Source organism: Oncorhynchus masou, chromosome 14 (assembly GCF_036934945.1).
Source record: "Oncorhynchus masou masou isolate Uvic2021 chromosome 14, UVic_Omas_1.1, whole genome shotgun sequence".
Taxonomy (NCBI): domain Eukaryota; kingdom Metazoa; phylum Chordata; class Actinopteri; order Salmoniformes; family Salmonidae; genus Oncorhynchus; species Oncorhynchus masou.
This window is the reverse complement of record NC_088225.1, coordinates 30,311,854-30,383,220: the sequence shown is the minus strand read 5'-3', so window position 1 is coordinate 30,383,220 and position 71,367 is coordinate 30,311,854. Positions and strand designations below refer to the sequence as shown.

At 43.8% G+C, this 71,367-nt stretch overlaps 3 protein-coding genes and 1 pseudogene across 9 annotated transcripts; 3 read left to right on the top strand and 1 right to left on the bottom strand.

The window, feature by feature from the left end:
• The first annotated feature begins 3,852 nt into the window (after positions 1-3,852).
• LOC135553770 (polyadenylate-binding protein 1-like) lies at positions 3,853-8,955 on the top strand (annotated as a pseudogene).
• Positions 8,956-23,563: 14,608 nt separating this feature from the next.
• Positions 23,564-47,206, top strand: LOC135554723 (small G protein signaling modulator 3-like). 6 transcript variants are annotated; one of them, XM_064987154.1, is made up of 21 exons: positions 23,564-23,716; positions 33,801-33,893; positions 34,275-34,360; positions 34,650-34,713; positions 36,378-36,577; positions 37,694-37,801; positions 38,099-38,242; positions 39,590-39,785; positions 40,122-40,267; positions 40,533-40,766; positions 40,830-41,012; positions 41,636-41,791; positions 42,128-42,182; positions 42,865-42,914; positions 43,045-43,197; positions 43,276-43,346; positions 43,454-43,502; positions 44,373-44,458; positions 44,547-44,669; positions 44,981-45,041; positions 45,452-47,206. In XM_064987154.1, exons 2-21 carry the CDS (start codon positions 33,887-33,889, stop codon positions 45,533-45,535), a joined length of 2,256 nt encoding a protein of 751 aa, XP_064843226.1. In that variant the 5' UTR covers positions 23,564-23,716; positions 33,801-33,886; the 3' UTR covers positions 45,536-47,206. The 6 variants fall into 6 exon arrangements, with proteins under 6 accessions (XP_064843226.1, XP_064843224.1, XP_064843225.1 ...); XM_064987152.1 differs by having other exon boundaries at positions 40,503-40,766; XM_064987153.1 differs by having other exon boundaries at positions 37,694-37,816.
• Positions 47,207-47,538: 332 nt separating this feature from the next.
• Positions 47,539-56,472, bottom strand: LOC135554722 (GTP-binding protein 1-like). Of its 2 annotated transcripts, XM_064987146.1 has the most exons (14): positions 55,997-56,472; positions 53,489-53,600; positions 53,118-53,298; positions 52,638-52,821; positions 52,292-52,456; positions 51,606-51,729; positions 51,252-51,366; positions 51,002-51,146; positions 50,731-50,913; positions 50,263-50,398; positions 49,948-50,126; positions 49,509-49,673; positions 48,996-49,046; positions 47,539-48,701 (listed from the first exon to the last, which is right to left on the bottom strand). In XM_064987146.1, the coding sequence occupies exons 1-14, from the start codon at positions 56,192-56,194 to the stop codon at positions 48,588-48,590; spliced, it is 2,052 nt and encodes a 683-aa protein (XP_064843218.1). In that variant the 5' UTR covers positions 56,195-56,472; the 3' UTR covers positions 47,539-48,587. The 2 variants fall into 2 exon arrangements, with proteins under 2 accessions (XP_064843218.1, XP_064843219.1); XM_064987147.1 differs by lacking the exon at positions 48,996-49,046 and having other exon boundaries at positions 55,997-56,471.
• Positions 56,473-66,254: 9,782 nt separating this feature from the next.
• LOC135554720 (beta-galactoside-binding lectin-like) lies at positions 66,255-70,947 on the top strand. Its single transcript, XM_064987145.1, has 4 exons — positions 66,255-66,362; positions 69,737-69,816; positions 70,079-70,250; positions 70,427-70,947. Exons 1-4 carry the CDS (start codon positions 66,357-66,359, stop codon positions 70,571-70,573), a joined length of 405 nt encoding a protein of 134 aa, XP_064843217.1. The 5' UTR covers positions 66,255-66,356; the 3' UTR covers positions 70,574-70,947.
• Positions 70,948-71,367: the final 420 nt, after the last annotated feature.

Sequence of the window (71,367 nt, the reverse complement as noted above, 5' to 3'; positions counted from 1 at the left end):
CAGACTGAATGGAAGGTAGAGAGAATAGAAGGTAGAGAGAATAGAAGGTAGAGAGAATAGAAGGGAGAGAGAATAGAAGGCAGAGAGTATAGAAGGTAGAGAGAATAGAAGTCAGATTGAATAGAAGGTAGAGAGAATAGAATGTAGAGAGAATAGAAGGTAGAGAGAATAGAAGGCAGACTGAATGGAAGGTAGAGAGAATAGAAGGTAGAGAGAATAGAAGGTAGAGAGAATAGAAGGGAAAGAGTATAGAAGGTAGAGAGAATAGAAGTCAGATTGAATAGAAGGTAGAGAGAATAGAATGTAGAGAGAATAGAAGGTAGAGAGAATAGAAGGCAGACTGAATGGAAGGTAGAGAGAATAGAAGGGAGAGAGAATAGTAGACAGAGAGTATAGAAGGTAGAGAGAATAGAAGTCAGATTGAATAGAAGGTAGAGAGAATAGAATGTAGAGAGAATAGAAGGTAGAGAGAATAGAAGGCAGACTGAATGGAAGGTAGAGAGAATAGAAGGTAGAGAGAATAGAAGGTAGAGAGAATAGAAGGGAGAGAGTATAGAAGGTAGAGAGAATAGAAGGTAGAGAGGATAGAAGGCAGAGAGAATAGAAGGCAGACTGAGTTGAAGGCAGACTGAATAGAAAGTAGAGAGAATAGACGGGAGAGAGAATAGAAGGCAGAGAGTATAGAAGGCAGAGACAATAGAAGGCAGACTGAGTAGAAGGTAGAAAGAATAGAAGGCAGAGAGAATAGAATGTAGAGAATAGAAGGGAGAGAGAATAGAAGGGAGAGAGAATAGAAGGGAGAGAGAATAGAAGGCAGAGCGAATAGAAGGCAGAGCGAATAGAAGGCAGAGAGAATAGAAGGCAGAGAGAATAGAAGGCAGAGAGAATAGAAGGCAGAGAGAATAGAAGGTAGAGAGAAAAGAAAGTAGAGAGAATAGAAGGGAGAGAGAATAGAAGGCAGAGAGAATAGAAGGCAGAGAGAATAGCAGGTAGAGAGAAGGCAGAGAAAATCAAAGTATGAAACAGTAAACCGGGTGTCCCATTCAGAACTAACAAACAGTTCATCATCATGGACAGATTTGAAATGAGATAAACTGATCAAACAAACACAAATACAATCAGACCACAGGAGGTTGGTGAGACTTTAATTGGGGAGGACGGGCTTGTGGTAATGGCTGGAGCGGAATGAGTGGAATGGTATGAAACAGATGGTTTTCAGGTGTCTGATGCCATCCGTCCCAGACATTATTATAATTCGTCCTCCCCTCAGAAGCCTCCACTGAATCAGATGCCCTGTGTGTAACAGTGCAACTATTGGACTGTGACAGTGTTTAAATAACTGAACACTCCATCCTCTCTGAATCCATACATCACCCTAGGGTATGTTATGACAATATACAATCTAATCAATAATTCTTAATGAATTGTGTGAAGGGATGGATGGAGAGAAGCAGCATTCCCAGCAGCATTCCCCAAGTCACTCTGCCAGGACCTAGGATCAAGAGAGACACTCAAGTGTCAAGACTGTTTCAAGGACAGCTTTTTTCCATCTATGTAGCATTGCAAAAATCAGAATATTTCTGTCCAAAAATGATGCAGAAAAATTCATCCATGCTTTTGTTACTTCTAGGTTAGAATACTGCAATGCTCTACTTTCCGGCTACCTGGATAAAGCACTAAATAAACTTCAGTTAGTGCTAAATACGGCTGCTAGAATCCTGACAAGAACAAAAAAATGTGATCATATTACTCCAGTGCTAGCCTCCCTACACTGGCTCCCTGTCAAGCCAAGGGCTGATTTCAAGGTTTTACTGCTAACCTACAAAGCATTACATGGGCTTGCTCCTACCTATCTCTCTGATTTGGTCCTGCCGTACATACCTACACGTACGCTACGGTCACAAGACGCAGGCCTCCTAATTGTCCCTAGAATTTCTAAGCAAACAGCTGGAGGCAGGGCTTTCTCCAATAGAGCTCCATGTTTATGGAATGGTCTGCCTACCCATGTTAGAGACTCAAACTCGGTCTCAACCTTTAAGTCTTTACTGAAGACTCATCTCTTCAGTGGGTCATATGATTGAGTGTAGTCTGGTCCAGGAGTGTGTAGGTGAACGGAAAGGCTCTGGAGCAACGAACCGCCCTTGCTGCCCTGTCTGGCCGGTTCCCCTCTTTCCACTGGGATTCTCTGCCTCTAACCCTATTATAGGGTCTGAGTCACTGGCTTACTAGTGCTCTTTCATGCCGTCCCTAGGGGTGTGCGTCACTTGAGTGGGTTGAGTCACTGATCTGATCCTCCTGTTTGGGTTGGCGCCCCCCCTTGGGTTGTGCCGTGGCGGAGATCTTTGTGGGCTATACTCGGGATGGTAAGTTGGTGGTTGAAGGTATCCCTCTAGTGGTGTGGGGGCTGTGCTTCGGCAAAGTGGGTGGGCTTATATCCTGCTTGGCCCTGTCTGGTGGTATCATCGGATGGGGCCACAGTGTCTCCTGACCCCTCCTGTCTCAGCCTCCAGTATTTATGCTGCAGTACTTTATGTGTCGGGGGGCTGGGTCAGTTTGTTATATCTGGAGTACTTCTCCTGTCCAATTCGGTGTCCTGTGTGAATTTAAGTATGTTCTCTCTAATTCTCTCTTTCTCTCTTTCTTTCTCTCCTTCAGAGGCCCTGAGCCCTAGGACCATGCCTCAGGACTACCTGGCATGATGACTCCTTGCTGTCCCCAGTCCACCTGGCCGTGCTGCTGCTCCAGTTTCAACTGTTCTGCCTGCAGCTATGGAATCTTGACCTGTTCACCGGACGTGCTACCTGTCCCAGACCTATTATTTGACCATGCTGGTCATTTATGAACATTTGAACATCTTGGCCATGTTCTGTTATAATCTCCACCCGGCACAGCCAGAAGAGGACTGGCCAACCCTCATACTCTGGTTCCTCTCTAGGTTTCGTCCTAGGTTTTGGCCTTTCTAGGGAGTTTTTCCTAGCCAACGTGCTTCAACACCTGCATTGAATGCTGTTTGGGGTTTTAGGCTGGGTTTCTGTACAGCACTTTGAGATATCAGCTGATGTACGAAGGGCTATATAAATACATTTGATTTGATTTTGATTTGAGAGAAGTTCCCTCAAGGGAAAATTCTAGTTATTCTATTTGATTCTGTAAAATTATATTAAATTTTAATATATTCTATTAATTTCTCTTCTATCCTATTCTATTGCATAAATGGATGTGATTGAAAGGGTTACAGTAGCTAGAATGTGTAATGGCGTAGCTGACTTAACTATGGAAGTTTTAGAATGTTGAAGAAATAATATTGGAGAGGATGGGAGGTTCTTGGGAGAACAAAAACTGGTGCAGTTTTAAAAGTATAGAAGTTGTATCAGAAAGCTATATGTTAGTATTTTTGTACCCTGACATTGCTGATGGAAGCACACTAATAAAGTGGAAGGAGAAACAAATGTAAAATGTTGTTTGGATAGATGACATTCTTGACACACACTCTTTATGACATCACAAAGTGCCGTGTCATACTTGTTGACATCTCATGTGCTGGAACACTCATTTGTCTTGCATGAAAGGTATCTATCAAACTGTTCTACTGAGAAGATATTAGACTGTCAAATTGTTTAACCCTTGTATGGTCGTCATGGACATGAGGGTGCCTTTGGTCTCCTTATATGTAGGTCATTTACGAATGAACATACTTTATTCCATAAATTCAGTCCAAAAGGGACAATCCACTCAATTAAGGTCTATGAAGATAGGAAGACCCAACGATCCTTGGGATATACTGTAGATATATCAACTTTTACCAAAAGGATGTTGAGTCTGCCTTGGACAGTATGAAATGGAATGTGACTCATGTGGAATCAACAAGATCCTTCTCTGAAGAAGAGCATCGTTGTGAATATTATCGTCAAGAATCTGGATAAGCTAAGCATTAGGGGACACATTTTATATTCTGTCCTCTAAGGTTGTTTGTGGTACTAAGGGCATATCCCGAGGGTATGGTTATGTAGATTGCACAACCCAGGACGCTGTTGAACAAGCCAAGAGATTGAATGGTAAGATGTTGGCTGATGAAATAGTGAGCATTGAACCATTTAAATCATGTACACAGTGAGAGGCTGAATTTGGATCCAGGGCCAAGGAGTTCACCTATGTGTACAGGTACATCAAGAACTTTGGCATCAACATGGACGATGACAAACTGTGAGACGTGGTTGACATGATGAGTGTTTGGCAGATGTGTCTTGTGTAGCCTACTGTTGTATATTCTCTTGTTGTTTCGTGTCTGTTTAGTTGACCTTTTTATTGAGTTGAGGACGATTCTGTCCTTTTCAGCTCCAGGGAGTGTCATGGTTGATCACAGCATGAAATCTAGAGGATTCGGCTTCCTCAGTTTCAAAAGGAAGGAGGATGCACAGAAGGTGAGAGATGTCATCCATTATTGTCACTGTCTAGATGTGTTACGGAGCTGTGTCTGGGAGACCAGTGTGTCATTGGAGTGCATCTGATTTTGTCAGGCTGTGGATCAGATAAATGAGAAGGAGGTGAACAGGAGGTGGATCTATGTGGGCCACGGCCAGAAGAAATGCGCAACAAGCTCTCACAATCTCATGTCAGAATTAGACGTTTATCCATGTTTCTCAAACGTCAGATTTAGAAGTTGCTCCAAACTTAAAATTTAGACGTGTTTAAGGTTAGGTTTAGGCATTAACTGTGAATGGTTAAGGTAAGTGTTAAGGTTTGAGATGTTTGTTTGAGGCTTAAAACAAAAATCAAAAAAGTGGCCAGTTTCTACATCATCTCCCGACATCCTCAGATATGGATGGACATCTAATCCTTGTATCACCGGTGACCTGGCTGGAAATGCAAGTGCCAGACGTTGCTAAAATGCAGGATTCAGCTGAGGAAGAATGCCGCATTAACGGAGTCAATCTGTACATGAATAATATGGATGATAGCTGGAACGGTCATCATCTCCAGAAAGAGCTTTGCCACTTGAACAATCACAAGCACCAAGGTGATGATGGAGCACGGTTGAAGCAAAGGATTTGGATTTGTTACGCCACCAAGGCTTTGACGGAGATGAACAGTTGCAGAGTGACCAACAAGCCGCTATCTGTGGCTCCAGGCCCAGCACAAGACCCTACATCAGGCGTATCTGAAGAACCACTGCCTGCAGAGGATGGCTAGCGTCATGGCCGTCCCAAACCCAACCATCATCAACCCCAACCAGCCTGCACCCACCATTATGTATCCATGCACCATGAGTGCCTCATCCTCCCATCAGATGAGGGAGTATATCTGATGATGCAGCATATATGTAAATGATGGAGTCAATGTTGATACTACTCCCATAGCATTTACCTTGAATGTCTTTAGTTGGAAGAATACTGGCTATTGTCATCATCACATCTCTGATCATAAATATATTCTCCCCAGCTTCCCAGGCAGCCATAGTGAGCATGCCTCAGAAAACCTCTCAGCAGGAAATGAATTCCCTGCTTCAGGTCCACATGCAAAAGCCTGCTGTCCATGTCCAGGAGCCTCTGACTGCTTCCATGCTGTCAACCTTATCCCATGAGAACCCAAAATAAAGTCTGTGTAAGTCTGGCATCCATCTCTCTTTTCAATTCACTTCCTGATTCAAGAACTTGTGACCATCCATTCCATGGTCCTTTCTGATGGTTTATTTTATTCTCCCTCCCTCCAAGTTAGACACTTTACCTCCTGATCCACCCCCCCAATCTGTCTCCAGAAATCACAGGCATGCTCGTGGAGCTGGAAAACTCTGAGCTGCTCCATATGCTGGAGTCCCCACAGACCCTGCACGCCAACCTAGACTGAGGCACAGACACGGTCTCAATGGGGATAGTCAGCTCAGCCTCGATCTATGTTGAGCAAAACAAAACATTGTGGTGTTTGCTTTAGCAATCTTACTGGAATAAACACCTCCTCAATTCCTGTCATTATTGAAAGAGATTGTGATATCTCACATCTCAAAATAGGGTTACTTAATGTTAGATCCTCACGTCCAAGGCAGTCATAGTCAATGAACTAATCACTGATCATAATGTTAATGTGATTAGCTTGAGAGAAACATGGCTCAAAGCCTGATGAATGAACTGTGTTAAATGAGGATTCTCCTGGTTACACTAGTGACCATATCCCCTGGGCTTCCCGCAAAGGCAGTGGTGAGGCTGACATTTATGGCAGCAAATTTCAATTTACAAAAAATTAAATACATTTTTATTTGGAGCTTCTAGTCATGAAATCTATGCAGTCTATTCAATCCCTTTGAAGAGCTAACATTCCTAATGGACTTCCCAGAATTTCTATCCGACCTTGTAGTCATGGCAGATAATATTAACATTTTTGGTGACATTAAATATTCACATGGAAAAGTCCACAGCCCCACTACAAAAGGCTTTCGGAGCCATAATCGACTCGGTTGGTTTTGTCCAACATTTCTCCAGATCTACTCATTGCCACAGTCATACCCTGGATCTAGTTTTGTGGAATAATTATTGTGGATAAAATGTTCTTCATCATAATCCCTGATAATCGGACCACGATTTTATTACATTTTCAATAACAACAAATAATCAGCTCAGACCCCAAACAAGGATCATCAAAACCGTGCTATAAATTATAAAATTCTCGGACAACCCAAAGATTCCTAGATGCCCTTCCAGACTCCCTCCACCTATCCAAGGACATCGGAGTACAAAAATCGGTTCACCACCAATCTGAAGATTTTAATTGAAAATTCCGTAATACCTTAGATGCAGTCACACCCCTAAAAATCTGGACCCTGATCTCTCTTTTGATGAACATATCAAGAATATCTTCGTAGCATTTCAAAAATCAGAAACTTTTTGTACCAAAATTATACAGAAAAGCTAATCCATGCTTTTGTCACTTCTAGATTAGACTACTGCAATGCTCTCCTCTCTGGCTACCCAGATAAAGCACTAGATAAACTTCAGTTAGTGCTAAACACGGCTGCTAGAATCCTGACTAGAACAATTTATAATTTTACTTCAGTGCTAGCCTCTCTACATTGGCTTCCTGTTCAGAATGGATTTCAAGGTTTTACTGCTAACCTACAAAGCATTACATGGGCTTGCTCCGATTTGGTCCTGCCGTACATACCTACACGTACGGTCACAAGACGCAGGCCTCCTTATTGTCCCTAGGATCTCTAAACAAACAGCTGGAGGCAGGGCTTTCTCCTGTAGAGCTCCATTTTATGGAATGGTCTGCTTATCCATGTGAGAGATGTAGACTCAGTCTCGCCCTTTAAGTCTTTACTGAAGACTCATCTCTTCAGTAGGTGCTATGATTGAGTGTAGTCTGGCCCAGGGGTGCGAAGGTGAACGAAAAGGCACCGGCGTGACGAACTGCCCTTGCTGTCTCTGCCTGGCAGGCTCCCCTATTTCCACTGGGAGTCTCTGCCTCTGACCCTATTACGGGGGCTGAGTCACTGGCTTACGAGTGCTCTTCCATGCCATCCCTAGGAGTGGTGCGTCACTTGAGTGGGTTGAGTCATTGACGTGATCTTCCTGTCTGTTGATATCCCTCTAGTGGTGTGGGGGCTGTGCTTTGGCAAAGTGGGTGGGGTTATATCCTGCTTGGCCCTGTCTGGGAGTATCGTCAGATGAGGCCACAGTGTCCCCTGACTCACCCCTGTCTCAGTCTCCAGTATATGTCCTGCAATAGTCTATATGCCGGGGGGCTAGGATCATTCTGTTATATCTGTTGTAATTCTCCTGTCATATCTGGTGTCCTGTGTGAATTGAAGTATTATCTGTCATGTCTTGTTATGTCTGTTCCTGTCCTTTCTCTTCATTCTCTCTCTCTGCTGGTCTTTTTAGGTTACCTTCTCTGTCTCTCATTCCTCAGCTGTTCTACATCTGCCCTAACTAGCTCATTCTCTCTTTCCCCACCTGTTCTCTCTTCCCCCTCTGATTAGGTCTCTATTTCTTTCTCTGTTCCTGCTACTTTCAGTGTCTGATTCTTGTTTGTGTTTTTTGATGCCAGAAGCAAGCTGTCGTCTCGTTTGCTTCCACCTTGTCCTGTCCTGTCGGAGTCTGCATGCATGGCAGGTGCAACCTGCATTATACTACGTTCTTTTGTTCCATTGACTACGTTGGAAGAGGATTTATGCCATTCCTGTTTTTTATTAAAGAACTCTGTTTTCTGTTAAAACCGCGTTTGGGTCTTCACTCAAGTTCATAACAGAAGAATCAGACCACGAATGGACCCAGCGGCTCCGGACCCTTTTCACTCCGCCGTCGAGATCCAGGGAGCGATGCTAGGCAGACACGAGGAGGAATTGTCTGCTGCTCAACATGCCGTTGAGACCCTGGCCGTCCAAGTCTCTGACCTCACAAGACGGGTTCACCAACTCCACCTCGATCCACCGCCCACTTCCAGGGTTTCCGAGTCTCCGGAGCCCAGGATCAACAACCCGCCGTGTTACTCTGGGGAGCCCACTGAGTGCCGCTCATTCCTCACTCAGTGTGATGTGGTGTTCTCTCTCCAGCCCAACACTTACTCCAGGAGCGCAGCCCGCATCGCCTACGTCATTTCTCTCCTTACCGGACGGGCGCGTGAGTGGGGCACGGCAGTCTGGGAGGCGAGGGCTGAGTGTATTAACCAGTATCAGGACTTTAAGGAGGAGATGATACGGGTTTTTGACCGTTCTGTTTTTGGCGAGGAGGCTTCCAGGGCCCTGTCTTCCCTATGTCAGGGGAATAGATCCATAACGGATTATTCTATTGAGTTTCGCACTCTCGCTGCCTCTAGTGACTGGAACAGCCGGCTTTGCTCGCTCGTTTTCTGGAGGGTCTCCACGTCGAGGTTAAGGATGAGATCCTCTCCCGGGAGGTTCCTTCCAGTCTGGACTCCTTAATAGCTCTCGCTATTCGCATAGAGCGACGGTTTGATCTTCGTCGCCGAGCTCGTGGAAAGGAGCTCACGTTCTCCGTTGCTCCCCTCTCCACATCACTGCCACCTGCCGCATCACTGCCACCCTCCTCCGCCGGCTCGGATGCTGAGCCTATGCAGCTGGGGGTATTCGCATCTCGGCCAAGGAGAGGGAACGGAGAATCACCAATCGCCTCTGTCTCTACTGCGGCTCCGCTGGTCATTTTGTCACCTCATGTCCAGTAAAAGGCCAGAGCTCATCAGTAAGAGGAGGGCTACTGGTGAGCGCAACTACTCAGGCCTCTCCTTCTGGATCACGCACTACCTTTCCGGTCCATCTCCGCTGGCCCGGTTCATCTGCTTCCTGCAGTGCCTTGATAGACTCTGGGGCGGAGGGCTGTTTTATGGACGAGACCTGGGCTCGGGAACATGACATTCCTCTCAGACAGTTAGGGGAGCCCAGGGCCTTGTTCGCTTTAGATGGTAGTTCTCTCCCCAAGATTCAGCGTGAGACGCTGCCTTTAACCCTCACTGTCTCTGGTAATCATAGCGAAACCATTTCTTTTTTAATTTTTCGTTCACCTTTTACACCTGTTGTTTTGGGTCATCCCTGGCTAGTGCGCCATAACCCTTCTATTAATTGGTCTAGTAATACTATCCTATCCTGGAATGTTTCTTGTCATGTAACCTGTTTAATGTCTGCTATCCCTCCTGTTTCCTCTGTCTCTTCTTCACAGGAGGAGCCTGGCGATTTGACAGGGGTGCCGGAGGAGTATCACGATCTGCGCACGGTGTTCAGTCGTTCCAAGGCCACTTCTCTCCCTCCACACCGGTCGTATGACTGTAGTATTGATCTCCTTCCGGGAACTACTCCCCCCCCCGGGGTAGATTATACTCTCTGTCGGCTCCCGAACGTAAGGCTCTCGAGGATTATTTGTCGGTTTCGCTCGACGCCGGTACCATAGTCTCCTCCTCCTCCCCCGCCGGCGCGGGGTTCTTTTTTGTTCAGAAGAAGGACGGGTCCCTGCGCCCATGCGTGGATTATCGAGGGCTGAATGACATAACAGTTAAGAATCGTTATCCGCTTCCTCTTATGTCTTCAGCCTTCGAGATCCTGCAGGGAGCCAGGTTTTTCACCAAATTGGACCTTCGTAACGCCTACCATCTCGTGCGCATCAGGGAGGGGGACGAGTGGAAGATGGCGTTTAACACTCCGTTAGGGCACTTTGAATACCGGGTTCTTCCTTTCGGCCTCGTTAACGCTCCAGCTGTCTTTCAGGCACTAGTTAACGACGTCCTGAGAGACATGCTGAACATTTTTGTTTTCGTTTACATGGATGATACCCTGATTTTTTCACCGTCTCTCTCGATTCATGTTCAGCACGTGCGACGCGTCCTCCAGCGCTTTTTGGAGAACTGTCTTTATGTGAAGGCTGAGAAGTGCACTTTTCATGCCGCCTCTGTCCCTTTTCTCGGTTCCGTTATTTCCGCTGAGGGCATTAAGATGGATCCCGCTAAGGTCCAGGCTGTCATTGATTGGCCCGTTCCTAAGTCACGCGTCGAGCTGCAGCGCTTTCTGGGCTTCGCTAATTTCTACCGTCGTTTCATCCGTAATTTCGGTCAGGTGGCAGCTCCTCTCACAGCCCTTACTTCTGTTAAGACGTGCTTTAAGTGGTCCGTTTCCGCCCAGGAGCTTTTGATCTTCTTAAGAATCGTTTTACATCCGCACCTATTCTTGTTACACCTGACATCTCTAGACAGTTTGTTGTTGAGGTTGACGCGTCAGAGGTGGGCGTGGGAGCCATTCTTTCTCAGCGCTCTCTCTCTGACGGCAAGGTCCATCCTTGCGCGTTTTTCTCTCATCGCTTATCGCCGTCAGAACGTAACTATGATGTTGGTAATCGCGAACTGCTCGCCATCCGCTTAGCCCTAGGCGAATGGCGACAGTGGTTGGAGGGGGCGACCGTTCCTTTTGTCGTTTGGACTGACCATAGGAACCTTGAGTACATCCGTTCAGCCAAACGACTTAATGCGCGTCAGGCTCGTTGGGCTCTGTTTTTCGCTCGTTTCGAGTTTGTTATTTCTTATCGTCCGGGCTCAAAAAACACCAAACCTGATGCTTTATCTCGTCTCTTCAGTTCTTCTGAGGTCTCCACCGACCCCGATGGGATTCTCCCTGAGGGGCGTGTTGTCGGGTTGACTGTCTGGGGAATTGAGAGGCAGGTAAAGCAAGCACTCGCTCACACTCCGTCGCCGCGAGCTTGTCCTAGGAACCTTCTGTTCGTTCCCGTTCCTACTCGTCCGGCCGTTCTTCAGTGGGCCCACTCTGCCAAGTTAGCCGGCCACCCCGGCCTTCGGGGTACGCTCGCTTCCATTCGCCAGCGTTTCTGGTGGCCCACTCGGGAACGTGACGCGCGTCGATTTGTCGCCGCTTGTTCGGTCTGCGCGCAGACTAAATCTGGGAACTCTCCTCCTGCCGGCCGTCTCAGACCGCTTCCCATTCCCTCTCGACCGTGGTCTCACATCGCTTTAGATTTTATCACCGGACTGCCTTCATCAGCGGGGAAGACAGTTATTCTTACGGTTGTCGATAGATTCTCTAAGGCGGCTCATTTCATTCCTCTCGATAAGCTCCCTTCTGCTAAGGAGACGGCTCAGATCATTATCGAGAATGTTTTCCGAATTCATGGCCTTCCGTCTGACGTCGTTTCCAACAGAGGCCCGCAGTTCACGTCTCAATTTTGGAGGGAGTTTTGCCGTTTGATTGGGGCTTCCGTCAGTCTCTCGTCCGGCTTTCATCCCCAGTCTAACGGTCAAGCCGAACGGGCCAATCAGACTGTTGGTCGCATTTTACGCAGTCTTTCTTTTCGTAACCCTGCGTCTTGGTCAGAACAGCTCCCTGGGCAGAGTACGCCCACAACTCGCTTCCCTCGTCTGCTACCGGTCTATCCCCTTTTCAGTGTAGCCTCGGGTACCAGCCTCCGCTGTTCTCTTCTCAGCTCGCCGAGTCCTGCGTCCCCTCCGCTCAGGCTTTTGTCCAGCGTTGCGAGCGCACCTGGAAGGGGGTCAGGTCGGCACTTTGCCGTAATAGGGCGCAGACTGTGAGGGCCGCTAATAGCGTAGGACCAAGAGTCCTAGATATTGTTGCGGTCAGAGAGTATGGCTCTCCACTCAGAACCTTCCCCTTAAGACAGCTTCTCGCAAGTTGGCCCCGCGGTTCATTGGTCCGTTCCGTATTTCCCAGGTCATTAATCCTGTCGCAGTGCGACTTCTTCTCCCGCGCTATCTTCGTCGCGTTCACCCGGTCTTCCATGTCTCCTGTGTTAAGCCCGTTCTTCGCGCCCCCGCTCGTCCCTCCCCCCCATCCTTGTCGAGGGCGCACCCATCTACAGGGTTCGTAAGATTTTGGACATGCGCCCTCGGGGCCGTGGTCATCAGTACCTAGTGGATTGGGAGGGTACGGTCCTGAGGAGAGGAGTTGGGTTCCCTCTCGGGACGTGCTGGACCGTTCGCTGATCGATGATTTCCTCCGTTGCCGCCAGGTTTCCTCCTCGAGTGCGCCAGGAGGCGCTCGGTGAGTGGGGGGGTACTGTCATGTCTTGTTATGTCTGTTCCTGTCCTTTCTCTTCATTCTCTCTCTCTGCTGGTCTTTTTAGGTTACCTTCTCTGTCTCTCATTCCTCAGCTGTTCTACATCTGCCCTAACTAGCTCATTCTCTCTTTCCCCACCTGTTCTCTCTTCCCCCTCTGATTAGGTCTCTATTTCTTTCTCTGTTCCTGCTACTTTCAGTGTCTGATTCTTGTTTGTGTTTTTTGATGCCAGAAGCAAGCTGTCGTCTCGTTTGCTTCCACCTTGTCCTGTCCTGTCGGAGTCTGCATGCATGGCAGGTGCAACCTGCATTATACTACGTTCTTTTGTTCCATTGACTACGTTGGAAGAGGATTTATGCCATTCCTGTTTTTTATTAAAGAACTCTGTTTTCTGTTAAAACCGCGTTTGGGTCTTCACTCAAGTTCATAACATTATCCTTCTAATTCAATTCAATCCCAGGGCTTTGTTAACATGGGAAACATTGCCAAAGCAAGTGAAGTTGATAATAAAGAAAAGAGAAATAAACAATAAAAATGAACAGTAAACATTACACTCATAGAAGAATAAAGACATTTCAAATGTCATATTATGTCTATATACAGTGTTGTAACGATGTACAAATAGTTAAAGTACAAAAGGGAAAATAAATAAGCATAAATAAGGGTTGTATCTATAATGGTGTATGTTCTTCACTGGATGCCCTTTTCTTGTGGCAACAGGTCACAAATCTTGCTGCTGTGTTGACACACTGGTATTTCACCCAGTAGATATGGGAGTTTATCAAAATTGGGTTTGATTTCAAATGTTTTGTGGATCTGTGTAGTCTGAGGGAAGTATGTGTCTATATTATGGTCATACATTTGGCAGGAGGTTAGGAAGTGCTGCTCAGTTTACACCTCATTTTGTGGGCAGTGTGCAACATAGTCTGTCTTCTCTTGAGAGCCAGGTCTGCCTACGGCAGCCTTTCTCAACAGCAAGGCTATGCTCACTGAGTCTCTAAATAGTCAAAGATTTCCTTAAGTTTGGGTCAGTCACAGTGGCCAGGTATTCTGCCAGTGCGTACTCTCTGTTTAGGGCCAAATAGCATTCTAGTTTGCTCAGTTTTTTTGTTAATTCTTTCCAATTTGTCAAGTAATTATCTTTTTGTTTTCTCATGATTTGGTTGGGTCTATTTGTGTTGCTGTCCTGGGGCTCTGTGGGGTATGTTTGTGTTTGTGAACAGAGCCCTAGGACCAGCTTGCTTAGGGGACTCTTCTCCAGGTTCATCTCTCTGAAGGTGATGCCTTTGTTATGGATTGTTTGGGAATCGCTTCCTTTTAGGTTGTTGTAGAATTTAACGGCTCTTTTCTGTATTTTAATAATTAGCGGGTATCGGCCTAATTATGATCTGCATGCATTATTTGGTGTTTTATATTATACACGGGTGAAATTTGTTGCAGAATTCTGCATGCAGTCTCAATTTTGGCGACTGGACCTTTTTGGAACACCATTTTTTTTGTCTTACTGCGATTTACTCCAGGGGCCCAGGTCTGGCAGAATCTGTGCAGAAGATCTAGGTGCTGCTGAAGGCCCTCCATGGTTGGTGGCAGAAGCACCAGATCATCAGCAAATGGTAGACATTTGATTTCAGATTGTAGCAGGGTGAGGCCGGGTGCTCCCTCCCTCCCCTCCCGGAGGAACTGAGCCCTAGGACCATGCCTCATGACTCCTGGCTGTCCCCAGTCCACTTGGTCATGCTGCTGCTCCAGTTTCAACTGTTCTGCCTGTGGCTAGGGAACCTTGACCTGTTCACCTGACGTGTTACTTTGTCCTAGACTTGCTCTTTTCATCTCTCTCTCTCTCTACCGCACCCTCTGTCTTGACCTCTGAATGCTCGGCTATGAAAAGCCAACTGACATTTACTCCTGAGGTAATGGCCTGTTGCACCCTCTACAAACCCCTGGAATTATTATTTGACCCTGCTGGTCAACTATGAACGTTTGAAGAACAATCTGGACTTAAACGGCAATGTACTCTTATAATCTTCACCTGGCACAGCCAGAAGAGGACTGGCCACCCCTCAGATCCTGGTTCATATTTAGGATTCTTCCTAGGTTCCTGCCTTTATAGTGAGTTTATCCTAGCCACCGTGCTTCCACATCTGCATTGCTTGCTGTTTGGAGTTTTAGGCTGGGTTTCTGTATAGCACTTTGTGACATCTGCTGATGTAAAAATGCTTTTATAAATACATTTGATTGATTGAAGGTGGAAGATGCATCCGCTGTCTACGAAGCGTGGCCCAAGCCAAAACACCTGCCCCAGTGGCTTGAACATTCTATATAGCATTTCATTTTGCAAACATGACAGCAAACATGACAAGCATTGGACAATAAACCATGTATTTTAAGTGAATACATGATTGACTTTGTCTTGTCTAGATGAGGTTAAATTGAAGTTTAGCTTAAAACGTTGAAGAGTAGTAGGAGCCAGAATAAGTGTGTGTGTGTGTGTGTGTTTGCTTTCCTGTGTGCATGGTGCCATTGCCCTTCTCTGCCAGCCCTGTGGTCCTGTATCCACTCCTCCAGTTCCTGGGACAGATGTAACTACCTCCAGCCTCCTGCACTATTCTCTATTACAGCAGATCTAATTAGCCGTCCGTATCAAAGGAGATGTCAGAGTGACGTTGCCGGCTGTTCTGTCAGACCAGCTTACAGAACCGGGCCTGAACTGTTGCCCTGTCGCCGTGGTACATAGCTAGCTATAGCTCTATAGTGGGTGAACATCCAGCTTCATAGTGGCATGCGTTGTGTCCCAAATGGGCCCTGGTAGTGCACTAAACAGGGAATAGGGTGCCATTTGGGCCATCATGCACAATGCTGTATCTGGGAGGGCTAAAGGAGTGGTTTAGTCCACAGTTTCATTGTGTGTCCCAGACAGGCCTAATCTCTGTTAACCCAGAAGTCAACTCTTGAGTCATTTGTTCAGCTGCATAATTACCCCCCCCCCCCCCCCCCAGGGGACAAAAACCCTCAAAACAGTGACCAAAACCCTCAAAACTGAACTAATTGAACAGATTGAACGGTAAATGCTATAATCTACAGGCAGATGATGGATTAAGTTATTCTGGTCATATTTTGTGGTTGTTCTGCAGACTGGATAACACACTTGTATGACATACACACACATGAAAAGATAGAAGCACACACACAAATTAATGCGAGTGCACAGACACATGCATACACGAACGGACACACACACACACACACACACACACACACGAGACACAGAGAAAAGGGGTGAGGGGGACAGAGAATTACATCACACACATCCATGATTTATGTTCTCCACAGACACATAATGTAAGGAATGGAGGTACTGAGCTGTAAAGCTCCCTGAAGACTATGATAATTACTTGGTAATGGGATGGTTCAGAGGTTGGTAACACAGCCTGACCCAGCCACTAACCCAGGACCCAACTTAAGCAAAGTCTGGAGAAAAAATATTACAACAAAACAAAACATACTTTGATTTATTGTGGCGTTAAGTTTCCTTTTGCTTTAACCAGTCAGCCCTTTTTATGAAAATATGAATTCAAAAATATATTCATGCTGGGCAAGAAGAATTACGTTTTGATTTAATTGAGTATCCCATTTTTAGCTTAGAAACCCTACTGTTTCTGCACAAAGTCACACTGCTGCATTGAATTATTCCAGACTGTTTGACAAGATACACACATGCAGAAACAAATACACAGGCTATAGAACCGCAGTAACCAAGATTGATTGAAGAAACACTCTGTGGTGTTGACAGAACAAAGGGTCTGGGGGCTGAAGCAATAAGGCCGAAGCACTGAACTGCTTCTCACCTCAATATCCACATTACTATAATAACAGCAATACAGTACAGTCCCAGCACATGGCATGATAAACATGAATTATAGAGACATATGATGGATCGGTTGCTACAGCTGTCAACATAGTGACCTGATGTGGCAACAGGACTGGAGAGTGTCTCTGTCTATCTGTTGGTCTCTCTCTCTTTACCTCTCTCGCTCTGTCTCACTCTCTCTTTTTTTGGTTCCTCTCTCCCTCTACATCATTCTCCACCTGCCTGTCTCTGTCCTGCCTATCTGTCTCTGTCCTGAACATTACTCTCTTTCTCTCTGTAAATCTCTGCAGTTGTATATCACTCCACACCATCTCCCTTTCCTTCTCTCAATCATTTTCTCTCTCCCTTTTTATTTTGTGCCTGTCTGTCACTCCTTGCACTCCCTCTCCTGCATGTGCACCCCCTACCCTCTCTTACGCTCCTTCCCTTCTGTCCTGCTCCCCTCCATCCCTGTCTCTCCCCTCACTCTCCTTTATCCCACTCCCTCTCCTGCATGTGCACCCCCTACCCTCTCTTACGCTCCTTTCCTTCTGTCCTGCTCCCCTCCATCCCGGTCTCTCCCCTCACTCTCCTTTATCCCACTCCCTCTCCTGCATGTGCACCCCCTACCCTCTCTTACGCTCCTTCCCTTCTGTCCTGCTCCCCTCCATCCCGGTCTCTCCCCTCACTCTCCTTTATCCCACTCTCTCTCTCTCTCCCGTTTTCTCTCATTCCCTCCTCTCTCCCTCTCTCCCTCTCTCTCTCTCTCCCTCCATCTATCTCTATGACAGATAGCTCAGTGTCTCTACACACCAGTAGAACTGAGAGAGAGAAAGAGAGAAAAAAGAGAGAAAGTGAGGGGTTTGACTTACATGAGCCTGTTAAAGTAAAATAGATACCCCCCCCTTCCCCCAGAGATCAACCCGCATCAAAAGCCATCACCATTTAAAACACAGTAACACTGCTTTATTTGGACATGTTTTACCTCTTTTACAATAATGGTGAAATAAACATGTTGTTATACTAGCCACTTGCCCAGCCTTGTGTACCTTCCTTGTCCAAACACCAAGTCAACCACTGGGCAGGATCATAGAACCATAGCATCTTACCATCCCCTTACATTCAGCCTTCATACCAAAGGAGAGGGTCTTCAGAGTGAGGCAACAGAAGAATTAAAGGCCCCTGGAGACTGGAGCCAGCATTGCCTGCATGTGAATGATGTAACGTGGCCTGCAGGCAAGACTTCATCATGAATGTTACACAACTCCAAACTATTTGTCCCTCCTGGGATCTGGTCTCTGGGCTTGGTGGGGGGTCCAGTGGATATGTGAAATCATTAGCCTATGATGTTCTGTCTATGGACATCTTCAATGGTTCTGTGCTGGTTTCTGTGGAGTGAAGATCAAAGATAAAGATACACAGTGAACAGTGTTGAAGTCGGAGGTTTACATACACTGACCCAAATACATTCAAACTCAGTTTTTCACAACTCCTGACATTTAATCCAAGTAACAAATACCCAGTTAGGATCACCACTTTATTTTAAGAATGTGAAATGTCAGAATAATAGTAGAGAGAATTATTTATTTCAGCTTTTATTTCTTTCATCACATTCCCAGTGGGTCAGAATTTTACATACACTCAATTAGTATTTGGTAGCATTGCCTTTAAATTGTTTAACTTGGTTCAAATATTTTGGGTAGCCTTCCACAAGCTTCCCACAACAAGTTGGGTGATTTCTGACCAGGTTTGTAGGCCTGACCTGAGTCAGGTTTGTAGGCCTCCTTGCTCACACACACGTTTTCAGTTCTGCCCACAAATGTTCTATAGGATTGAGGTCAGGGCGTTGTGATGGCCACTCCAATACCTATACTTTTTTGACTTTAAGCCATTTTGCCACAACATGATGCTGCCACCCCCGTGCTTCACAGTTGGGATGGTATTCTTCGGCTTGCAAGCCTCCCCCTTTTTCCTCCAAACATAATGATGGTCATTATGGCCAAACAGTTCTATTTGGTTTCATTAGACCAGAGGACATTTCTCCAAAAAGTACGATCTGGTGGTTGAAAAACGAGTTCTAATGACTCCAACCTAAGTGTGTGTAAACTTCTGACTTCAACCGTATACACAAACATACAACAACCCTACACACAACCTAATAATCTCTCTTTCTCAACTACAGCACACAGACTCACAGATTCGTCACACATTTCCTCATTTATCCAAAGGCGCTCTCTTCTGTCCAATAAAATAACTGCATGACTGCAGCCAATTGAATCTGAGAGAACTGAACACTAAGATGTTCTTCTCCCCTCTGTTATTTCATGTGAAAATAACCTGCTGATTCATCCTAATGAATGGGATCTATTATGACCATGGTCAATATGACCGTAATCAATATGACCATGGTCTGTGTCAGTGTGCGTGTTCCCACAGCCCTCTCACGTCCACACGTTGACATGGTACCCTGCACATCGACTCTGTACAGTTAGACATGTTCTTTGTTACTCCTTATTGTTATTTGTTATTCCTCGTGTCTACTTCTCAATTTAAAAAAAAGATATACAGTATATCTTTAACTCTGCATTGTTGGAACAGGTAAGCTTTTCACTCCACACCTCTTGTTTACGAAGCATGTGACAAATACATTTTGATTTGTTCTATTAGAATGGAAAATATCCCAAAACAAACCCTGTGAACCCTGTCAGCTTGACTCTTCCCTTCCTCTCCTCTCTTCTCTCCCCCTCTCTCTAGCACCGCCGTCTTCCCCTCTCTGACGTCATAGCAACTGCAGTCGAATAGAACATCGAGCAGAGCAGAACATCATACATCTCTCCATCTGTCTGGGGGCTAGTTATGGACAAAGGGGGATCGGAGAACGGAATGAGGAGGGGGAGGAGGAGGAGAGGTGTGTACTAAACTCAGGCTCTACAGACCACGTCATAGAGACGCTAGAATAATATCCCTATAATCTGTCTTTAAACAGACTGGCTGCTACCAGGCTCTGTATAAGTTCCCCTGAGAAGAAGTAAAGTTATTCTATCAGTTACATTTCTATGTCTGACTCACCCCACCACTGCTGCAGAGGACCAAACATGAACCTGCAACAGGACCAGCTAATAGACAGACCAACTTCATAGAAACATGTCTGAGAAAGAGAGAGAGAGGGGATATATGGTGAAGGGGAAGAAGAGTGAGAGAAAGAAATGTTGGACATAGAGAGGAAGAGAATGAATGAAAAGGGAGAAGGGAGGGGAGGAATGGAGAAAGATGGGAAAAGAGAGTGACGCCAGAGGGAGGGAGAGAGAGAGAGAGAGAGAGGAGGGGGGTGCAGGTGGAGAGAAATGCTAAGTGATTAGCATTCCAAAGGGATTGGCTGCTGACTCAGGAGACTGTGCAACGCTGCTCTTTCACAGCCACACACACACGCAGGCACACACACATTCATATCCTTATCCATGCGCATGCACATATACATTAACAATTACAATGTGTAAACAAACACGGACCTGCACATTTACAATTCACACACTCTCTTGATTATACTTTGTTTCATTTACTTACAGGACTCCCTTCCACCCTCACACACAGATAACCCCTGCTAGATTCATACACACCTACACACACAAGTGCACAGACGCATGCAGGCACACACACACACACGCACTAACTCACACAATCTCAATCACTCACGCATGCACAAATGCACTCACACACACACACACACACACACACACACACACACACACACACACACACACACACACACACACACACACACACACACACACACACACACACACACACACACACACACACACACACACACACACACTCACACACACCAATAACCAATGCTATACTCAGCTGGAGGTACTGAGATGAAATACGACCTCCCACTGTGCAGATTTTCCAGCCATATCATTAAAACATATATAAAGGTTGTGCCTGGAACTTCCATGACAGAATAAACTGCTGATAGGATCATTTGTCTTCAAAACCCCTCTTGACGCCTTCCATTTCCTTACAGACATGTAAAACACCCCCAAAAAAATCCTGAAAATGCAGATAGAAATGTAATGAATAGAGATTACATGATTCCTTACTCTACATATGCGCTTTGAGAATAGTTTCTCTAATGAAAAGTTCTACACAAGTTAAATAAATGATTATTATTATTATTATTTTGGAGGGGCAAGTCAACTTTCCATAAAGACCAGCAAGGGACCACTAGGGAACATTGTGAATGTCCTGATGACATCCCCAACCTGGTCTTAGAGCATTTCCTATTATTTAGTATGTAAATCCGAGATGCTCTATTGAGTAAGATATGTTACGTTTAGTGTGATATGTATTCATTTGTGGATGTCCATCTCCCATTTTGCATGATATGTTGATGAATTACAATTCATATTATATGTTATGAATTTGCAAACTGTACAAAATATTACGGCTTTGCAAAAGGTACAATATGCTATGAATTTGCGTGCTCTGTATGATACACAGTGGCGACCCGTCACTCAGCCCCACCTTTTTAGTCTGTCATCACATTGCCAGTGGGTCAGAAGTTTACATACACTCAATTAGTATTTAGTAGCATTGCCTTTCAATTGCTTAACTTGAGTCAAACGTTTCGGGTAGCCTTCCACAAGGAACGTGGTACCTTCAGGCGTATGGAAAAAGGATGAACCAAAATTTTTTGCTGATTTCTTTTGATTTTCCCATGATGTCAAGCAAAGAGGCAGTGAGTTTGAAGGTAAGCCTTGAAGTACATACACAGGTACACCTCCAATTGACTCAAATGATGTCAAATAGCCTATCAGAAGTTTCTAAAGCCCTGACATAATTTTCTGGAATTTTCCAAGCTTTTTAAAGGCAAAGTCAACTTAGTGTATGTAAACTTCTGACCCACTGGAATTGTGATACAGTGAATTATAAGTAAAATAATATGTCTGTAAACAATTGTTGGAAAAATTACTTGTGTCATGCACAAAGTAGATGTCCTAAACGACTTGCCAAAATTATAGTTTGTTAACAAGAAATTTGTGGAGTGGTTGAAAAACAAGTTTTAATAACACCAAACTAAGTGTAATGAAAACTCCCGACTTCAACTGTACATGCTAAAATCGCCACTGATAATACAGTATGTTATGAATGGCTAAAGTTAGCTAGGCTATGGGTTAGGATTAGGGGATAAGGTAAGTGTTCAGTTAGGAGTTAGGTGAAAGAGTTCAGGTTAAGATTAGGGGACGGATTAGTTAACATGCTAAGTAGTTGCAAAATAGCAAAAAAGTAGGAAGTAGTTGAAAATGTACTAATTAGCTAAAATGCTAAAGTTGTCTATGATTAGATTTGAACTCACAACCAATGGGTTTGAGACATTTGAGACTTTGATTAATAATAAAACATAAAATAAAAATATAGGACAAAACACACAAGACAAGAAAGACACCACAACTCTACATAAAGAGAAACCTAAGACAACAACATAGCATGACAGCAACACATGAAAACACAGCATGGTAGCAACACAACATGGCAGCAGCACAACATGGTAGCAGCACAAAACATGGTACAAACATTATTGGGTACAGACAAGAGCACAAAGTGCAAGGTAGAGACAACAATACATCACGCAAAGCAGCCACAACTGTCAGTAAGAGGGATTCAGTCTTTGAATAAAGAGATTGAGATAAAACGGTCCAGTTTGAGTGTTTTTTCCAGCTCGTTCCAGTCGCTAGCTGCAGCGAACTGAAAAGAGGAGCAACCCAGGGATGTGTGTGCTTTGGGGACCTTTAACAGAATGTGACTGGCACAACGGCTGTTGTATGTGGAGGATGAGAGCTTCAGTAGGTATCTCAGATGGAGGGAGTGAGGCCTAAGAGGGTTTTATAAATAAGCATCAACCAGTGGGTCTTGCGACGAGTATACAGAGATGAAAGGTTTCTATAGAAGCAGTTTACACTTCTCCTAAATCTCAAGCAAATCAAATGTAATTTGATTGGTCGAATACACATATTTAGCTGATTCAATTGCGGGTGTAGTGAAATGCTTGTGTTCCTAGCACCAACAGTGCCGTAATATCTACAAATACACAACAATACACACAAATCTAAAAAAGAAATAAAATGGAATTAAGAAATATAGAAATATTAGAACGAGCAATGTCTTGAGTCCAGAGTCAGTATGTATGTATGTATGTATGTATGTATGTATGTATGTATGTATGTATGTATGTATGTATGTATATATATATATATAAATATATATATATGGACAGTATATGGATAGAATATATAGTATATCTGAAGAATACATAGGATAGAATAGTATATGTACAGCAATAGTTAAATTAGGATAGGCCTTGAGTAGAATACAGTATATACATATGATGTGGGTAAAATAGTATGTAAACATTATTAAAGTGACTAGTGTCAATTAAAGTGATCAGTGTTCCATGTCTGTGCACAAGGTAAGTACACACACACACACACACACACACACACACACACACACACACACACACACACACACACACACACACACACACACACACACACACACACACACACACACACACTCCCTCTCTCTTCACACTCTTGTGCTCCCATTGTTTATTCTATGTCAAGGGCCAGGCACTCTGTCTGACCACAGCTGAGAATAACACAAACAATAGAGGAATGGGAGAGTGCTAGAGGGAGAAATAAGGGGGAGTGGTGGAGCTGGAGAAAAAGAAAGAGGGAGGAGTATATATATCTGAACAACCTTATCAATCAGCCATTATCTATCATCCATCCAATAGTTAGCTAATCACTCACTGGTAATGGGCTGTATTTGCCATTGCAAGGTCAGTGGATTGACAGGCAAAGAGCAATCCGCTAATGCGTCTGTTTACATTGAGCAGATGTCAGAGAATGTCTGAACAGGAATTTCAATGCCTATTCTTTCGATACTCACTTTATTTCTCTCAAATATCGACATTCCTCATCTTTAAATTTATTCATATATGTTCTTGGACTGAATCACTTTCAAAGTATACATTATACAATTTAAATAAAGAAATTGATCCATATTCATTCATATCAATCCACACTCCACGTCATTAATCGAGTCCAAAGCGGAAGGATATGGAAACAGATTACGTTACGTACTGTAGTTCCGGGATCTGGGACTACTTTTCACATTGGAAAACATTGGAGAAGCGCAGTGATACCAAAGAGAAACGCACCGCAGACAGGTGCATGACGCAAAACAGAGACCCCAGTAGTAGAAGATTTGGCTATTTTTACAACTAAGAAACGCCGGCGGAAAATATTGGACAGCCTTTGTAATTGTACAGAATGACAATAAGGTAAGATACTAGCTATTGTAATGTAGTCACTGACACTGCACTTGTTGTAGCCAGAGCCGTATTTAACATATGGTTAGCTACCTAGCTAGCTATTAGTTCGCCAGTTAGGTAACATTAGCGTTGTTATCAAGCAAGCTAGAACTGTTAACTTACTAGCCAGGCTTCATGCATGTTCATTGAATCTATCTATCATGATTGGCAATGTAGCTAGCTAGCTAGCTAGCATGTTCTGAACAGCATATTAGTAAACTGAAGTTTAGCTTGTTAGGTAGCCAATACAATCACGAATCAAAGAATATGTTCATGTCAAGTGATGACGAACGATAAAGGTTTCCATCCCTCCAAGTCGTGAAATATGCTTGGACTGTTGGCATCAATATAACGTTGTTGCTGCTACAATGGAATATGATCATGTTATTTATAACCGACAAATTAAAGTTAGTATGGCGAGTTCATTGACGAGGATTTGTGATCGGTGCCATGGGATGATGGTGGTTACTAGGTTTTTCCACACATGCGCAGTGTACACTTGTTTGTAGACGCGCGGATATTTTATTTTTTTATTGTTTTTAGGAACTCAGTTGGTCTTAACTTACTGAGTTAGCATAGTAGAAACACAAGGTGCAATTTCGAAATGTGGTTGTGCATCAGTAGTTTTCTCTTATGGCTTTCACAGATGGTCACTCAATTAGCCCATGTCAGCAAAACATTTTTAGATTGGTTAATTTGTCTACCCAGTTATCTAAGCTTGTTGTAATCATGGTCAAATGAGCGACCAGGGGCCCTTATTCAGATATCATTCAGATATCATATTAACTTCAAACATTTCTCTACATCCTATGGCAACGTGTATAATTGCAGGAAATTAGCTGAAAAACTGCTAGTGCTTAGTGGTGGGGAGTCGACTCCAAAATATTTGATTCCTTGACTATCTGCCCCATTCTCATCCGCTTGGAATCAACTCCAAAGATTCATTATTTTTGCAAAGGTGGAAACTATTTGCCATAGTCTACTTCGAGAACACAAACTCTTGCATCTTTCACAGTGCCAACAACAAGGAGAGAGTGATGGGTGGGAGCACAGCCAGGCATAGGTAGGTGTGTCGGCCACTAGGCTGACAGCCAGAACCATGCATCAGTAATCAGAAGATGTAGTCGCAATGCTGTATTTTGTCATTTCTTGTCTTGCAATGTCGCAAATTCATTGAAGTAAGAGCTATCAGTGAGTAGGCTGAGCTATTCTATACTCAACATACCGAAGACCAAAAATATATTTTTTGTAACAGGCAAGACAGCAAGGGACAGAGAGGATCGGGGCAGACAGCCAGAACTATGTGCATAGGTTATATTTTGGTAATCTGTATTCAGCAATGTCTTGTCTATTAATGCCTCATAAATTCATCAAATGTATATAAAAGTATAGGGTGAGTATGGTTAAGCAGGACACCTGGCAGAGTGGGAGATTTAAGCTTTGTAATGGATATCCTATACATTTGTACAATAACAATCAATGCCTGTGTGTTATTGCGAAAATATGAGACTGATAAACAAATTGGTTCAATGGGCATCATTGTGGGCATGGCATCCCGTGTAATGGCATGTCTCTAGAGGCATAATGATAAGTCAAATGACATAGGGTTTCTGAGGTAATTGATGTTAAGGTTCTATTGTTTGTTTTTTTTCACTAAGAAAGGATATTCATTACGTATTTTGTAATGGGATGTAAATCTAAATGACTGTGCACAGCCTTGATGGGCCCCATGGTGGACCCCAGCTTTTTAGAATAGTGACATTTTGACAGTATCCCTATCACCTACTGTCAAACTGGGACACTCCTCTATGCCATGGTAATGCAGACAAAATATTTAGTTGATTATGAAATGCATGTTTTCTTAACACAAATCGATTTTCTAAATGGGACCAAATGTTTAATTTAATTTTCCTTAAATCTGCTAACTTGCTAGCCTTATCATGGTAGATTGTGCCATGTCATTCCATGGGGTCCATCAAGGCTGCACACAGCAGATATATCACAGAAATATTCTTGCTCCTACACATCACCTAGTCATTTTTAGGCTAAGTTGATGAGCAAAGGGGCAGCATCATGCTCATGTCAGTCCTCTAGAATGAACATGCAGTCTTCCTAGTAGGACTCAGCAATAATGAGGTGGTGTGTGCGCATCCGTTTCAGCGTATTTTGGAGTCGAGCAAGAGGCGACTCCAACCACAGGAGTCGCGCACCACTACTAGTACTTAGGGATTTAACTGAAGTGTCGGTTGTTTTTCCATTTTTAAACAACTAGCTAATTATTTGAAATTCCTCTTTGTTCCTTTTTTTCTGTCAATGTACTGCAGTTTCTGTAGAGAAATCAGATCATGTCTGAAATGTACGATGTTTTAGTTTCCAACTGGCCAATGTTCTACATAGTTTAGTGCAGAAAACATGATAATTAACTACATTGACCATTGCTGCTACTAAGCTACAGATGAATGCAGGATCAAGAGGGGATACACGGAGAGCAGTTGCTTTGAGATATTGGTATTCAGCAGTCATAAGTCTGCCTTATTTACTCTGAACTACTAAAATAGTGATTTGTCAGACAGCGTAGGCAGCAGCTCTATAGAGATAATGACTTGGAATGAAATGATATAAAACAAATGTAATGTACACAACTGAAATATTAAAGTCATGTGAATAACTGATGGTTAATAAGTGATAAGCAGTCACTACCATCGTGGGAATTGTATTAATTGTTTTATTCTGTTACAGCATTCAACCCGCATAATGCGTAGTGCGTTTAATTTAACAAAAATCCGCCCCATGGCAAAATGAGTAGGTTTGCATGAAATTTGTAATATAACCAAAAAAATATACATATTTTTTGCTGTCGGGGGGCGATAAAAATGTTTTGCTTGCATGGTGGATGGGGAGGGCCCAAGATAATTTCACAAAGGGCCCAAAATGGCAGACCCCCTGAGCCATGAACAAAGTTGCCCATCCCTCGGTCAGGTGCTTGCAGGGGGTGTGTGTATAATTTTCATCCTTATTAGATGTTTAAAGTGCTGTGCATTACTTTACTGACACCGTTAAGTATTGATTTGGGTTGTTTTGTTATTGGCGTTTGGTCTGAGTGCCTAGGATGGTTGTATTAAGCCCATACAATGTAGCAACAAACAACACAACATGTCTCAGTCTTCTGTACGTTGCTCCAGTGTGTTGGAAACATCTGCATGTTTCAATAGTGAAATGAATGGTACCATCTTACTGGCTCCACCACACACTCTGCCTTTAACACCTGTTGGTTAAAGACCACAGTGTGACGGATGCTGTTGGATACTGTGTTCGTTTGGATCAGAGGCAGAGCCTGTTTCCTCAGTAGGGAGTGTTGTGATGACATTTAAGTTCCCTCTAAGCTCCTTGGAAGGCTGTGGATTTATGGAGCTTTCCCCAGAATAGTATTTGGGATTTCGGAGAAAGTGGCATTTCTCGTTACCGTGTCTCACATGTCTGTGTGTTGGAATAGGTCTGGGAACCTGTGATGGGGCGTGTATGCCACTGTTTGTGTGAGGTGCGACGCCAGCATGCCAAAGAGAATGGGGCCTGCTGATCATAATTTAGCTGTTGAGCAGAGTGGTGCTCGTGGCAGCTAGTCTCTTGCATTGTGTGTGTGTGTGTCCAATGATATAGCCTGCTGTGACTCACCATTTGCTGACGTGACTGTCTGGCTCTGGGGGGACCTGCTGGAAGGAGAGCCAGGGAGTAAGGGGATGGATTAAGGATTATGAGCAGAGAACAGGTCACTTTCACCAGAGTCTACAGCAGCAGAGAGGGAGAAGGCCCATCGCAGCACTTCCTTTAAGAGCATTGGGCCAGTAACTGAAAGGCAGCTGGTTCGAATCCCAGAGCCGACTGGTGAAAAGTCTGTCTGTACCCTTGAGCAAGGCACTTAACCCTAATTGCTCCTGTAAGTTGCTCTGGATAAGAGCATCTGCTAAATGACTCAAATGTAGCTGCCATTTAATAATAATACATGAAAAAAAAAATTGTATAGCACCTTTCACTACAAGCAACAGTGCTTCACATCATAAAACAACACAAAATATAAGTACTAACAAAGACTGGAGGAAGGACAAAGAAACAAGATGGGTAATTAAAATCATGCATTAAACACATTGTTATAAAAATGTCTTCAGCAGGGATTTAAAAAGGCACTGAATCTGCAAGCCAGATCTCCTGCTCTGGTGACTCAAGAGGGCTCTCACACACAGGGCACTCCCAGCCCACACAGCAGGATCTTCATTGTGTAAAGTGTAGGTAAACACAGGAAAGCCTCGCCTTAAAATCTGCCCATCCAGCTCTCTTTATATTGCTTTCTTCCAGAATTGTCTCTAAGAATTTAGAAAAGGGATACATTTGCCCTATAAATGTGTAATACCAATCCAACAAATGACTGTGTAGCCTACATGTTGCCCTGTACCCCCGAAGCAGGAAAAACACAAGGACTAGTCTAGGACTGCTCTGGCCATCCTCCAAACCACCAATTGATTTCTCAAGTCCCAAATATCCTCTTCATATGCTGATACTCCCTGTCTGGATGAATGACTGCTTTGTTGCCATGGTGGTTGGCCTGATATGCTTGGCTGGCTGGCTATAGCTATTATCCTAATGTAGTCTGTTTTTGAGGAGGTGATAGTGGGGCTGTTTACTGTGAATGAATGGTCTCTAGGAAGTTGTATCAGAAGAGCGAGCCTCCTGCTGTTGAATAATTTCAAGGTGGTCGTGTTGTTGCCGCAACGTTTGTTTTCCGACAGTGTCTGTTTCCATGAAGCTGTCGTCGGTTACCATGGTATAGTTGCCGGGAGTGATTGTCACAGTTCAGCAAGCTAAACAGGTTTGTAAAAGGTCTCCTGGTGTTGTAAAATGCATCTGGAAAACTTAAAGTTGTGTGTGTGCTTTTTAAATTTTTCTGTGTGACCTGTCCCCACATCACTTCCAGTCAGCAAGTCTGGCTGTCGCTGATTACATCTTCAATAGGCTAAGTACTGTTTGTTAACATGGACACTGTGTTACTAGGGCCCAGGGGCGCTGTAATGTGTTTTTGTCATAGTGATTAGAGAACATGACTTGTTGGCTCAAAGGAAAACAAACATCTTCTAGGCTACACAGCTCATACGACTTGAGTGAGCTTTCCTCCCAATCCAAGACTAAGAGACGACACTGTCTCCGGGGGAAACGGTCTCCATGGGTAACCAACTAGGTGTTCTTTTGGCCTGTGATGAGGTAACTGTGTTTGTCTGTAAGCTCTATCTTTACTCGCTGTGATATGAGTCTGGGTATGAACTGATAGGGACACGACTGTGTGTGAGTTGTGTGTTATCGAGTGGGGATTTTCTACTGACTGCATTGGCTGCAGAAGGGTTTCTCACTCACTCACATGATTTTAGGCTTCATTATTCATTCACCAGATAGGCTAACGCCTGTTGATTTGTCCTTGCAAACGCACATACAAACATACATGCATGGGTAATTCTCACACAACTGACATTTGACCCAAAGAATGATCGTGTTATTTTTCATGACATTTCCTCTTGGTTCTCTGAGATATTAGGATACTTTTTTTTGATCTGATATGCATTTTGTCACAATTTCCACAACTACCAATTGAAAAATTGTTCCTATTGCAACCGTTTTCAAAGTCCTAAAAAGTTGTACGCAAATCTATTTCTAATACTTTGTAACATTGCTTCCCTAATGACAAGGCCTGAGTTAATCACACTGAAAATAAAAATATTACAAATATAACTTTTTTGAAATTTCTCATTACAGTAACAAAACTTTTAAAAGGTTTTTGTCATCACTTATGTATACAGTGTTATTTATGAGTTGTATTTATGCACATATCTGGATGAAGATTAAGACAATTGCTTAAAGTATACATTTTATTTTTCCTAATCTCAATATCGGTGCATTACAGTAATGATACGCAGGTTACGGAGATGAGACTACATGTTTCGGTAGTGAATAGTTTAACTGTATTGCTTTCTATCAGAGATTCAGTAACTCAACAAATCATCAGTGTCATTTGTTAATCCCAAATTACTTGCATAATACTAAAGTCACTGATCGTAATGCAATGAACTAAAATACCCTTTATTTCAGATTAAGTATAAGTACTTGTATGCATGTATTTTCAAAGGTGGACTTTAAAGTAACAAAGTGACTTTACAGGTAATATTGGTGTATTAGGATGTGGATATTTGTGACTCACCATCTGGATTCGGTCCAATGGAGAAACATTTTGAAATGTAAAAAAATAAATTGGGATAAAAGTAGAGACTCTGAGCCTGAACAATGGTATATTATACCCATTGTTCCTCAACTGCAGTGTAAGTAATTCTGCTTTGAAAGTTAAACCTGTAACCCCACTTTTGAGAAAATGGCCTTTTTAGTGTTTTGGTACACTTACTGGAGAGCTCATCTTTGTCGACACCCATTCAGCATCATTCACATCCTCTTAAGCGTTAGCCCCACCCGTCACTTTCATGATTCACATGTGAGGCCATGTGCAAAACAGATTAGTGTAGTAAACAACCAAAGATTTCAAGACTAAAAGTAGTAGACTTCAATAAGGAAACTCCAGGTAAAAATACACTGTCTTGGCCTATATCCTAATCTGACTTTGGTGCAGGTCTTCACATTACCGTCTGTAGTAAACACACACTATATAAAATTGAAGTTTGTCACATGCACAGGATACAGAAGGTGGAAACGATACTGTGAAATGGTTACTTGCATATTTGTATATTTGTATTATGATTTTTCAACGCCGATACCCGATTTTATTGGGGGACCACATTTTTTTTTAAATTATTTTATTTGGAATAATGACAATTTACAACAATACTGAATAAACACTTATTTTAACTTAATATAATGCATCAATCAAATCAATTTAGCCTCAAATAAATAATGAAACATGTTCAATTTGGTTTAAATAATGCAAAAACAAAGTGTTGGAGAAGAAAGTAAAAGTGCAATATGTGCCATGTAAGAAAGCTAACGTTTAAGTTCCTTGCTCAGAACATATGAAAGCTGTTGGTTCCTTTTAACATGAGTCTTAAATATTCCCAGGTAAGAAGTTTTAGGTTGTAGGAATTATATAACTATTTCTCTCTATACCATTTGTATTTCATTAACCTTTGACTATTGGATATTCTTATAGGCACTTTAGTATTGCCAGTGTAACAGTATAGCCTCCGTCCCTCTCCTCGATCCTCCCTGGGCTCGAACCAGGAACACAACGATAACAGCCACCCTCGAAGCAGCTTTACCCATGCAGAGCAAGGGGAACAACCACTCCAAGTCTCAGAGCGAGTGACGTTTGAAACGCTATTAGCGCGCACCCTGCTAACTAGCTAGCCATTTCACATCGGTTACACCAGCCTAATCTCAGGAGTTGATAGGCTTGAAGTCATAAACAGCGCAATGCTTAACGCACAACGAAGAGCTGCTGGCAAAACGCATGAAAGTGCTGTTTGAATGAATGCCTACGAGCCTGCTGGTGCCTACCACCGCTCAGTCAGACTGCTCTATCAAATCATAGACTTAGTTATAACATAATAACACACAGAAATACGAGCCTTAGGTCATTAATATGGTCGAATCCGGAAACTATCATCTCGAAAACAAAACGTTTATTCTTTCAGTGAAATAGGGAACCGTTACGTATTTTATCTAAGGGGTGGCATCCATTAGTCTAAATATTCCTGTTATATTGCGCAACCTTCAATGTTATGTCATAAATACGTAAAATTCTGGCAAATTAGGTGGGCCAAACTGTTGCATATACACTGACTCTGCGTGCAATGAATGCAAGAGAAGTGACACAATTTCACCTGGTTAATTTTGCCTGCTAACCTGGTTTTCTTTTAGCTAAATATTCAGGTTTAAAAATATATACTTCTGTGTATTGATTTTAAGAAGACATTGATGTTCATGGTTAGGTACACATTGGAGCAACGATATGCACCGCATCGATTATATGCAACGCAGGACACACTAGATAATATCTGGTAATATCATCAACCATGTGTAGTTAACTAGTGATTATGATTGTTTTTTATAAGATACGTTTAATGCTAGCTAGCAACTTACCTTGGCTTACTTCATTCGCGTAACAGGCAATCTCCTTGTGGAGTGCAATGAGAGGCAGGTGGTTAGTGCGTTGGACTAGTTAACTGTAAGGTTGCAAGATTGAATCCCCCGAGCTGACAAGGTAAAAATCTGTCGTTTTGCCCCTGAACGAGGCAGTTAACCCACCGTTCCTAGGCCGTCATTGAAAATAATGTGTTCTTAACTGACTTGCCGAGTTAAATAAAGGTTAAATAAAGGTGTAAAAAAAAAAAGAACTTGAATTCGGCCCTAATTAATCGGCCATTCCGATTTAATCGGTCAACCTCTAATTTGTAATAAACAATGAACACTTTATTTGAACTTAATACATAAATAAAATCAATGTAGTCTCAAATAAAGAATGAAACATGTTCAATTTGGTTTAAATAATGCAAAAACAAAGTGTTGGAGAATAAAGTAAAAGTGCAATATGTTTAACTTGTTAAGGCTGGGGGCAGTGTTGAGTAGCTTGGATGAATAAGGTGCCCAGAGTAAACTGTCTGCTACTCAGGCTTGAATACCAACAACGACGAGACGGCCTACAGGGAGGAGGTCCGTGCCCTCGGAGTGTGGTGTCCGGAATGTTCAATAACCTCTCACTCAATGTCAACAAAACAAAGGACAGTAATGGAGAAGGTGGAACGTTTTTTATTATTTTTTTTAAGTGTAATTTTTTTAAATGTTCCTCGTCGTACACATCACGGACAAACCTGAAATAGTCCACCCACACAGACAGCGTGGTGAGGAAGGCGCAACAGTCCTATCGGACTGTATCACCACCTGGTACGGCAACTGCACAAAGGGAGGAGGGTGGTGCGGTCTGCACAAAGAATCACCGGGGGCAAACTACCTTCCCTCCAGGACACCTACAGCACCCGATGTCACAGGAAGGCAAAAAAGATCATCAAGGACAACAAACACCCGAGCCACTGCCTGTTCACCCTGCTATCATTCAGAAGATGAGGTCAGTGCAAATGCATCAAAGCTGGGACCGAGAGACAGAAGCTGTTTTTCAATCTCAAGGCCATCAGAATGTTAAACAGCCATCACTAACAGAGAGAGGCTTAGAATAACTGGTTGAAACATTAAATAGCAGAACATTTTTCTTTTTCTACTTTGAATACAAAGATGGAAGTAGTCTTAATGGTTACACTTAACTGCTGCTCATTCAAATACACTGAGGTCAAATGCTGCTGCCAGCCCCCCTTCTACTCCCTGAGGAGCTAGGCATGTCATGGGTTTACTTTCAAGACAATAACACTCTTATAGTGTGTGTTTGTGAGACAAGTCAAGGAAGGGCAATATTTACAGTATGTAGAGCAGCAGCCATGGTCACGTTGTCATGATTATTGCATGAGAACAGTTGGTGCTTCAGAGTTTTATCCCTCTTTCTTCCTCCTTCACACACCCCCAGTTTTCTTTCTCCCTCTTGCTCTGATCTGTTCTTCCTCCTTATCACTCACTTCAATCTCTTTCCTCATTGTATCTCTCTCCATCCTGACCTCCCTCTTGTTCTATCAGTTTTGATCCTGACTGCATGGTGCAAGAATAGGTCATGTGAGTCTTCTGTTTTGTTTGTTTTCTATAAGGAAGAGGTGTGTTCATGAGAGAGAGGCTGTTGCTCCAGTAGTTCTACTGCTTGACATGGAGAAGGGTTAAGCTCTTATTGTGTGCTCTGTCTAGTGTCTGTAAATGTGTTTGAACTGACCCCTCCTTACTAGGATTACCAAAGGATGTACTGATGCTGGCTACCTTGCTACATGGAATTGAAGACCAAACTGAACATGCAGGAGCTCTTCTGCCACTCTTGGATTGAAAAAGGAGTTAACTAAAGGGGGACTAATCTTTGGGACATTAGTGTGAGTGAGTTACTGGGTCAGACAGGTAATTTGTATGTGTTTTCTCCTTCCAGAGTCGGTGCTAGTATCTGATCTCCCTCCTTTCCCAGAGTGGTTGTCTACACCAACACACACCTTATTCATTCTGCTCTCCTCCGGCATGTCAGGTAAGGGCTCCCATCCCTCTCTTCCCCTCCTCCCTCCCTCAATCCCTCCGTCCTCTCCCTTTTCTTTCCCTTACGCTTCCCCTTTCTGATAGCTTTTGATTATCCTTCTGCCAGTTTCTCCTCTTACCCCCCCCCCCCCCATCATTATCCATTCCGTCTTTCTCTCAAACTTCTCTGTCAGGGTTTGATTTTCCTCCTGGCAGTCTATTCTCATTCAGTCCTCTGTCATACCACCTCGCCCCTTTCCCTTCATGTTTCCTCTCTTCTATTTTCTTTATGTCCCTCACATTATTTGACTCACAATCAGTTTATCCTCACAGTATCTCATTTTTGCTCTTCTATCTCCCTCTTCTCTCATTCCTTCCCCCCTCTGTGTTCCAGGTGGTTACACTCCAGCCCCTGGGGGCCCCTTCTCAGCCCTGACCTCCAGTATGTGGCCCCAGGACATCCTGGCCAAGTACTATCAGGTACAGACTGACCTGACATCTTTGTACTGCTAGGTTATCACTTAGGAGAGGGAGCCTCTAGCTTAGTACTGTGGTTTTCTAGGCTATTTCTGGATTTATTGAATGTGAATGTTTTTACCACACCTGCCCATATTCATATTTTTTGCCATTAATTCTTGTAGCGTCTTGTTTGCACTCATTGACCTATAAAGGTACTGCTTAACCCTTAGTGTTTACTGTGATTTATCTTGTACTTTAATATAATATGTCATGGGACTTGTTGTATGGCTCTTATTGTCTCCGTTTACAGAAGGACCCAACAGAGGAGGCAGAACTGCTGTATGATGAGTTTGGCTTCAGGCTGGACAGTGATGGTAAGAAGAAAACACAGGACTCAAACCTTCAACATCACAGATATATCACTCATTGCATGCATCAATTTGAATGTGATTTGCTTCTTTTAAATGATATCGTCTTTACTCACCCAGCAATATGTTAGCAGTCATTCAGTAGATGAAGAGTTGACTACCGTGGTGGGTTGTGCTCAGCCCTCTTTTCCCTGGATCAAAACACAGTAGTTGCACCAAGTCACAAGCATTGATTTAGGGGGAACTACTCCACAGATGGTAACCACTGGCCTGTCTTTGACTTCGCCATCTATTTTTATCTCCATAGTTGTGGCATCTTCCCTAAATTGCGTCCACGAATCCACCATTGAAATTGTTAGAAAGAATATGACGCTCCAGTAATATAGATTACTATTGAAATAAAGCTGAAATGTGTTTTTCTCCATTATAATGGACACAGTGCAACCTTTGTGAGGTAGGCTGCTGGCAGGCTGCTGGTAGGCTTCGGCTGCGGTACAACAAAGCCAAGTCAGCCTCTGCTCATGGTTCTCACAGGAAGTGAAATGATGGGCAACACAATGACTTACCTCATGATCATTCACGCCGCAAATGACGTGACGAAGTTCCTTGAATGTTCTTTCACGGGTGCTTTTCATTATCTTGATAGACAGTTGTGGTTTCTAGCTAACGTTACACCAATCAAAGCAGTGGAACGTGTAGAGAAGCAACTTTGGTTTTGACCACTATACGGCTGCGGGTTTGCAAAATATTATCATATCACACAATTATTCCATTTATAAAATGGTCAGATACATTTTTATTTTTAGCTAGTCTTTATTAAAAATATATTATCCAATGGATGATGCATTTCTGGTTAAAAAAAAAAAGTGGAGGTGCAAAATCCCGTTTCCACGCCCCATTTTAATTTGCTCCATGGCCCAGGTTGACAAATGTGTATGTCATATATCATAAGAAAAGACCGCATTCACACATTTGCACAAAGTGGGCACTTCGGATTTGTCATTTCCCAACTATTCCATACATGGATTAAACTGACTTATTGAATGAAATCGTTACGCAACATCATGGGTAAGCTCTGGTCATCGTCTTTCAGATGTTTTCAGCCATAGCTCTACAGTTACAGTATGCAACGTGTGACCGATCAATTCAATACCTGTGATCAATTCACAGGCATTGAATTGGGGCCTCCCGAGTGGCACAGCGGTCTAAGGCACTGCATCTCAGTGCTAGAGGTGTCACTACAGATCCTGGTTCGATTCCAGGTTGTATCACAACCGGTCGTGATTGGGAGTCCCATAGGATGGCGCACAATTGGACCAGTGTCATCCGGGTTAGGGTTTAGCTGGGGGAAAGACAGTCATTATAAATAAGAATTTGTTCTTAACTGACTTGCCTAGTTAAATAAAGGTTAAAAAGTGACTTGCACTGCTTGCTGAAATCCTATTGACCTGTTGCTGATACTGTAGACGTAGTCCACTGTAAAGGAACTGAGACGCAGCTGTTGTTGGGCCCATGTCTAATGGGTTAAAACGGGGGAAGCAGACCTTAGTGGTGGAGGAGGAGAAATCATTCAAACAGGGGAAGCAGACAGTGCCAAAGTAACAGGAATGCAGGAGTATAACCCTGAACAACGATAACTGAAGTTGAACACCATCTCTCTCCCCCTCCAGATGGAGTAGAGCCAGAGCTGAGGCCAGAGCCCCAGAGAGAGGACCCCCAGCAGAGGCTGCGCTGGCAGGCCCACCTGGAGTTCACCCACAACCACACCGTAGGAGACCTGACCTGGGACCTCATCTCCCCCGTCCTGCCCCGCTCTGAACGCCTCCGCTCCCTGGTGCTGGGGGGCATACCACACAGCATGAGACCACAGGTAAGGGGGCCTAGAGGGGGGAAAACACAGCAGTAGAGGTTTTAACAAAGGGAAAAGGCAGAATGAGACCACAGACCAGTAAGGGGAGATAAAGTGGTCAAAGGGCCAACTCCTACTACGGTGTATAACCTGATTCAGAGATGTCTGTTGTAGAGGTCGACCGATTAATCGGAATGGCCGATTTTAGTTAGGGCCGATTTTCCCAATTTTTCATAATCTGTAATTGCCATTTTTGGACACCGATTATAGCCGATTACATTGCACTCCACACGGAGACTGCGGTGCAGGCTGACTACCTGTTATGCGAGTGCAGCAAGAAGCCAAAGTAAGGTGCTAGCTAGCATTAAACGTATCTTATAAAAAACAATCACTAGTTAACTACACATGGTTGTTGATATTACTAGTTTATCTAGCTTGTCCTGCGTTGCATATAATCAATTCAGTGCCTGTTCATTTATCATTGAATCACAGCCTACTTCTCCAAATGGGTTATTTAATTAACAAGCGCATTCGCGAAAATAGCACAATAGTTGCACCAATGTGTACCTAACCATCAACATCAATGCCTTTCTTAAAATCAATACACAAGTATATATTTTTAAACCTGCATTTTTAGTTAATATTGTCTGCTAACATGAATTTCTTTTAACTAAGGAAATGATGTCACTTCTCGTGCATTCTGTGCAACAGAGTCAGAGTATATGCAGCAGTTTGGGCCTCCTGGCTCGTTGCGATCTGTGTGAAGACCATTTCTTCCTAACAAAGACCGTAATTCATTTGCCAGAATTGTACATAATTATGACATAACATTGAAGGTTGTGCAATGTAACAGCAATATTTAGACTTATGGATGCCACCCGTTAGATAAAATACGGAACGGTTCCGTATTTCACTGAAAGAATAAACATTTTGTTTTTTCGAAATGACAGTTTCCGGATTTTACCATATTAATGACCTAAGGCTCATATTTCTGTGTGTTTTTATATTATAATTAGGTCTATGATTTATTGAGATATATAAATCTCAAACTATAAAAATCTCGACGTTAAAAAAATCATAATCGGTCGACCTCTAGCCTGTTGTCTGACTGCCCCCCCCCCCCTCTGGTGGTGCTAGTTGTGGATGCGTCTGTCTGGAGCTCTGCAGAAGAAAAGGACTACAGAGATCTCCTACAAAGAGATCGTTAAGAACAGCACCAACGACGAGACCACTGCTGCCAAACAGGTACTGGATGCTGAGGTACTGTACATCCAGATGACTCCAGGTGGAGGGGTGGAATGGTACTGATGATGTCAGATGTTTCTCTCCCTTGATGAAAATCTGTCATTGAGGAACAAACATTGTTAACCTGTTTAAAAAATATATAAGTGATTTACAAGGGGATTTATTAATGGTTGATTATTCATTTATAGATGCTAATAAATCTGTAAACTCTTACAACACATTGGTTGAAAAACAATATTTCCCCCCCATCTCTCCACCCCTTCTCATCCCACTCCGTCCATCTCTTCCCCCTCTCAGATAGAGAAGGACCTGTTGCGGACCATGCCCTCCAACGCGTGTTTCTGCAGCCTGCAGAGTGTGGGGGTTCCCAGGCTGAGGCGGGTACTGCGGGGCCTGGCATGGCTCTACCCAGACATTGGCTACTGCCAGGGCACAGGCATGGTAAGGAGGACGTTCACTGTGCTCTATTGTGTAATTACAATCTATACACTTTCCTCTGCCTGGTAAAGACTTGGTATATTACCATCCAGGTTAATACACTTTCCTCTGTTTGGCTGGTAAAGACCTGGCATATTACCATCCAGGTTAATACACTTTCCTCTGGCTGGTAAAGACCTGGCATATTACCATCCAGGTTAATACACTTTCCTCTGTCTGGCTGGTAAAGACCTGGCATATTACCATCCAGGTTAATACACTTTCCTCTGTTTGGCTGGTAAAGACTTGGTATATTACCATCCAGGTTAATACACTTTCCTCTGTCTGGCTGGTAAAGACCTGGCATATTACCATCCAGGTTAATACACTTTACTCTGTCTGGCTGGTAAAGACCTGGCATATTACCATCCAGGTTAATACACTTTCCTCTGTCTGGCTGGTAAAGACTTGGTATATTACCATCCAGGTTAATACACTTTACTCTGTCTGGCTGGTAAAGACTTGGTATATTACCATCAAGGTTAATACACTTTACTCTGTCTGTCTGGTAAAGACTTGGTATATTACCATCCAGGTTAATACACTTTACTCTGTCTGTCTGGTAAAGACCTGGCATATTACCATCCAGGTTAATACACTTTACTCTGTCTGTCTGGTAAAGACCTGGCATATTACCATCCAGGTTAATACACTTTACTCTGTCTGGCTGGTAAAGACTTGGTATATTACCATCCAGGTTAATACACTTTCCTCTGTCTGGCTGGTAAAGACCTGGCATATTACCATCCAGGTTAATACACTTTCCTCTGTCTGGCTGGTAAAGACCTGGCATATTACCATCCAGGTTAATACACTTTCCTCTGGCTGGTAAAGACCTGGCATATTACCATCCAGGTTAATACACTTTACTCTGTCTGGCTGGTAAAGACCTGGCATATTACCATCCAGGTTAATACACTTTCCTCTGGCTGGTAAAGACCTGGCATATTACCATCCAGGTTAATACACTTTCCTCTGGCTGGCTGGTAAAGACCTGGCATATTACCATCCAGGTTAATACACTTTCCTCTGGCTGGTAAAGACCTGGCATATTACCATCCAGGTTAATACACTTTCCTCTGGCTGGCTTTTATTACCATCCAGGTCCCTTTCTGCACATTTTAAATATTACTTTGATCTTGTGTTCTTGATGAACTCTTTAATCTAGGGAGTTTGTAATACCTCTACTGTAATGTGTATATGTTTGTATCTGCCCAGACTCTGTATTTTCGCTGCAACCGAATTGCCCAACGGGGACAATAAAGATCTGATCTATTCTGATTCTTTTCTCCACCCTCTCCCCATCCCCAGGTGGTGTCATGTCTGTTGCTGTTCCTGGAGGAGGAGGACGTGCTGTGGATGATGTGCGCCCTGATCGAGGACCTGCTGCCACCCTCCTACTTCTCCTCCACCCTGCTGGGGGTCCAGACAGACCAGAGGGTCCTCAGACAGCTCATAGTCCAGTATCTACCAAGCCTGGACAGGCTTCTGCAGGAGCACGACATCGGTGAGAGAGATGGGGTTCTTTACACTTTAACACTCGTCTTATCCTACTTTGCTGGTTACTACTTTATGGAGGAAAAGGAACTGTGGTTGTCTCACATAGCTAACTAAGCTAAGATTGAAAGCACTAGTGTAAGTCACTCTAGATAAAAGCGTCTGCTAAATGACTAAGATGTTAATGTAAAAATGTGAATAGGGATCTCGGGGATCTACAGGGAAACTGTAGTAAGGCTTTTAAAGTCTGGCGTTGAGGCCACAAACATTGCTAAGAATGTCAGGTGTAGTGTAGGAGACCAACCTGCCGGTGTGTCCTAACCCTTCGTCTCCTCTCCTCCCCCAGAGTTGTCTCTGATCACGCTGCACTGGTTCCTGACATCGTTTGCCAGTGTGGTGGACATCCGCATCCTGCTGAGGATCTGGGACCTGCTGTTCTACCAGGGCTCTGTGGTACTCTTCCAGGTCACACTGGGCATGCTCAAGATCAAGGTGGGATAGTTGTTTCTCATTGGCTGGCTGGTTGCTGGTTTGATTTTAAACCAACCCCTACTCCCTAGACCTGTGTAGATCAGAAAGGATTGGATTGGTATTGAAAATCATACAGTAATAACTCCACCTCTTTTTCTTACATCTATCCAACCCTTTCAGATCTAGAGGCCTACAAGTGTCTTGGGGATTTGGGATTGGTCATTCCCCTGTTTAACCCTCTCCTCTCCCCCTACAGGAGGTTGACCTTCTCCTCTCTCCCCTACAGGAGGAGGAGCTGGTTTCCTCTGAGAACTCTGCGTCCATCTTCAACACGCTGTCCGATCTGCCCAGCCAGCTGGGTGACGGGGCTGTAGTACTGGGGGAGGCCATGAGGCTGGCGGGGGCGCTGTCCCAGGACACACTGGAGGCCCAGAGAAACAAACACCTGGCTTACATCCTCAATGAGCAGGCCCAGCTCAACACCAACAACTCCCACACACTCAACAACAACCTCAATAAAGTGAGTGGTCTGATAGAAATGTGTGTGTGTGTGATAGCATGTCTAACCAGAGTGTGTCTATAGGTTGTGAGGAGACAGTCGCTACGTAGGAAGTCCACTCTGAGCTCTCTGTTGTGGGGTGAGGATGAGGCGGAGGCTCTCAAGTCTAAGAACATCAAGCAGACAGAGCTGGTAGCAGCGCTCCGAGAGGCCATCACCCGCACCGCTGAACACTTCCACTGTCTGGACCCCCGACACACCAGCACTGTGAGTCTCACTACTGAATCATATAGCTGTCTGGACCCCCGACACACCAGCACTGTGAGTATCACTACTGAATCAGATTACTGATTATCGCCTTGCTGATAATTTTCAGAAATCTGAGACTTTCTGGTCTCTGAGCTCAGTCGCTGGCCGTTAAGTCGCTGAATGTATGCATCTCTTGTCCTCCCCCATGCTGGTGCTGAAGACCTGGATGTCAATTTAAGGCAGCCCTCTGCCCCTCTCTGATTCCGAGGGGTTGGGTTAAATGCAAAGACACATTTCAGTTGAATGCATGGTTGTACAACTGACTAGGTTATCCCCCTTTCCCATGGCTGATCTCCAGTAGATGGCTTTAGGTAGTGCCTGGTGTCATCGTGTCATGAGTCATATAATTGAATTCTTCCCCTGACACAGCAGCACCGTGAGTCATGTTACCCAACAATGAGTCACTCGGTCATTAAATCAAATCACTGAATCAATGGTGCTTCACACTGCGACACAGTTAGGAAATAGTGGAGTCATTCTGATTGACATGTTTGATGCACATTCTGAGCTAATTTGATTAGATTAATATATGTCCCTTCTCTTCATCTTTCTCTCTCTCCCTCTGTCCCTCCTCCTCTCAGGACCTGACTCCAGACTACTCCATGGAGAGCCACCAGAGAGACCACGAGAACTTCCTGGTTGTGTCTCGTAACCGACGGAGACGGGCCAAAGCCCTATTGGACTTTGAGCGCCATGACGATGACGAACTGGGCTTCAGGAAGAACGACATCATCACAGTGAGTGGACAGAACACATACATGTAACGGAGTTAAGTGCTGTAATTTCACTCCACAGCTTGCTTTAAATGTTGCCATGTATTTGTGTAGCTAAATCCGTTGGTACGTTGTCAAGGAAGTTGGTCACGTGTGTTTGTGAGCAGAGTAGCACTAGTTAGAGCCCGGTATGGTACAGGGACAGTGGGAAAGCTATACTATTAACAGCACTGACTTTGTTTTCGCAAACACAGCGTGTGAAATGTGTGTGAAAACATACGTCTAAAAAAAAAATCTAACGTTTTACAAAAGTGACTAACTCACTCCTCCATCTCATCCCTCTGTTTCTCTCTTTCTCAGATTTTTTCCCAGAAAGATGAGCACTGTTGGGTGGGAGAGCTCAATGGGCTGAGAGGTGAATGAAAACACCCCATCTCTGTCCCAATCTCCCCTCCATACGTCCTGTAGAATGTCCATCTCTGTCCCAATCTCCCCTCCGTACGTCCTGTAGAATGTCCATCTCTGTCCCAATCTCCCCTACGTACGTCCTGTAGAATGTCCATCTCTGTCCCAATCTCCCCTCCGTACGTCCTGTAGAATGTCCATCTCTGTCCCAATCTCCCCTCCGTACGTCCTGTAGAATGTCCATCTCTGTCCCAATCTCCCCTCCGTATGTCCTGTAGAATGTCCATCTCTGTCCCAATCTCCCCCCTCCGTACGTCCTGTAGAATGTCCATCTCTGTCCCAATCTCCCCTCCGTACGTCCTGTAGAATGTCCATCTCTGTCCCAATCTCCCCTCCGTACGTCCTGTAGAATGTCCATCTCTGTCCCAATCTCCCCTCCGTACGTCCTGTAGAATGTCCATCTCTGTCCCAATCTCCCCTCCGTACGTCCTGTAGAATGTCCATCTCTGTCCCAATCTCCGCTCCGTACGTCCTGTAGAATGTCCATCTCTGTCCCAATCTCCGCTCCGTACGTCCTGTAGAATGTCCATCTCTGTCCCAATCTCCGCTCCACATGTCTTAGGAAAAGATAGAAGGTTCCCCAGAGTGTTAGAATGTTGTAGTCTATCTCATGATCTGTTCTCTTACTCAAGGTTGGTTCCCAGCCAAGTTCGTAGAAATCCTCGATGAGCGGAGCAAAGAGGTTTGTCAGTGAATTATTGTTTAGTCAGTCTGTTTTTTACTAGACTTAAATTTGTCAGTGTTCTTTTAGTGGATATATCCAGTCTATGGGTTTGTCAGTATTGTATGTATAACTGTTCTGCTGTCCCCAGTACTCTCTGGCGGGTGATGACTCGGTGACTGAGGCGGTGACAGACCTGGTCAGAGGGACGTTGTGTCCTGCCCTGAAGGCCATCTTCCAACACGGTTTGAAGAAACCGTCCATACTGGGAGGACCCTGCCACCCCTGGCTCTTCATAGAGGAGGTAGGAGACCGAGGGCTGTGTTCAGTGTCTGTCTGTCGGTGCCTTACCTGACTGTTCTTTTGTCTGTTTTCTCCACAGGCAGCCAGTAGAGAGGTGGAGAGGGACTTTAACTCGGTCTACTCCAGACTGGTGCTGTGTAAGACGTACAGGTAACTTAGACACACACAGACCTCTGTACCATATGAACAGCTAGGATTCCTACACAGTTGTCTTAGTTGGGTGGTGCAGTTCATCAGTTCTCTCTCTCTCCCCCCAGATTAGATGAGGATGGCAAGGTTCTCACACCAGAGGAGCTGCTCTACAGAGTGAGTCCTCTTGTAAATGTTATCCTATAACAAGCCTGTTTACTTCCTCATACCCCGCCACTGAAGACTTCCCGCCACTGAAGACTTCCCGCCACTGAAGACTTCCCGCCACTGAAGACTTCCCGCCACTGAAGACTTCCCGCCACTGAAGACTTCCTCATTCCATCTCCATGATCTGAAAGAACTGTGTAATATGGGGCCTAGTTCTCCATTGAATTTACAGTATCTGGGTCTCCTGAGTGGTGCAGCGGACTAAGGCACACCATCACAATGCTAGAGGTGTCACTACAGACCCGGGTTCAATCCCGGGCTAGACTGACTATACAATAATTCACTGACAAACCTCTGGGAGGCCCATGAGGCTGCGCACAATTGACCCAGCACCGTCCAGGTTAGGGGAGGGTTTGGCTGGCTGGGATGTCCCAGGCCATGCGTCTGCACGCTGACTTCAGTCGCCAGGTGTGCGGTGTTTCCTCCGACACATTGGTGCGGCTGGCTTTTGGGTTAAGCGAGCAATGTGTCAACAAGCAGTGTGGCTTGGCGGGGTCGTGTTTCAGAGTAAGCATGGCTCTCGACCTTCAACTCTCCTGAGTCCGTACAGGAGTTGCAGCGATGGGACAATTTGATATCACGAAATTAGGGAGTAAAGGAGGTAAAAAGTACAATTTAAAAAATGATGATACTTAGTATCTGCATTTCAGGTGCTTTCAAATGGGGAATGAGGAACTGCCTCGTGGTAGGGGCCGATGGGCTGTGAATGTTGACTGTTAGAAACACAGGCCTTAGGCTACAGATAGTTTTTCACTGAATGTTTTGTTCATAAGCATTTGTTTCAGTGATGCTTCAGCGCCCTCCGTCTGTCTCTTCCAGGCGGTGCAGTCTGTAAATATGAGCCACGACTCTGCACACGCTCAGATGGACGTCAAGTTCCGCTCGCTCCTCTGCGTGGGCCTCAAGTGAGTCACACAGATTCTCTCACTCAGAGATCCTGGCTGTCCCTGTTATCAGTGAACACTCCCTAACCACATCTCTCTCCCCACACAGTGAGCAGGTGTTACACCTGTGGTTGGAGGTGTTGTGTTCCAGTATGCCTGCAGTGGAGAAGTGGTACCAGCCCTGGTCCTTCCTACGCAGCCCAGGATGGGTCCAGATCAAGTGTGAGCTCAGGTAAAAGATGGAGACAGATGTCCACGAGAGATTAAGAGAGAATGAGAAGAGATTGGAACAAATGATTGAGAAATAAAACAAATGAGAGATTGGAGTGAAACTGTGAGATCACAAGTGAGAATAAATGCGAGAGCGACACACACAAGACGGTGTCAGCAGACTATTACCAGATTAAATCACGCCATTCAAGCGTATTAACAGCTAGATTATTTTTGAAAGACTTAGAGGCCAGGATGAAGTGAAATGGATATAAAATGGTGTATGTGTGGAAAGGATGGTGGTGTGGTTTTAAAAGGGTGATGTTTCCTTAGGGTTCTCTCAAAGTTTGCCTTCAGTCTCTCTCAGGACTGTGAGCTGCCTGTCAAGAAAGAGGTATGTATGTGTGTGTGAAACACACACCCTGTGAACTCATACCTATGTGTGGTCTTGCGGAATTCAGACATTCTCAATGAAGGGGATGCAGATGTGTGACCATTACCTCTTTAGTTGGGATCTCTAGGTAAACTCTGATCTCTGGTCAATGTAGTTGGTCTAGTTACTCAACTAGGAAACTAGAGTTATCTAAACAAAAGCTGTTCCTGGTTCAGTTGTTGAGCGTAGCTGGTGGTGGCTAGTGATAGTAGAATAGTGAACATTGGTGAAAACCATCCCAATGCGCACACCTCACCCATGACCTCCATTGTGGACATTTTTAAACTGCACCCAGCAACTGCTGTTCCTTATACACTCCCTTTAAACAAACAGCCTCTTTCTGTCACTCTTTACTTCCCCCCTCCCTCCAGGAGAAAGATCAGAGGCCACTGAAGGAAGGAGTCCAAGACATGTTGGTGAAGCATCATCTCTTCAGCTGGGACATCGATGGCTAGAGACACACACCCAAAGCCTGCAAAAAACTCCCCTGCCCAACACATGCTGTGTGCCGGCCAGAGTGATCTTTCTGTTTCTTTCATATTGACTGCTGTCAGAACCCACTACTAGTGTTTCCATCACTACCTCTCACTAGGAAGCATTGTATTGTTCAGACATTTGATCATCATTCTACAAACACATTTGATATGCATCGTGGTTTCCCTTCCTCGTCTCAACTAACCTGCAGCTGAAGCCTTTCTACTGAGGATAGTACACTATAGGGGGCGCGTTCAGCAAAATGCAACTTTTTGGAATGTTCAGATAGAAATAAGCATTGTGGAACAAACATGCCTCTGACATGTAAGAATAAGGAATAACATCAGCTCTATTCATGGTGTTTCTATCTGCAATGTTTGGCAACTTAACGTGACCAGGGTATGATTTGAGACACCAAAACACTTTCCATGTCAATCAACTAATTACATTTACTTTCTGAGCTTGCTAACAAATCAAAGGTATTTTGATGTGTCTTAAGGAAGCAATTAGTATGTAACCAAGGTTGATAGTCCTGGCTGTTAGTTCTTGGGTGAAGCTACTGTGTATGTTGTCCACACCAGTGTTTCTGATACTTTAGATCAGGTGCAGAAGACTAGGAATATACAGAAAGTGCTGATTGTAGCATTCCTTAGGTACAGAGTAGTCACCTCTACTGTGCCATATGAAGTATTTCCTCAGACTCAAGGACTGGGGAGTATCACTAAGAACCAAACCGGGAGGAATGTACCTGAATTTGTCCCAGAGAAACTTGTTTTTGTTGTGAAACGTTTTGCAACAGTGGGCACTGATCTGATGTCCTAGTAGCACCTATGTTCGTGTGTCCTGCAACCAGTACTGTAGTAGGATGTGCTGATTGAGAAGTGGAACATACTCCAACCACCCTGTGGATCTGTGTTGGTACCCAACAATCCCATTCTACTCTGCATTCCATTCACTATTGTCTCAATGTTTTGGTGCCAACATGGCTCTCTGCTGTGGGCTACTAAAGTGTATCTGTAGTTGGTGACTGGGAAGAACTACTGTACTGTGTCCAAAAATGAAATCTATAACTATGTAAACTTTCATTTCAGTTATTTCTTTTACAATGGATGTGTCCATCCACCATCCATCTAACCTCCATATTGGTGTGTAATTACTGAAGAAAAGCCACTTGACACATAAGAAAATAAACTCAATCTCCCTGTTGTGCTCTGATATTAAATTTAAGGCAGTGTATTTAACCATCAGAAAATGGTGGTATACTATCCCAGTAACTTGTATTCATTCCCCTCATCTTAACCTGTAGCAATGTACCTATAGACTTCGTTGTGCTGACTGTCATACTACACAGACAAATGGTATCAGTTCAGACTCACTAACCTCAAACTACAACGTTAACCCTAATTTCAACCCCTATGCCTAAAGTTCTCACTGTTTAAATATAAATTAATTTCATGTACAACACAGTTGACCAATCAGTGATCAATTAAGCCTGTTTTTATTGGTGAATGTCAGAAGCAAACAGAATTCCACACCTAAGTAAACAGTGATGGTCCAAACAGCACTGCGACTATTATTACAATCAATGTCTCACTTAAACAGTTGCTAATCAAGTGTACATTATATTCTTAAATAAACCTTTTCAGTGTAAATGGAATCATTTATTTTAGACAGGACAAGTGGCCTTAACTCCTCTCGCCTCCTGAAAAATGACGAGAGAACGTGGATAAATGCGCTTGTATGAAATGACATTTACTCGCTCTGCTCAGGAAAATTACATTTACAGGTGTGATCCCAAAATAGGTGTAAAGTGAAATGCATTTACTTGTGCGCATGTTTTTGTCAGACAAAATAGCTGATCCATGAAAGGTGGCTCACAGGGGGTGTAATATAGTTGTAAACTCTTCAGAGGAGGATACACATGACTGTCCTCCATGAAAGGTGGCTATCGAGGAGGAGAGGATACACATGACTGTCCTCCATGAAAGGTGGCTATCGAGGAGGAGGAGAGGATACACATGACTGTCCTCCATGAAAGGTGTCTATCGGAGGAGAGGATACACATGACTGTCCTCCATGAAAGGTGGCTATCGAGGAGAGGATACACATGACTGTCCTCCATGAAAGGTGGCTATCGAGGAGGAGTGGATACACATGACTGTCCTCCATGAAAGGTGGCTATCGAGGAGGAGAGGATACACATGACTGTCCTCCATGAAAGGTGGCTATCGAGGAGGAGAGGATATTTTTCCTTTTTGCCCACCAACACTATCCCTTTCCGGGCCATGGAGGATGGACTTGAGAAAGGGTGTGATGATTGTCAGACAAACCCTTGCTTTCCTTTTGGTCATAAATGGCAAATTAAACATCTTATCTACAATATTTCACTCATAATGAAGGCCCACTAAAATGTACCATTCACTATGTCAGTTGTGACCTTACTTCCTTTCATTAATCTTCACATTTTAGTATAAAATTAAATAGAAAACATGCTTCATTGTGTCATATTGGGGGATTCTAGTGGTAAATAGGAAATGAGAGAAACTAGTATGCCTGCTAAACAGTGAAACAATGAGCTATAGTGCATGGAGCTGGGTTACTCTACTGTAAGGGAATAGCTGCCCATGTGGCTTCGGGCCCATGATTAACTATACACAGTATTACAGTGATTCTCACCGTAGACCCAATGAAAGAAGGCATATCAGGTTCATATACTGTAAATATAAGGATGCTTTCTAAACTAATCGGAGATAAGATGAGGAGAGTGAGGAGGCAGAGGTAACCATCTACAAGCACAGAGCTGGGAGCTGCTTTTCACCGAGACTTTCTCTGGTGTGAGTGATAAAGACACTTGATAAGGCGATAGATAGCAGGGTGGTATAGAGGGAGAGAGTTTGGGAAAGGGACATTTTATGACCCCATTTTTTCAATGGGGGTTTGTAGTGGAGTAGTTTTTGGGAAGGGGGGTTAGTTGTCTGCTGAAACAGGTGGATGGAGGAAGTACTGTAGTTTGGGGGCTGAGAGGGGTGTAGTTTAGGAACCTCCTGTGCCTGCTGATGACGGGGCTGCTGTGGTGGAGCTGCTCTGGTTTGATTTGCCTTTATGTCTCTGTCCTCCTCGTCTCCTGCTCCCTCCTCCTGACTTTGTCTGTAGAGAACGGATCACAATCAGACAGACGAAGAACAGAAACAACTGGGTTAACAATGAGATTACCATTCAAAATCACTTCCAGCTAAGACTGATGTTATCAAACTGAACTACATGCTGTGGACACATCTCTAGAAGATTCATGTCAGGTTCACATCAGTTGAGGCATGCATTGTTTCAGGATATTTACAGAAGTTACTAGACAAGACTCATTTCCCACGCCTCAATGGTTACATAACTCATTTGACCTGCCTGGTTCCCATTGTTTATCTTGCTCTGTTTGTTTCTGTTTACCTTGCCCTCTTTGTTTCCCTCATTACTCTGAGGGTCATCCTCCCCCTCTGTCTGAGGAAGCAAGCAAAGCACCAACACAGAGAAAGGAGAAAGAGGAGGAATGGAGGGCAAATCCAGGATGTAGTAACGTTGTAATGCACAAAGAGGATGAAGAGCAAATGAACGTGGAAATTGAAAAGAATGCAGAGAATGAGGGTGAGAAGAGACAGGGTGGCAGGTGGAGTAATCATTAAATTATAATAGCAATGAAAAGGAAGGAAACAGTAGGGTGTGAAAACATGAAGAGGAGAAGAATAGTAGGAGAGGTGTTAGGTAGATCAGACAGACACAGCTACAGAAGAAAACATTCTAGAAGCAGTAAAGCAAGTTAAGAGGAAAGCTTACGCACCACACACACAAGTTAAACACTTACACCTATTCAACTGCCCTGAAACTATTACTTTCACGACTCGACCCGCCATCTAACCATCCCCTCCACTCCCTTCATTCGTTCCTTCACTTTCTCTCTCTCACCAGTTGTTGTGATTGGTGCGGACTGTCTGGTCTGGCTGTGCTCGCTTCGTCCTCATTGGCAGGCGTGGTTCCATCCTCTCTGCGGTACGGGGCTTTTTTCGTAGACTGCATTTTGATTTGCGGGGGTTTGAAGTTTGACGGCAGATTATTGGTCGACTGCAGCAGCTGTAAACACCCACCCACCAATAAGATTAATGTGTGAGAGAAGTACTCTGCATGCAGGTACTCTGGTGTCTTTATGACCTTTCGTAAACCATTCAGAACCATTCATAAGCCTTTAAGTCCAGATCTTGGTGATGATACCCACAGCCTTGGTGTATCCCTCACCAGTCTACTCTCTGGTCTATGTGGAGGAACTCTGGGGTCTTCATGAGCATGATCCTTCATAAACCCTTTCCAACCATTCATAAACCTTTCATAAGCCTTTCTAACCCCTGACCTTGGTGATGGTGCCCACAGCCTTGGTGCGTCCCTCTCTGAACACCAGTCTCTGGTCTGTGTGGAGGTACTCGGGGGTCTTGATGAAGCGGAAGTGGACCGATGCCTTGTCCCCTGTTCGTAGACAGTCTCTGTTCATGGTCAGGATAGTGGCTGTCTGCCTGATGCTGCCACAGTGCACTGCGAAGGGGGAGAAAGAGGAATGATGAGAGAAGGAAAGATATATATAGTCAGACATGAGACAGCTGTGTGTGTGTGTGTGTTTCTTGCTGTGTGTGTGTGTTTCTCTCTGTGTGCGTGTGTGTGTGTGTCTCACCCATGGCCTGGTAGCGGGGTGATATCGTAGTTGGGTGGTGCAGAACCAGAATCTCAGCCATAAATTCCCATGATGCCTGTGGGTTTAACCTGGGGGACACCATCACCATGCCTTTCCTTATGGATGAACGCTTGATCTAAGGAGGGGAGAGAGAGGGGAGGGGAGAGAGAGGGGAGGGGGGGGAGGAGAGGGGAGGGAGAGGGGGGAGGGAGGGAGAGGAGGGGGAGGGAGAGAGGGGAGGGAGGGGGAGGGAGGAGGGAGGGAGAGGGAGAGGGAGAGATAAGGTAGAGATAGAACATGGAGAGAGGGAGCGGGAAGGGGGGGAGGGGAGAGAAACAGAGAGACTTGAGGTATTGACTCCTATTCACTGAAAAAAACATTCAGTTCAACTTAACATTTATCTATCTATGAAGAAAAGTGTTGTAATACCAAACATCTCCAGCAGGGGACACTAAAGAGAAAACATACCTTTTTGAGGGCAAAGGAGGCAGTCTGTCCACCTCTCACCTCCTTGACTGGCATCCTCTTCCTGTGGATAGATTTGACTGCAATGGGGAGGAAACTGCCCAGTGGGTCTGGGCCTAACAACATTGTGTCATTCAGACGTATCAATCCACGTAAAGTAGTCCCTGAAACGACAGTGCCTACACCCTGACGGAGAAGGTAAACATGGTTAGAGAGGTGTGTGTGTGGCATCAATATGCATGTGTAGCAGCTGCTTTGTGTGTGTGTGACTAACCGGTACTGAGTAGGTGTCATCTATCTGGAACTCTGCAGGTTCGTCTTCTCTGAAGGAGGTTTTAGAAGACAGCAGGTTGAGGAACATCTTCAGCAGGTCCATGTTCTCTCCTGTCACATTGGAGATCTGGAAGATTGGACACATCCTACACACACAAACACACTGAATTATGGTCCCCTATAATTGAAGCAAAATCCAGTTTATAAAGAGTGTGTGATTGTGGCTACAAAGTGTGTGCCTTAACGTTTACCTCTCAGAGCTGAAGTTGGAGGCTGTGACGATGACGTCATCTTTGTTTTGGACCAGAACAGGGATCTTTCTGCAGCCTGGGGACTTTAGTAACCTCTGGAGCAGCTTTAACGTCTCTGTTACAATAACACAACCAGTAAAGTCAGGTTTTGTGATGACTGTCAATATTGTAACCAAAAAAGGGGGAGGGGGGTCCTCATCACTAAATCTAAGAGAAAGAGGTATGGTGGGGTAGTGGGAATATGGTTTCACCTGTATAATTATTTCATATCAGTGCAGATGTGGGGAAGGAGTCCAGGAAAGGAAGCAGATTTAGACTTGAGATGCACCCAGAAAGAGAAAGAAAGGAACTGACCTTGTAGGATGTTGGCAGGACACATGTCTATCTTGGTGACCACTACGAACACAGGCACATTGAGGGCCAGGGCCAGACCTAGATGCTCCTTAGTCATCCCTACGATACCTGCATTACTGCCCACCTAGAGAGAGGATGGGAGAGATAGACAGGGAGAGGGAATAAAGAGAGCGAGGGGGGATAGAGAGAGCGAGGGGGGATAGAGAGTGAGAGGGGTAGAGAGAGCAAGGGGAGGGTAGAGAGAATGGGGGGTGGAAGGTGTAGAGAGAGCGGGGGGTGGAAGGAGGGAGGGAGAGAGCAAGGAGGGGAGGGAAGGAGGGAGAGCGAGGGAAGGAGGGAGAGAGGGAGAGAGCGAGGGAAGGAGGGAGAGAGCGAGGGAAGGAGGGAGAGAGCGAGGGAAGGAGGGAGAGAGCGAGGGAAGGAGGGAGAGAGCGAGGGAAGGAGGGAGAGAGCGAGGGAAGGAGGGAGAGAGCGAGGGAAGGAGGAAGAGAGCGAGGGAAGGAGGGAGAGAGCGAGGGAAGGAGGGAGAGAGCGAGGGAAGGAGGGAGGGAGCGAGGGAAGGAGGGAGGGAGCGAGGGAAGGAGGGAGAGAGCAAAAGAACATGGTGAAAGATTAATCAGTGGTGCTGTTGATGGATAGTAAAGTCAGAAAAAGCACCAACGCCCAAACATGACCCCCTCACTCACCATGAGCATGCAGAAGTCAGGCAGGTGTCCAGTCATTCCAAACACTGTGGTCTTGAGATACTTCTCATGTCCAGCTAGGTCTATGAAGGTGATGACCTTAGAGGACCTCTCACAGATCTTAGTCCAGTCTAGACTGCCACCATGGCTGTCTGGCTTATTCACCACCTAGGATACAGGGACAGATGTTACACACAACAACAACTTCATGTCTCCATCTGTAAAACCAATTCATCAACAAAATTATCAATGAAGCAGGCCTTACATTGTCATCTCTCAACTGTCATGTCAATGTTATCCCAGTGTAATCTCCGTCACCTATAAGCCCCTCCTATGTCATCTCCCTCACCTGTCCCTTCTGGTCGAAGCCCAGGATGTCGTTCCCCACACTGCTGGTCCTGCCGCTCTCCATCTCGTGTTTGTGTCTGAAGAGTTTCTGGCGGGCGAACCCCCTGCCGTTGTCCAGTTCCCCGTGGGTCAACACCCCCAGCAGGGTGCTCTTACCTGCATCCACGTTACCCACCACCGCTACCCTGAGAGAGGGGAAGAGGGGAGGAGAGATTTGACATTTGGGACACAAGATCAGATGAAGATGGAGAGGAGAGGGATGAAAACAGAGTATTGCTTGTGTGTTGCTTTGACAACACTGGATCTCCCCCCTTTATGTCAATGTCCCCTTAAGCTTTTTTTTTTTCATTTAAATTGCATTTGAGAGACATGCTTGTCTTCGTCAGCCCAGGTCTAATGTCAAAACACATCTAATTGTCAGCCTTTGACCCCTGATCAAGTCAGCCTTTGACCCCTGACACTTGACCTTCCCCCAACTCACCTGACCTCCAAGAAGTCTTGATCACCCACGCGTCGGCGGATGAGGTAGTCGCGTACCTGCCCCCCAGCTTCGATACGCTCCCTCAGCAGGATCAGCTCTGACTCGGTCTGCTCACACAGGGACTGAACTGTGGCTACAGACGCCTCCATGTCTCCCTCATCCAGACCATAGTCACCTCCGTCTGATAGAAAGGGATGACGGGTGAGGGGTTGGGGGGGGTTTATCGGTGTAAAATGTCACTCGCTACAGTAAGTGACTGATTCTGTGAGCTAGTGAATGTAGGAGCAAATCAGTGCATACTGTATAGCCTCATTGAGTGAGTGAGTGAGTGAGTGAGTGAGTGAGTGAGTGAGTGAGTGAGTCCGACTTACCTGAGCCCATCCCAACTACGTAGATGGTCTCCCCACAACCCTCGTCCATCCTCTCCCGGAGTTGTCGTAGTAACGAGTCATACTGCTCTCCATTAGGGCTGACCAGGGCCAACTGACAAGGGAGGGAAGGAGAGACAGAAAATGGTTGATGCAGGCCTGGGTATCCTATAACATGGCCATGGTGGAAAGCCTACACATATATCCATTGATAAAGGCCTAAATGTACTTTATCAAAAGCTATAGGGCTATTCATCTTGTATTGTCCTCCATCTGGTTAGAGTTGTGAATGCTACACCATTTCTGTGAAAAATTGATTATTCATCTCGTCTAAAAACATTTGACTATCTGGGTACTCAGATTTGGCTGTAGATTTACCTTACAAGCTTGCTTTCAGTCCAAATCAATCTCTATACAATGTTCTCAGCTTAGGGAACCCTGATAAAGACAATGTAGAGTTGTGAATGCCCCACTATTTATGTGAAAATAGATTCATCCAAACAGTGAGGGAGTTTGTTTTGCATCACTCGGGCCCGGTGGGTGGGGTTTGCACATTTAAGACCATTCCATTGGTCCTAAACTGAAATCTCTACCCACCCAGAGCACACAGCCACGGAAAAAGAAATGGCCCAATCAAAAGCAGGTGAACTTGCCTGACAGCTTTCTGTTACCGAGTGTTGCATCAGAATCATACTTATTTGGCTTTTTCGAGACATACATTGATGGCAGATTTTTAAATCATCACAGTGGTTTCATAATAATGACATAAAGTCATTATTACTCAATGTCATTTTTACTCAAAGCTGCAGGCTAAAGTTAAATCTAGACTTGGTTTCCTCTATCATAAATCGCTCCTCTTTCACCCCAGCTGCCAATCTAACCCTGATTCAGATGACCAGCCTTCCAATACTCGATTACAGAGACATAATTTATAGATCTTCAGGTAAGGGTGCTCTCGAGCAGCTAGATGTTCTTTACCATTCGTCCATCAGATTTGCCACCAATGTTCCTTATAGGACAAATCACTGCACTCTCTACTCCTCTGTAAACTGGTCATCTCTGTATACCCATCGCAAGATCCACTGGTTGATGCTTATTTATAAAACCCTCTTAGGCCTCACTCCCCCTATCTGAGATATCTACTGCAGCCCTCATCCTCCACATACAACACCTGATCTGCCAGTCACATTCTGTTAAAGGTCTCCAAAGTACACACATCCCTGGGTCGCTCGTCTTTTCAGTTCGCTGCAGCTAGCGACTGGAACGAGCTGCAACACTCAATCTGGACAGTTTAATCTCAATCTCTTCATTCAAAGACTCAATCATGGACACTCTTACTGACAGTTGTGGCTGCTTTGTGCGTATTATTGTCTCTACCTTCTTGCCCTTTGTGCTGTTTTCTGCCCAATAATGTTTGGACCATATTTTGTGTTGCTACCATGCTGTTGTCATGTTGCTACCATGCTGTTGTCATGTTGTTACCATGCTGTTGTCATGTTGTGTTGCTAGCATGCGGCGTTGTCATGTGTTGCTGCCTTGCTATGTTGTTGTCTTAGGTCTCTCTTTATGTAGAGTTGTCTGTGTTTTGTCCTATATTTATATTTGATTTATTTTTTATCCCAACCCCCATCCCTGCACAGGGGTAGGACATCATTGTAAATAAGAATTTCTTAACTGACTTGCCTAGTTAAATAAAGTTTTATAAAAAATAAACACACACACCTAACCTATTTGTTCTGTAGTATTGACACCAAAACATCCTAGAAGTATTGCATCTTTCTGTTTATTCTAGTTCATTTCTCTCTGTTGATAGTGATCTTGATATGGATGAGTGCCAAAGATGGAGGGAGAGGAGTTTCCTGTCAGGCAACAACACACTGATCATTGTTCAGCACTGTAAGTTGAGCCTGGCCCATTTGCCAGAAACACTTCCTTTTGACACACACCATTTCTCTATTGCCCTCTGTTTCATCGGTCCAAATGGTGGCACAGTATGTATAAGGACTCATCAACCAGAGAAAGAGTCATGCCCATGGCTGTGGTTTGTGAGTCACACTGCTGCTGGAGTGTCCTCTCTCTAGCCAGTAGTTACATCAGCCATAACACATTCAAGACCCATTCAAACCACACCTGATCTGATATGCTTGCTAAAGCCTCTTAAGGATCCGCACCTTTATTTCAATGTTCTTGTTACTTACAACCTTCATGCTAATTGCATTAGCCTACGTTAAGCTCAACCGAAGCTTAAGGTGACAGAGTCAGTAGGACATTTAAAACCACACACTTTTGCCACAAATATAGTTCTGAACTTTTAGATATGCAATTCTGCATAACATTTTAAGCAAGATGGGCACTCAGCTAGATTGATTAGTATATAGCACAATCGTTATTCTAACTAGCTAACTTAGCTTGCAATACAGCAGCCAGAAGAATGACAGCAAGTTTAGGCATAATAAATGCCAACATGAAGATGATAAACACAGCCCCGACTAGCGCGGCCAGGCTAACTACCTTGCTAGTGAAGTCAATACCGAGATCCCCGGTCTCGCCGTTGAAGAGGTCGCCGTCCTCGAGGCACTCTTCCCCGGCGTCATGATCTCCACAACCTCCTCCATCCGGAGCGAAAATGCTCGCGGGCATCAGAGCGTCTGCGAGGACTGGTATGGAATTTGGGGTTATATTCGGCTCGTGTGCAGCCAACGATGCCATTATGTCGGCTTTGCAGTAACGATTGCTATATTGTCTTCTTGCTGTCTCTTGTGTTGATTATTATGACAGCTAGCTAGCTTCAGACCACTAAACAGCTGATATATGTGCAGTTATTACACAGAACTGAGAAACAAAGCAATTGTATGATACAGGTAGATTACAAAAATGATCTCGTACGTTTTGGCTATCTGCTTTCTGTGTAGCTAGCATTAAAATATATGTTTACAATCCTCCAAGTGGCAACAGAAAATTGCGGTGACGTAAATTAAAAAACATAAGGGGGTTGGTTCATAGTGTTTTTTTTGCTGACACACCTTCTTATCAAAAATCTAACCAATTGCGCGCCGAATACCCAAATAATATTCCAGAATAAACCAATCAGAGCAAGTGAGTGCTTCACATATAATTAGAAAAAACGTCCAGCGTGGTTAAAATATCGGCGTGGTTGATATCAGCAATGCGTCAACTCATCGTATCAGGATTGGTTCATGCTCATTCATTGAATAAAGATAAAGTCGCTTTAACGGAATGATGCAAAGAGGTGCAAAACATGCCTGACATGCCTAACGTTATTCCCAAACAAGCCATAGGTCAATTGTAACCAAGTAATAACCAGTCATCGAGGGGAAATCTGCAAACAGGGAGACTTCCTTGTGAGATGCCAATGTGATATTTTGATGATAAGGGGAAACAGCAAGAGCTGTGACGTAGTTAGCTTCAACCGCATTTGAGGATTCTGATTGGACATGGTATAAACTCTTGGCAGCGGCCGTAGTAACGTTAGTCTAACGCACATATAGAGAATGAGTGAGCGTAATGTTTACTGTTCATTTTTGTTTATTTCACTTTTGTATATTTTCTACTTCACTTGCTTTGGCAATGTTAACATATGTTTCCCATGCCAATAAAGCCCATTGAATTGAAATGTGTGAGTTTCATACAGGAAGGTACAGGGGCTAAATATAGTCCAGGGAGGTTTCATACCCAAGATAATATTTTTTCCATGGAAATGAAATACAAGTAATGATCATTGCCGCTCAGTCTGACTGACTGATATGTAGGCTGGATGATGGCCTATGATGTGTATGTTGGCAACGATTTCCTTTTTAATTCGGCACATTTGTTTTTACTTTTTCACTCTACATTTTTAGGAAAGGGCTCGTTTCACGGTAAAGTCTGCACCTGTTGTATTCGGCGCAAGTGGCAAATAAAATGTGATGTGAACTTGGCATATATTGTAGACCGATATTATGGTTTCTATTGCAAGTGTACTACCCAGTGGCAACACACGAGGGCAGTATAGATGAGGGAGGAATGGTTTATGTGGGTAACGTTATTCAGATGCCATGTGCACAGTTTCCAGTAACTGGGTGTGCCCAAGCCTGAGAAATAGTGTGCTGGTGACCAACATAGATATTACGAATGATAGTGGGCAAATCCCCCAACCGACAAGGTGAAACATTTGTCGATGTGCCCATGAGCAAGGCACTTAACCGTAACTGCCCCATGGTCGCCACTGATAATGGCAGACCCTGGCCATGACCCCACTCTCCGAGGGTTTCTCAGGAAGAGAAGGATATGCAAAAAAACACATTTCCAATAACCACATGTGTAAAATACACACTTGTACATGACAAATATAAGCAGAAACCAAATTATTATAATAAAATGATGTTGTGTGAAGATCTGTTGGACTAATTTACCTGACTGGAACATTGTCCTCTATATCTAACCCAGTGGACAGTTTGCTGTAGAAGAAGTATCAGTTATGCAGCTGTTTCCTCTGTCCATCCAGCTCTGGTTTCTGTGTTGTAATTGAGTCTTATGACTGTCTCAAGACCAGCCCAGGGGAACTGAGTCTGTGCTACACATTGAACTCTTACACCACATTTAGCAACACACAATGTCATCTGAATTTGGCCTGATACTGTGCTGGTATGTGGGTATGTGTGCATGAAACCACAGAACCATAGAATGATCATGGAAAACGTCTAATTCTCTGGAGGGTGTGTGTGTGCTACTGAATGGAGGATATGTTTTTGTAAACAGTAGCAATGCAGTCCAAAGTATATTAAATGTGGGCTATCCTCACTTCAGTAGCAATGCAGTCCAAAGTATATTAAATGTGGGCTATCCTCACTTCAATAGCAATGCAGTCCAAAGTATATTAAATGTGGGCTATCCTCACTTCAATAGCAATGGAGTCCAAAGTATATTAAATGTGGGCTATCCTCACTTCAGTAGCAATGCAGTCCAAAGTATATTAAATGTGGGCTATCCTCACTTCAGTAGCAATGGAGTCCAAAGTATATTAAATGTGGGCTATCCTCACTTCAGTAGCAATGCAGTCCAAAGTATATTAAATGTGGGCTATCCTCACTTCAGTAGCAATGGAGTCCAAAGTATATTAAATGTGGGCTATCCTCACTTCAGTAGCAATGCAGTCCAAAGTATATTACATGTGGGCTATCCTCACTTCAGTAGCAATGCAGTCCAAAGTATATTACATGTGGGCTATCCTCACTTCAGTAGCAATGCAGTCCAAAGTATATTAAATGTGGGCTATCCTCACTTCAGTAGCAATGGAGTCCAAAGTATATTACATGTGGGCTATCCTCACTTCAGTAGCAATGGAGTCCAAAGTATATTAAATGTGGGCTATCCTCACTTCAATAGCAATGCAGTCCAAAGTATATTACATGTGGGCTATCCTCACTTCCCACAGCTGTGCATCGCCTCGTTATTCCCCACTAATTGTGTTCTATTACATCATCATCATGGCTCATGTAGGCTTCCCCCATGTTCCTAGAGAACAGGGGCAGCTTGGCTTTGGCAGAATAACACTTCAAGAACAGCTACTCGATTACAGATGATGAGATGCTGATCTATCGGCCTCCATCTTCAAATTCACAGAAAAGCCACATCCTGTGCCAAGGCAGTCCTTACTGTACCTCCCACATGGCTGGGAAAGAATTTGCAAAACGAAGGTGCAATAAAACGTGTCTTTGGTGTTACAGATAAGGATTAGATTCGACTGTATCTTAGGCTAGGTTGAGGAGTGATATTGCAATGAGGAGGAGTTGAAGACAAGGTTTCCAGTTCAGAGTATTGATTAACTAACTGAAAAAGCATAGCACAAAGACACTGGAGCATATTGGGGATAGTATCGAGATATGGAATAGATTTTAAGGCCGGTAGGTATGTTTGTGTGATACAAGTTGTGGTTTTTAGTCAGGTCAACAACAATCAGCACAACAAAAGGAAATGCTAAATAATTGGGCCACCCCATAGAAGGGTTGGTTATTTCTAGCAACAAAATGGACGCGTGCCCAATCATAGCCGCGAGTTGTAATTTGGGTTGGGGGTGCTGCAATTTTTGGGCCAGTATATCGGTATACTGGGACGGCAGGGTAGCCTAGTGGTTGGACTAGTAACCAGAAGGTTGCAAGTTCAAATCCCGGCGCTGACAAGGTACAAATCTGCCGTTCTGCCAGTTAACCCACTGTTCCTAGGCCGTCATTGAAAATAATATTTTTTTCTTAACTGACTTGCCTAGTTAAATAAAGGTAAAATACAAAAAAATACTAATACAGAACTAGTAAGGGCCCAGCGCACTACTTGGTGAAAAAACTAAATGTATTTGAGAGTTTACCAGCATTTGTATCTTGAGTCTGATAATTATCTGCACAAAACAGTTGATCTGAAAATAGTTGCTTGATGTAGTGAGCACATACATTTTCATAATGGCCCCTGTGGGAATCAAACCCACAACCCTGGTATTGCACGGGCCATGCTCTACCAACTGAGGCACATTATCACATCACATAATCACAAACCCCTTGATGTCTCGATGTACTCAATTACTGTATTGTGCATTTTTTTCTTCATGTTTATGGAAAGTCTACAGGTACAAATCGAGATGACCAGCCTAGGTACAATACAGTAATGTACATTTACATTAAGTGGTCTGTAAGGATTTTAAATTAATACTACACCCTCAGCACCCCTACTTTCCATGGCTATGAGTGTACATATGGGGCAAAACAGACAAGGTTGGATTAGATTGTTGACAACATGTGAACTATATTTAATCTCCAATGTTTATTGAAAACAAATACATTTGTACAATCAACAATGGTTGTCTCTCAAATACATTGTTACAGTTGTTAGCTAGCAAGCCATTTATTTGCCACATTAGCACAGACATGACATCAGTCAAAAAAACTCAAAACAACATAAAAGTAGCCTACAATTCCCCATACGGCAATTTCTTGTCATTATCACTAGTTATCTGGCCAATCAGAATCACAACAACTCATGGACTTCTGCCCCATTGAAGCTTGCACATCATTTTTGTGACATTGCCTGTTAAATGGTCTATGTTGCCACAAACACTCAACTAATACTGAGGTAAAACAAGCTGCTTATATACCAGAAAGGGAGAGGAATGGTGATTAGCAGTGAGTTCAGAGGTAAGTTCAGTTCGCTTGAACGTTTGCTCCATGTTGGAGCAGTTTGCACGATGCCTACAGTGAAAAGCCTACAAGAGGAATATCCTCTGTGTGGACACGTTTTCATATTGTATTGGACTAAGATGAGAAGAACTTTGGAGCGGCCAAATGCAGGCTACTGTGAAACTCACTATTCAGGGAGATTGCAATTTTGGAACTTACATTTATTTATTTTTTGTATTTGTAATTTGTTTGATCATTATTGTTAATGTATATCATGGGTATTATTGTTAGCCCATTTATTAATCAAAATAAGTTATTTAATTAAATATACCAAATTTGAACATTTTCATTGGCTAAATTTAGTTGGATCTGTCTTTTTAATTGTGTGATCCGTATTTAGTTTAAGATAGATTATAAGTAGGCCTGATGTAAAATAAATAACAGTAGGCTATTGCTGTCATTTGTTGGGTATGGTAAGCACTAGCGTTTTTGGATAATTGCTGCACTATAGCCTGTTCAAAACATTTGCGGTGTCATGACTCTCCTGTGAGTATCTGAAGGATCAGGTTACAGTGGGTCTACAGCTCCCTCTCTCTCCCACAGAGGTGGAGGGGGCCGCTTTATGGCGGTTGTAAAATACTCTGCTTCTGACTCTGTAGTATCGAGATTGGAATGTCTGTGGAACACAGAGAGACACTTGGTCATCAAAAGGTTGAATAATTGAACAGTATTTCTGTATTCCAAGCAGATGGAGTGGTCCGTGGACACTTAAGGACAGTCATGTCTACTTTGTTTCATTTGGTGACCTCATGTAGGACAGGAGACACATATTACTGTTTCTTTGTTTGTATACACTTCTCAATTATGGGGGTCTGAATATTGTATAAAATAAATGATTGAGTATAGAAATACTTTTGGAAAGATAACAATGTGATGTTAGTCTTCTAAATGAGAATAGTTGTTCATAGTAACTTAGCATCAGTCAGTGGCCACGCCCCCATGAGCACAGACATTACATGGCGTCATGGAACGCCCCCTTTTCTACTACCCACTTCCGACAAAATGTACATTAGACCAGAAAACATGGAGCTGCCGCTACATGTTGAAATGGTTGGCAACTTTACCAAAGGACAAGGCCAGAGAACGTGGAGATCATCCCCATGGTGAAATGGTTATTAAGAAATCTACAAACTAAAGACCAATTATTCAGGCTGCAGCTGTTAAAATTCTTTAGTCTGGTAAACACAACCGGTCGAACAACCAAATGGTACTCTGACATATCCATTATAACAAACTACAACTACGAAAGACTTTGATCTCTGGTGGACCATCCAGAGACTTTCTGTCGATTGACTATCCAGCAGACAGACCGGCATCGCAGAGAGGGACAACAAAGGCATACACTCATAAATATGTGAATTGCAATTTATTTTCAAATGAGCGGTTGTTCATGTTCAAAGTATAAGCATTCCCATGAGTGTAGTGTAGTCGACGTAGGTCCACTCTGAGTTTCCCGCTCTTGAGCTGGCCCCACCCCTTTCCTTTGTCTACCAAGCCATCATATCGGCATAGCTCACTTGGGACTTTTCAGTGTATCATGTCAGTGTATATCAAACCATGTATAACTATTGTGTGTGTTTATGTATTTCTGTGATTGATTAGTTAGTTAGTAAATAAGTAATTAAACCAATTTGTATATCGCTGATTCGTGATTTCAGATGCTAGGGTTTGTGCAGATATCCAGGGGTTTGCGGCATTCAGGAATGAGACTGATGAGGTAATAATACATTAATAGAAGACTGTAATTGATAAGATAATAAAATATCTGTAGAGTTATATTTGGGAAATTGCAACTCTATAAACAACATTTTCCTGTGGTGCCCCGACTTCCTAGTTAATTACTTGATTTGATAATATAACAGTCTTCACATTTAACGATACCAAAAGTTACGGTTAAAACCAGTTTGCAAGTATTCTGTTTCATTCTGTTGAGACATTTTCTTTGGCCCATTTAAGTTCTCACTGTGTTTGCGGCAACATAATAGCGTCCTCATATTTTCCCTATAAACAATGGCCTGACTGAGTTTTGACATTAATAAGTTTAGAAGCATTTCTGAAGGTTTGGTGTGGTGTGGCTATAATGAAGCTTTCGCTACTACAGGCCTATGATATGAAGGCAGTGAGTACCTGGGCTCCAACTGTCCCTGACATTTGAACTTGAGGTCAGGAAGACGTTTAAGGCCTACCAGAGTTACTCCGATAATCTAACAATATAATGCTTATCTTTATACAAAATATTCTGATCGAAAATGAATGATGTAGCCTCTTTCTGTAGGTCTTTATCTGTATATTAGACGCAGTAGCTGTCTGACGTAAATAAATGCATGTTGGTGTTGCAGCATGTCGCTGGCATCTCTTTCTCTCTCTCTATCTCTCGGGGCTTGTCCTAAGCTTCTCTTCCTTTATATATGTTGTTGTTGCAGCATGTCGCTGGCATCTCTTTCTCTCTCTCTATCTCTCGGGGCTTGTCCTAAGCTTCTCTTCCTTTATATATGTTGGTGTTGCAGCATGTCGCTGGCATCTCTTTCTCTCTCTCTATCTCTCGGGGCTTGTCCTAAGCTTCTCTTCCTTTATATATGTTGGTGTTGCAGCATTACATTTACATTTAAGTCATTTAGCAGACGCTCTTATCCAGAGCGACTTACAAATTGGTGAATTCACCTTCTGACATCCAGTGGAACAGCCACTAAATCATTTAAGGGGGGGGGGGTGAGAGGGATTACTTATCCTATCCTAGGTATTCCTTGAAGAGGTGGGGTTTCAGGTGTCTCCGGAAGGTGGTGATTGACTCCGCTGTCCTGGCGTCGTGAGGGAGTTTGTTCCACCATTGGGGGGCCAGAGCAGCGAACAGTTTTGACTGGGCTGAGCGGGAACTGTACTTCCTCAGTGGTAGGGAGGCGAGCAGGCCAGAGGTGGATGAACGCAGTGCCCTTGTTTGGGTGTAGGGCCTGATCAGAGCCTGGAGGTACTGCGGTGCCGTTCCCCTCACAGCTCCGTAGGCAAGCACCATGGTCTTGTAGCGGATGCGAGCTTCAACTGGAAGCCAGTGGAGAGAGCGGAGGAGCGGGGTGACGTGAGAGAACTTGGGAAGGTTGAACACCAGACGGGCTGCGGCGTTCTGGATGAGTTGTAGGGGTTTAATGGCACAGGCAGGGAGCCCAGCCAACAGCGAGTTGCAGTAATCCAGACGGGAGATGACAAGTGCCTGGATTAGGACCTGCGCCGCTTCCTGTGTGAGGCAGGGTCGTACTCTGCGGATGTTGTAGAGCATGAACCTACAGGAACGGGCCACCACCATGATGTTGGTTGAGAACGACAGGGTGTTGTCCAGGATCACGCCAAGGTTCTTAGCGCTCTGGGAGGAGGACACAATGGAGTTGTCAACCGTGATGGCGAGATCATGGAACGGGCAGTCCTTCCCCGGGAGGAAGAGCAGCTCCGTCTTGCCGAGGTTCAGCTTGAGGTGGTGATCCGTCATCCACACTGATATGTCTGCCAGACATGCAGAGATGCGATTCGCCACCTGGTCATCAGAAGGGGGAAAGGAGAAGATTAATTGTGTGTCGTCTGCATAGCAATGATAGGAGAGACCATGTGAGGTTATGACAGAGCCAAGTGACTTGGTGTATAGCGAGAATAGGAGAGGGCCTAGAACAGAGCCCTGGGGGACACCAGTGGTGAGAGCGCGTGGCGAGGAGACAGATTCTCGCCACGCCACCTGGTAGCAGCATGCCGCTGGCATCTCTTTCTCTCTCTCTATCTCTCGGGGCTTGTCCTAAGCTTCTCTTCCTTTATATATGTTTTATGTTATTCTTTTTTTGCAATATCATACAGTGGACATCTAAGCCTATAGGCCTTTGCATGCAATGTCCTGATGTATTTAGTGGTCAAAACTCTGAGAGCTGATCCATGAGATGGGCAATTATTGTTTTAAGAAAGTAAAAAATAAAACTAAAAATAAGCTATAAAACCCTGGCACATACCCTGGCAAATATGTTCTGTAAGGCAGGCCGACACTGGAATAAGTTGCTGAATGATACTATGAGGGCTTTGCAAAGGGGCTTTGTTCCATTATTTGTGTGACAAAAACAAAATTCCCGGATTATTAACCTGTTCCCATGATTTTAAAATAAAGGTTCTGTTCTGGAACAGTATAGATCATGTTAGTTTGCGGTTCTGATTCTGTTCCTCAAAAAAAAAAATGGGTTATCGGTTCTGTTCCCTGAACCGGTTCCAACCGCTGGTTTGTACTGAACATCACGTTTCCCCAAAACGTTCTTGTAAGTTCTTGAACAGACTTTGAGGTATGTTTGCTCCCGTTTGGTGGGTGTGGCGAATTGTGGCTTGAAACTTGACAGCGTTCCCCAACCCCCAACCAAACCCCTCCCCATTTTTCAACTGGTCATTCAGTACAGCACCGTTTCCGTTCAATTGAACATTCCAGAACGTAAAAACGTACTGAACACAGCCCATATTTTCTGATAACTGTGGACTCACGGTGACATTGTCAAAATTATATATATGATCATTGTGTGTTGAGTATGGAATATGAGTATTATTTGATTAGATTTGTATTACGTGTGTTCTGGGTTGATTATTTGTGTGTGCCCGCGTGCATGAAGTCAGTGTGTATGCAAGAGAGAGAGTATTGTTGATTATTTATGTGAGTGATGTGTAAACAGAGCCCATTGCTGAGATACGGCCTAATTAATCAGTCTAGTGCTCAGTCCACCTATATTCACATAAACAAACCAATGGCCCCACCTCTCTCTCCCTGCGTCCTACACACACGCCAGAGCATTCTCACACACACCTCTCTCTCCCTGCGTCCTACACACACGCCAGAGCATTCTCACACACACCTCACAGATGCCCCACCACCGCTGGCCAAAGTCACAGATGGACCTCTTTACCCCTAACAAGCTAGTCCAGGAAATGTACTCTGTGTTGGGGAAATATCATGCCACCTTTTGACTAATAATAAGCATTTCTGCTTTATTGCTGATCTTAAAATGTGTTCCTGGGAAAGAGAGGCAGAGGCAGAGGCAGTCATAAGAGTTTGTTTCTTCTTTGATGGGGGCCTGCTTCCAAAATGCAATACTGTAAGACGATGTCAGCTTGTGACTACACTTTTTTTTCTTCCATATCGTCCTACATGAAACTTGATCAATGATTTAAAACCAATTTTCAACTAAAAGCTACAATTTAATTTCCCCTAGTCAAAAGCAACAAAAGTTTGTCTGAAACCAAATATTTTGCTGTCTCCCAGGCAACAAGAAAGTGATCTCTACTTGTGTCTCTGGTCTTGTGGTCATCTACATCCTTTCCTCTGACTCACCCAAATATATTGTTATTATAAATAGATCATAAATAAACTTTCATTAATTATCTTCTCATTCTCAATCACCTTCAACTATGGACGTTTTATTTTCGTCCTCTCTTGCGTGCTAAATAGTTTATATTGCTTTTTAAAATTTATCTGTGATTGGTCCATTTTTTGAGCGCCTATACTCCTATTGGTTTATCATAGCGTCACTCACATTTGGCTAGTGCACTTGACCATATAAGCTCGCCTGCTTGGTTCTACTGCAGTCTGAAGCCAGCAAAGCATTCTTCAGCTGTGAACATTTGCGGTTTGTGCTGTCAAGATGAGTGTAAGTACAACATTTTATTTTACTGGTTTACAATGTCTGATATGTTAGTTCATTTGATTGTTATCTGAAAAGTAGCCTACATGCAGTGCAAGTTCATAACGGTTCATGTTGGCGCTTTTAAACAGCTGTTGGGAAAATAATTATCCGATTTTAATAGGCTATGTTCTGTTGCCCAGTGTAATAGAGCAATGTCCTCTCTAACAATGCCCTGTTATAGTCAACCTTGTTGCCGATGCGTCTAAGAAGACTAATCAGACTTTTAGCATGGTAGATGGCTCGACTGTCTTGTTTAGGTTTTATGACACAGCACTTTGTATTTTTCTGCAGTGACTACAGATGAGAAGGGTGTCTCATTGCAATATCATTTGTAGTTCTATCATTTGCAAAAGTAAATTTTATTCTCTCAATGAATGATTTAAACGTATTGAAACTACTACTGATAACAGAGGTTGTGGACATAGGGCCTGGTGGGGCAGGCATGTAGAAGACCGACAGACAGCAGTGATATGTTTGTTTTGGGATTAATAAGATCCAAGTGTCTTCTAAATAGTTCCTTATACTCTTAATACCTTCCATGTGATCTTTAGATATGATGATCTAATCCGTATGTACTAGTAGGGTTTGAATGGGTTGAACTATGGGGGTGCTTGTTACACCCTTAACAAATCAGGGAACCCATAAGCACAAGTATAGGCTATCAATGTCTGCACCCCCAGGAACGTTGATAAGATCGACTTTGGTCCGGACCACTATTTTTAGGGTGTTTAATTTGAACCCATATGTATTTAGTTGTGTGGGTACAGTTGGCTGGGTGGGAGTTATATGGGTACAGTAGGCAGTGTGGGATAGACTGCCTCTGATCAGAGTATGATCATGAACAGCATCACTGTGGGTTCAACCTGGGCCACCCCTACTGTTCCTAGACATTACAATCCACATTTAGCCAATAATATTACTTACTCCACTCCCTCACTTTTAACAGGAACTCAATGTGCAGCATCGTGTCTTGGACGTGACTAACAATGACTCTCCTTGGCCTTGCAATACAGGTGTGTGTGTGTGTGTGTGTTAACACTCTCTGAGGTCTCTGGCTGCATATAATAGTAAAGGCTTTGTTTCACCGGGGCTGTTTTGTGGTTACCATGGTAATCATAGATGTGTTGAGAGCAACAGGGTTAATTCTATTCAGATCTAAATGAATTCAAGTTACCGTAAACAGAAGTCAGAATAGATAGAGTAGCAGAATGATGTTATATCCAGTGAGCCAGTATGATCTTCCCCAAGCGGAGCTATAGGATATACCTACAGTAAACGTCAGGTTAACAAGGGTTAGATTGGCTGTCATGTCCCGAGCTCAGTTGGTAGAGCATTGTGCTTGCAACTCCAATGTTGTTGGTTCGATTCCCACAGGGGACCAGTGTGAAAAATGTGTGCAGTTGCTCTGGATAAGAGCATCTGCTATTTAATGACTATAATGTAAATGTCAGTCAGGTAAGCTTGATAGTAAGTAACGTATACAGCCAGCGGTTATCATGTGTATTTCCGAACTATGTATATCCATTCTACCCATTCTATTTCTGCATTGCCTGCAGCCCCAGCTGTCCTGTGTCTCTCAAACAGTGTGGGGAGGTATGTCTCACACTGGGATGGGAACTGCAGTCTGAAGTAGCACTGGGCTGCATGTAGCCAAGTCCAGCTTGCGCCGTAGATTTTGCACACAGTTTACATTATAGAGGGAAGACTAACACGGAAAGAATGCAACACTTCACTATCGCCCCCTCTCTCTTTCCCCCCTCTCTCTTTCCCCCTCTCTCTTTCCCCCCCTCTCTCTTTCCCCCCCCTCTCTCTTTCCTCCCCTCTCTCTTTCCTCCCCTCTCTCTTTCCTCCCCTCTCTCTTTCCTCCCCTCTCTCTCTCTGAACTCTATACCACTTTCCCTATTTCTCATTTTTGTAACTTTTCTTTCTCTGTCGGTCTCTTCCACCCTCTACCCCTCCCTTTCTGCTCCTCTCTCTCTTTATTTCTCTCCTCTACATTCTCTCTCTTTATTTCTCTCCTCTCTTTATTTCGCTCTCTCTATTTATCTTTCCTTTACATTCTCTCTCTCTCCTCTAAATTCTTTCTCTCTTGTCAGAATGTAGTCTTCTAGTCTGTGCCACACTAATAGTGCTCTAATGTTATATTATCCTGTTGTTGTATTTCTGGATTGGATGTCAATGGGTTTGTATCTGGCTCTGGGCTGTTAAAAGGCCTAATACTGTGTATGTCTTGTAAGCAATGATTTGGCACTTACTGTACGTGTAAAGTTACACGGAAAGCATTAAGTACACACTCCTATCCCCCAGTGACTTACAAGAAGTGCATTCCAGTAAGAAAGCTAAAACACATGTTCAGGGGTAAGGTGACAGTTGTTCTTGTCCAATGCCCACTGTTATGCTGACAGAAACAAAACCGAAGTACAAATGTTGATGTCATTTCCCTTTGAGGTTCCTGTTTGATTAGCTGCTGTTGTCCAGGGTTATACAGTATATTATCAACCTGGTCTCTAGCTCAACTGGTTAACTATGTCTTCTGTCAGAGAAGGACCTGGGAGTTGCCAAGTGACAGAAATGGGTAACATTTACTACACATCACAGCCAATAGATGTCATATGGAAAGAAGGGCAACAATAAGAGGTGAATATGCAGCACATTAAGAGGACTGTATATGTGCAGACAAACATCATCTCAACACCATTTCGCCTGCCACATGTAAAGATCACTCAGTACTTTCATCCTGTGCCGTGCCCAACCTCCATTGGTCCCATGTTGGCTGCCCACCATAATATGGACCCTGCGGGAAATGTGACTTCACTTAAGCCTTACTGAGTGTAACCCAGCCTTCCTTCCCCCATCATTTATGGACAGATTTAGCCTCCCCCTCCAAATTCCAAATCACTGCATGGAAAATGGGAACGCTGTCCAGGACTGGGATTTATACAAATATCTTTGGGCCGTTCCATAGATGGAAAAGCTTTAATTAGAGACAGATGTTGTATTTGTTAGACTGATGGGTCTAGGATAAAAGTACAGGAAAGGGTTTAGCAAAGTGTAGCCATACTCTACAGCTCTACACCAGAGCCACGTCCAACTGCATTATAGCCACTGAACACACACTGGTTGAATCAGCTTTGTTCCACATCATTTTAATGTGGATTATACATTGAATTGACGTCTGGGTACTTACTATAACAATGGTTTGATAGAACCGTCTTTGTTTCAGAAGTTATAGGCCATAACTTATGGCCAATTTATGTATTAACTATCAGCTAATTGCACCTTTAATGTTTTTCAATTGATGTATTTTCTCTCTCGGTCTCTCCCTTCTCTCCCTACAGGGTGTTGTGGTAAAGAACATGTCCTTCAAGGTGGGCCAGACCCTGACCATCACAGGGATCCCTAACTCTGAGGCAGCACAGTGAGTAGCTAACCACCATTCAGACACAATTCATTGTCACTCCACTTCTCAGTCAGCAGCCTAGAGACCTCCTAGAGATACTAGTCACTGTATCATGAGAATGATCCGTTCATATTCACAACATATTATCAAACTACAATGAAAGTTGATTATAGCTATAAGCTGTTTCTGTGTAATTATCAATCCAGACCCTCTTGTCCTGTAGGTTAAAGGATGTCCCTTATCCCTTCTGTCTGTGTGCTCTCCTCTTCCTTTCCTGTAGTTTTGTCATCAACGTGGGCAACAGCGAGAATGACCTCGCCTTGCACATGAACCCTCGCTTCGACGCCCACGGAGACACCCGGGCCGTGGTGTGTAATTCCTACCATGGAGGCAAGTGGTGTGAGGAGCACAGAGAGGGAGGATTCCCCTTCAACCAGGGAGAGGAGTTTAAGGTGAGAAATTACACTGTTTCCAATTTAACCCATACTGATGTGAATGTCCTCCTCTCTTCCCATATGTATAAGGGAGTTCTACTAGGGACCTCTGGTGGCAATAACTTGCAATCACTGCATCCCAAATACCTAAGCACCTCTTTGGATAAAGATGTGTAATTACTTCTCTGTCTCAGATAAATATCACCTTCACCAAGGAGCAGTTCCTAGTTTCTTTTCCCGACGGCTCTGAGATCCACTTCCCCAATCGCCAAGGAGACGAGAAGTTTAAATACATGCACTTCGAGGGTGACGTCAGGATCCAGGGCGTCGAGATCAAGTAGACCAGTCAGAGTGGAGAAGAATCCTCCATTAGGCACTCAATTGGATCTTTAGCTTTCTTGTCTGGCTACTCATTGGCTTTCCAGAGGTCCACACACAAGCCTTATTCTCTGTTTTTTTTACTCACTCACCATAGTTTTAAGTTTTTAATGCTGCCATTCCCAACCAATGGATGGAGCCACTAACAGTGAAACCTGCAAGTAAAATAGACATTTTACAATAGCAGCACATTACAAGCTTGGAAGTGTTGAAATGGTTTTATTGAAGATAAATGTGTATTTCATTAATGTGGAACAATCATTCCAGATCATTCCAGAAGTGGGTTAAGAAAAATGCAAAGTATTTGTTCATTAAAATGATATTTTTATGAACCATTTCAGATTGTTTCTTCCTTTGTGAAAATGTGTGATTTCTTTTTTTAATCAACAGGTTTTCTTTTTGTAAATGTCTGTGTAGCTATCAATGTTAGAGATTGTTTCTGCATAATAGCACTTTGGATAGGCTAGTATTCTTCAGTGACTTTATTACAAGATGTCAGTCTACAGGTTCATTCATGCAGCCTAATTACTAATGAATTAAACCAGTGATGCAACTCCTGTGCAGTTGAAGTGGGAAGTTTACATACACCTGAGCCAAATACATTTAAACTCAGTTGTTCACAATTCCAGAAATGTAATCCTTGTAAAAAATAAAATCCCTGTCTTAGGTCAGTTAGAATCACCACTTTATTTTAAGAATGTGAAATGTCCGGGAATTTTCTCCTGCAGGAGGGACTGGTGCATTACACAAAATAGAT

Excerpts from the sequence above, each read along its gene's own strand:
- LOC135554722 (XM_064987146.1), bottom strand. The coding sequence starts at position 56,194 with ATGGCATCGTTGGCTGCACACGAGCCGAATATAACCCCAAATTCCATA. Across the intron at positions 52,822-53,117 it reads CAAGACTTCTTGGAGGTCAG|GGTAGCGGTGGTGGGTAACG; the intron begins GTGAGTTGGGGG and ends CCCCTCTCTCAG. Across the intron at positions 51,147-51,251 it reads TCCAACTTCAGCTCTGAGAG|GATGTGTCCAATCTTCCAGA; the intron begins GTAAACGTTAAG and ends TTGTGTGTGTAG.
- LOC135554723 (XM_064987148.1), top strand. Across the intron at positions 43,503-44,372 it reads CAGAGGAGCTGCTCTACAGA|GCGGTGCAGTCTGTAAATAT; the intron begins GTGAGTCCTCTT and ends TGTCTCTTCCAG. Across the intron at positions 44,459-44,546 it reads CTCCTCTGCGTGGGCCTCAA|TGAGCAGGTGTTACACCTGT; the intron begins GTGAGTCACACA and ends CTCCCCACACAG.
- LOC135554720 (XM_064987145.1), top strand. Across the intron at positions 69,817-70,078 it reads CCTAACTCTGAGGCAGCACA|TTTTGTCATCAACGTGGGCA; the intron begins GTGAGTAGCTAA and ends CCTTTCCTGTAG. Across the intron at positions 70,251-70,426 it reads ACCAGGGAGAGGAGTTTAAG|ATAAATATCACCTTCACCAA; the intron begins GTGAGAAATTAC and ends TCTCTGTCTCAG.